The 72089-nt window shown below is 36.8% G+C and overlaps 3 protein-coding genes across 4 annotated transcripts; 2 read left to right on the top strand and 1 right to left on the bottom strand.

Annotated features, from left to right (window-relative positions):
- Window positions 1-2768: 2768 nt before the first annotated feature.
- LOC116163318 (soluble guanylate cyclase 89Da-like) lies at window positions 2769-50356 on the top strand (the record flags this gene model as incomplete). The annotated part of the gene is given in 7 exon segments (XM_031477201.1): window positions 2769-2876; window positions 36203-36371; window positions 36418-36561; window positions 36923-37076; window positions 45773-45882; window positions 45946-46035; window positions 48935-50356. Coding segments are annotated over 7 exon segments (823 nt in total), but the record flags the coding sequence as incomplete, so codon positions are not given.
- A 1860-nt stretch (window positions 50357-52216) lies between these two features.
- On the top strand, window positions 52217-57957 carry LOC116163319 (soluble guanylate cyclase 89Da-like). The gene is made up of 12 exons (XM_031477202.1): window positions 52217-52414; window positions 52462-52661; window positions 52704-52897; window positions 52953-53086; window positions 53675-53914; window positions 53960-54132; window positions 56238-56345; window positions 56398-56563; window positions 57008-57311; window positions 57371-57480; window positions 57534-57623; window positions 57675-57957. Exons 1-12 carry the CDS (start codon window positions 52373-52375, stop codon window positions 57717-57719), a joined length of 1806 nt encoding a protein of 601 aa, XP_031333062.1. The 5' UTR covers window positions 52217-52372; the 3' UTR covers window positions 57720-57957.
- Window positions 57958-65367: 7410 nt separating this feature from the next.
- Window positions 65368-67424, bottom strand: LOC116164443 (trypsin-1-like). Of its 2 annotated transcripts, XM_031478627.1 has the most exons (8): window positions 66963-67424; window positions 66786-66909; window positions 66462-66650; window positions 66250-66412; window positions 65965-66200; window positions 65743-65918; window positions 65636-65690; window positions 65368-65574 (listed from the first exon to the last, which is right to left on the bottom strand). In XM_031478627.1, the coding sequence occupies exons 1-8, from the start codon at window positions 67023-67025 to the stop codon at window positions 65456-65458; spliced, it is 1125 nt and encodes a 374-aa protein (XP_031334487.1). In that variant the 5' UTR covers window positions 67026-67424; the 3' UTR covers window positions 65368-65455. The 2 variants fall into 2 exon arrangements, with proteins under 2 accessions (XP_031334487.1, XP_031334486.1); XM_031478626.1 differs by having other exon boundaries at window positions 66462-66909.
- Window positions 67425-72089: the final 4665 nt, after the last annotated feature.

Here is a 72089-nt window from a genome sequence, read left to right on the forward strand (position 1 = left end):
TGTTGTTAAAAATTTTTTTGTTTTTCTGCTGAACTGTTGGGCCGTTGAGCATGATTTGACGTGTTCTGGAAGCAAGTTGTAAAAGTGAATACCGGCATATACAGGAGATCGTTTGTACAGCGTGCTGTTGGGTTTGGACGGGTAGAGCCTCTCCTTTCCTCTTGTGTTATGTCCATGGATAAATCCCTGTGTTGCGAAGGTTTGTTTATTTACATAAATGTAGTTGACTATTTTATGTAGGTAACATGACGTTGCTATTAGGATGCCATACTTCTTGAACGTATCTCTGCATGATTGGGTACCACCCAAGTTGAATATAAGTCTGAGAATACGTTTTTGTACAATAAAAACACGATTAAATTCCGAGGACTGGCCCCAAACTATAACATTATAAGACAGCAGTGAATGTACAGTAGCGTGATAAACACTCAACAATGATTTTTGAGTTAAAAAGTTCTTTAACGTCATAATACCAAAGAAACACTTGTTTAATTTTTTGGCGAGCTCATTTATATGTGAAGACCACTTTAGATCATTGTCCACGGATATACCGAGATATTTGACAGTACTGATTGTTGGTAATGTGTCATGGATAGCAGATGGAGGACGGAAGTTTATAATGGCAGTTTTGCTCTGGTTCACTATAAGCTTGTTTTGTGAGCACCATTGGCTAAATTGTTCTATGACTTGGTGTACTTGAACGTGTGCACATTTTGGCGACGAGTGGGACACTATAATTGCAGTATCGTCGGCATACATATACAATTCGCCCTCATGTATATGTTGCGGAAGATCGTTTACGTATAGGAGGTACACCAGAGGTCCCAGGACACCGCCTTGAGGTGTGCCTATGTTTATTGTGAATGGCTTGGACAGTTCCTCGCCGCATTTGACCATGTAGTTCCTGTTTTTCAAGTAGGATAGGATATATGCCATGGCGTGTCCGCGTATTCCCATTTTCTCAATCTTATCTCCCAAGAATGAGATGTCTATGGTATCAAATGCGCGCGACATGTCGAAAAATATTCCATATACCGTCTTGCCGTTGTTAAGGTGGTCCATAATGTTTTGTATCATAGCCGTGGCTGCCGTCTCCGTCGAACGATTTTTCCGGAAACCGTGTTGACATTCTGTAATGAGGTGATGTTTGTTAAGAAAATCCGACAGTTGCTGCGCCAAAAGCTTCTCAAATATTTTTGAGATTATGGTCAACAGAGCAATCGGTCTGAAGTTTTCAATGTTCGTGAGGTTCCCTTTTTTTGAAACCGGTATGATCACAGCTAACTTGAGCGCGTCAGGGAAAGCACCCCTTTGTAACGAGTCATTGAAGGATTCCGCAAGATGATGGGCGAGCGTGTTTTTATATTGTTTGATGAATTTTGCCGGTACTTCATCATAACCTGTTGCCTTTTTTGTTTGTAGGACATCTATGATGCAGCATATATCTGAGGATGTAACAGGTTTCAGGTACATGCTCTCTGGAACATTGGCGGACGTGGAGCATGCTTGAGATGCACGTTGTCCAAAATGTTCTTCCAGTTTACGTGGAATTACACGTTCGAAGAATTCTGCAAATACATGACATAATTCATCATTTCGTGTAATAGATCTGCCTTCGTAAGTTACTGATTTAGACCCTTTCGCACTTCGGTTGAGTACGGAGTTCACCAGTAACCATAATGTTTTGGGTTTATTGCTCGATCGTTCTATTTGGGTCGAATAGTGGATTACCTTTTCGTTTCGAATTTGTATGCGTGTATTTCTTCTTTCAGTTGTATAAAGCTGCTCCAGCCAGCTTTCTTGTGTAGTTTTTCTCAAGAAGTTTAACATCTTAACTCTGTTCAGTTTTTTGTTTAATTCGGTACTGAATTTTAATTTTCGGGGTCGTGGAGTCTTGATTTTGGTGGTGGTTTTAGGGAAAAGCGGTATTGAAACACCACAAGAAGTGTTCCCAAAATCGATCGAAAGCCCATGAGGTTGTGTCAGCAGCATGCGGTGGGTTTTTCGTTGTAAAAAGTTTAAGAAATTCGAAGATTCCGAGGCCGTTGAAATATCGTTTATGTATGGTGGTCTGGTGTGTTTGCTCTATGTGGCCATCAATTTGCACTTCCGTAGTAGAACCATATGATCGGAATAGCCAAGATCTTCGACATCAAACTTTACTTTGTGCAGTTCCAAGTTCGTGATCAAATAGTCTATGCTACTTGATGGGGTTTGGCCTAGCCTTGTTGAAATTCGTGTCGGGACGTCAACGTTATGGATTGATAAATTATGTGCGTCGATTACGTCTTCTAATAATATGAAAGCTCGATTTTTATTCATATTATTTATGTTTAAATCGCCGCACATGATAATATTTAAGTTCTATAATAATAATACCGAGGGGTTTTATGCGGTGTAAAAGACGCAACATAATTTATGTTCTGTTTTCAGTTTGCGGCTGTTGTCTCTCGATTTTCTTTTTAAGATAAATGCACTTGAAACATAAAATGATTTATGTCTGGCTATGATTATCCGTCATTTTGTGGGGACGATACGTTCGCGTTTCTAAATGTCTTCTAAAGATTGCCGAAATGTATAGCCAACACAAGAACCTAATTTAGTTAAGAAAAATTACGCTGTAACAGAAGAATGATAAATTGGAGTAGTCCACAATAAGTGATTGCCCATATTTAAATTACTAAAAATGAATTGTTCCACCCCCACAGTGGATTACAGCTATACAAAAGTTTTAAAGTTTGTTTCACGGGTACCCTAATTTGTTTCAGACTAAACGACCTAGATGAACTTCCAGAACGAGGTCTATTTCTAAACGATCTTAACTTGCACGGATTAAGTCGAGAAATGGTGCTAGCTGGATGGCAGCATAATTCGAAGTAAGTCAATTTTAATATATTCTTTTTTATAACGTTGATATGAAAAGTTTTATTGCTACATCCCAGTTCATTGCTAGTTTAGAGCTGTTATAAACTTAGCACAGCAAATAAAAGGCATGGAAGACTTTTTATTAAAGTATTGATTAGACTTGGTATAACCAGAAACCGTTACAGTTATCGTGACGATATGTAAGTAATGCAATCACTTTCAGTTCGCAATATAGATAATATAATTGATAACCAGTTAGGTAATCACAAAGTTACGTTATTCTAATGCTTCTTCGTAGCTTTTATTAATTTTATACTGCACTGTATGGAACTTTGATTTGATTGAAGAAGTTCTGCGATACCTATATATTTTTATACAGAAAACTTGTTTTCGCACCGATGACACCAGCACGTTAAAAAGTTATTCAATTATTATAATGCTTTTGGAGAGGATCATAATATATCGAAAAACTTAATTCGCGCATCTTCCCATACAAATACAATAGGTACTGTGAACTGCCTACTTCTGAATCGTTTTCTTTTTACTGCAGTGACTGTTTAAAATTCTTGCAAAAGATGCCTAACTAGTAATGGCTCCTATACAACAATCCGCCCGTCTCATTATTTTTCCGTCTTCATCTCATTCTTACTGACAAACGCTATTTATCTCAATTTTTATAATGAGTGTTGTACGACAAATTTATCCCGTAGTAGATTCATTATGTCCTGGAACATGATAAGAAAAGGAGCGTTGAAAGGGAAACGTGATTTGTAAACCTTTTGAGGTTATTCTGTATTTTCATACATACATAATTTACTACAATACTTTTACAACAAATCAGACACTTCAGTCGTACACAAAATGGTAACATATTGAGGCAAATCTTCCCCGTATTTCAATTTATACGACACTAATATACTCCCACCAACATCCAAACTTACATAGGTATGTCACATATACAGATAGGTATGGAACCAAATATAATAGGTATTTCTAACAGCGTTTTTGCACTTTGGTACAAGACAATACCTATAAAATGGTTTTTTAGCTTTTTCCATTGTCTGAATAGCTATGTTACAACTGATAATCTGTATAAAAACTCAGCACTAAAACTAAACAAATACTGATGGTGACTTGTGACGTCATTCAAGGCCCGCTGAAAATGTGGCGGCGTTCAAACCATTGAAATAAAAGACTAAGGAAGAAGGGGTACCTACATAAAGTACGCTTATTGGGATCCAATCCAATCCAATTGGCTTCTCAATATGGCCGACTTTGACAATTAATTGACATTTACCGTAAAGTGAAACATTAGCTGTAAATCGTGTAATATAAGAAAGTCAAAAGCTAAAACAACAATTTGAAATACATCTACTTTTCAGATTTCCTTTAAACAGGGAATGACGAGATAGCTGGATTTCGTTTATAAGAAGTGATGGATCTGTCTATACGGGGTGCCAGTTTTAAAAATTGCTGTCGGCCATATTTTCCAAACTGAAGAAGATATTGAAAATCGTTTCAGGGGTATTGAGGGGAACCGAATGACGTTATGAGTGGCACCCCCCTTAACCCCCCAGTTCCCCTCTTTAAAAATCTTAAATGGCAACCCCATACTTGTGACACATCGTTGGAAAGCTACTGAAAAATGCTTTCGTGTGGAACCAATAAAGTCCATATTCATTAAGACAATTTAACAAAAATTTAATAATTAACAAAAAAAAACTATATGTTGACATTGAGTGATTTATGGCAAATTGGTCAAGAACTTCAACCTGAACTGCTTCATTAAGTAATCTTGGTTGCTTTGTTTCTTTTATTGATAACAGATCTCGTTTCTTCGAATTTAGCGACCAAATTTTGAACATAGCCATGGCTTACATTCTCCTGAGATGTCTCTCATTAAACGTTCTGGCTGTTCTAAAAGATGATAGATTTTCGGAGCCATAAATAAATATTATTTCCACACGTTCAGCTGTACTGTAAGTCTGTAAGTCAATAAAAAAAGCAACCAAGATTGCTTAATGAAGCAGCCCAGGTTGAAGTTCTTGGCCAATTTGTCAAAATCCTTCAATGTCAACATATAGTTTTTTTAGCTTCCTAGCATGTGCTAGGTAGCTATTGCGATAGCCGTTTTTTGAACATTTCAAAATTTCATCACATGTCGACGTTTTAGACCATTTTAAGCAACTTTTAAAGAATAAAATTTTTTTCCGTCTGTATGTACGTACGTACGTACGTACGTACGTTTGTTGGCAATTTTCTGAGAAAACGGCTCGACGGATTTTGTTGAAATTTTGTATATATGTTTAGGCATACCGAACAGAAAAATAACGGGCCGGATTTTTGAAAAAAAATTTTGGAGCGCCGTAACGGCATCGAACTTTTTTTTTCAAATAGCAACCTAAAATTTTTATTCTATTATTTGGAAGACTTTATTTTCCTGTGTACAACCTACAAAAAATTGGGCCGGGTTATATTATCAAAAAACGGAGAAAAAAATTGTCAAAGTCAAAAAATTGTGTTGCATAATGTGCAAAACGCAACGATCTTGTTTCTGAAGCAATTTAAACGAAATTTCTATGGTAAGTCCCTTTAATAAAAGCAAACAAAATTCATGCGCAAAAATGCAATTTTCTTATTTATGGAACAATTAAAACGAAATTTGGATGGTAGGTCCTCCTAATAAAAGAAAACAAAATGCATGCGCAAAAATCGTGTTGCGCATGCGCAGAAATGCAACTTTCTTATTTATGGAACAATTTTAACGAAATTTAGATGGTAGGTCCTTTTAATAAAAGCAAACAAAATTCATGCGCAAAAATCGTGTTGCGCATGCGCAGAAATGCAATTTTCTTATTTATGGAACAATTAAAACGAAATTTAGATGGTAGGTCCTTTTAATAAAAGCTAACAAAATGCATGCGCAAAAAATAGTGTTGCGCATGTGCAACATCCAACTTTCTTATTTATGGAGCAATTTTAACGAAATTTGGATGGTAGGTCCCTCTAATAAAAGCAAACAAAATGCATGCGTAAAAAATGCACCTTTCTTATTCTTTCCGTCTGTATGTACGTACATATGTTGGCAATTTTTGGTTTCAGCTAGGAAGCTATTCTGTCAAGAATTTGACACCTGGTTTTGTTAATTATTAAATTTTTGTTAAATTGTTTTAATGAATATGGATTTTATTGGTTCCACTTGAAAGCATTTTTCAGTAGCTTTCTAACGATGTGTCACAAGTATGGGGTTGCCATTTAAGATTTTTAAAGAGGGGAACTGGGGGGTTAAGGGGGGTGGGGGGTTGCCACTCATAATGTCATTCTGGTTCCCCCTCGATACCCTTGACACGGTGTTGCGCGGTTTTCAATAGGTATCTTCTTAAGTTTGGAAAATATGGCCGACTGCAAGTTTTAAAATTGACACCCTGTATAGTAAAATCTATGTAATATCAGTACTATCCGCCACAAAATTAAATATATTAAATGTGTGTACGTCCCTGCACGTATGAACGTCCACCATATTGAGAAGCCTAATAGGATCCTAGCTAATAAGACATAAGCTCCATCCTTAGTCTTTTATTTCAATGGTTCAAACACATCGAATAATATAAAGTTTACGTTTTAAATATTATTTTACAAGTTAATTGAATTGTTCTAACAGTGTTTACACTTTTTACATTGTAAAAACGATTTAAAAAAGCGATTAAAAATTTTAAAAAGTACATGCATATTCCCTATTCAACTTTTTGGGATTCAACGTTGAGTTGGCCTCTTTGGGTCGGTGGAATACGTCTTCAAGGTTCTTAATGTGAATCCTGGAAAGCTTTGCCAACAATATCATCCAAATAAATCAGACAAGTCATCCAGGATAATCCATTAAGAACCGATCCCACTAGTCGCTCAAAAATGGCTGGCGCATTGCATAATCCGAACAGCATGGCGGAGATTTGCCATAATCCTGATCCAAGGGTAAAGGCTGTCCTTTTCCTTATCTTCTGGAGCTTATACTCCACTTGGCAATAGTCACTTTTTAAATCTAACGTTATGCATATTCTTGATCCAGCAAGAGTGTCGCTAATTTGCGGTACCGAATACCTGTCTTTCTTAGTCACGCTGTTGAGCTGACGATAATCCACACAAAATCCGGATCTTTAATCACATTTTCCCCCTTCGCATCTCGGACAATCTTCTCCACCTCTTCCCTCTTAACGAAAGGCAGTCTTCTGGGTGTTTGTCAGATAGGTTGACAATTGTCAGTATTTATTTTGTTTCTAACAATTTTGCATCGACATTTGGCCCTTTCATTTAAATCAACAGGTAACGGATGCTTTCTGTTCGGTGTCCATTCTTTCACATGTTTCCGCTATCAGGGCAGGCAACTTTTCAGGGATCTTCTCGAATCTGGTTGAAACACTCGTACGCGTTGTATTGACGACTCGCTTGCCAGTTTCCAAACAGTAGTGGTTCCTTTCTTCAGTTTCACGTCGTAAGAACTAACATTCATCAGTCTAACCGGTACTTCTTGCTTACTGCCTGTACTGAGGTGCCCTTTTACTGATGCCACACGAAATTTTCATCTTCCAGTTTCAATACTCCCTGTTTGAAATAAAGTTCAAACCGTAGGTGCCCATTATGTCCCTCCCTAAGATGATATTTTCCTCAATACCAGCGCACGATGCGTAATAGTCTTCCCGATAGTGATATGAACAATGAAAATTGGTCAATATGTCACCATATCTCCAGTCACAGTACATGAACGGCATTTAGTATTTATAAGTCGCGTCCGGTTGAATAGCTGGGATCTAATGATGGTGGCACCTATATCAACCAGCGTACTTATTGGTATGCTCATCAATAATTACACTCTGGGATCCGGCACAGAGTGACGTGGCAGTCTTAACTCGGGGCTTGCGGATACGGATCGACGATTGGCTCTCATCACTCTTGCTTAGTTTTCCGATGAATCAGTAGATCAGTAAGTCTGGATTCCTGGGACTTTTTGTATGTGCCCCAGTTCCCCACAGCCCCAACATCGAGGGCGGTTCTTTCTATGGTTTTCTAGATTTTCTATCTTTTTCAATATCAGTATCGTGGTCTGGAACTCGGTTTTTTTCCATCGCGTCCGCACTTTTGGGTGTGACTAATGCGTTGATGGTTTCGTGACTTCAATTTCTAGCGGTTAAAGTTTCTAGCATTGACTTCCGACGAGACTATATCACTACCTGCTGATAGTCAGTATCCAGCAACGAATTGTTTGGTGGAAATTTGTTCCAACACACTCTGAAGTGCATCGGGATAACCAGCTTTTGTCAGTCTCACTATATTGATTTCATTATCTTGCAAAAACTTCCCGGGTCCTTGTACACGAGCTGTTATTTGTGTGCAATTTTGACCCTATTTAACCTACACTGTATCTCTCACCGTTACGGAAATCCCAATGGTCAGCCGCATTTTTGAACCACCCTGTACAATGAAAGTATATTTAACGCGGAAACCTCAAAAAGGTATGTGAATATATTGAATTAACGAATATCGATGTGTAAAATTAATTTTGTAATTGAAAAACATAAATTGACATTACATTAATACTGATTGACTAGCACACGCACACTTTAACTAAACTAAAATAATCTCAACACTCCCACTTTTAGTTACAAGTTGCTAAACCTAAGCCAATAAAAATCATTCCTTTGGCATAAGGCCTATCAATGTACGAAAATATTGATGCTTATTCTTCGGTAAAGCCTTCGTCATTATGTCGGCTGCCTGTTCGTCCGTTGCCACATATTTCAAATCGAAAGTTCCATCATCGTACTCCTCTCGAATGGAATAATATCGTACATCGATATGTTTTGTTCTCTTATGGAATTCCGGATTCTTAATAAGTCGAATTGCGCTTTGATTATCCATAAGAAAAATCGGTTTGTCCAAAACGACCGGCAATAGTTCGGATAACAATCGATACAACCATATCAATTCCTTTATCGCATACGCCGCCGCCATGTACTCGGATTCAGTTGTTGACAGCGCCACTGATTTTTGACGCTCCGAACCCCAACTAATAATACTGTTACCAAGCATAAAAACATACCCAGATGTAGATCGCCTGGTTTCGATGTCTCCCGCATAATCTGCGTCGCTGTAACCACACAGATTCAAATTGGTGCCACTTTCAAATCGAATGCCCATATGTATTGTTCCTTTGATGTATTTTAAGATGCGTTTTACCGCATTCACGTGTGCCACTGCCGGTTTTTCAAGATGTCGGCTTGCATTACCAACAGCAAAACTGATGTCTGGTCGTGTGGCCACTCCTAAGTACATCAAACTACCAACTGCCTCACGATACGGAAAAATCGTTTCTTCGTCTGCATAAAAATCTCCAAGATTTTGTGCACTATCCGATGGTGTCGCCACAGCATTACAGTCTGCCATGCCGAAACGATTAAGTACCTTATGTGCATACGCCTGTTGATTTACGTGAATTGAATCGTCCGTTTGCTGTTCAATTTCAAAACCCAAAAATGATCTCACTTCGAACACTTTGACGTCGAATTTTCTTCGCAGGTGTTCAATTACCGGCAAAATTGCATTTTTGTTTTCTGCTGCAATCAAGCCATCGTCGACGTAAATAGCCAGCAATATCATACCTTTTTCTCCATTGTGCACGAACACGCACGGGTCCAATTTACTGGTCACAAAATTGAATTTTTTAATGAACTCCGTAAACTTTTTGTTCCAGCAGCGTGACGCCTATTTTAAGCCATACAAACTCTTGGATAGCTTGCATACTCGTCCGCTGCCATCGTCGTAACCGATTGGTTGATTCATGTAAACGGTTTCTTCCAAATCTCCATTCAAAAATGCTGTCTTTATATCAAACTGTTGTAATTTCATTCGTTTTGACGCTGCCAGTGCCAAAATCACCCGAATTGATGTAAATTTGACCACCGGGCTAAACGTCTCTTGATAATCGATACCATATTCTTGCGTTAATCCCCTCGCTACCAACCGCGCTTTATAGCGGTCAATGCTCCCATCTGAATTCCGCTTCAATTTGAAAACCCAACGATTATCAATCACCTTTTGTTCCTTCGGTGGATTAACCAAATTCCATGTGCGATTTTTGATGAGCGAATCGTACTCTTCGTTCATTGCCTGCTCCCACTATATGTGATCGCTCGAATGAATGGCTTGTTCGTACGTTCTTGGCTCTTCGTCAATTGCCAACATGGCAACACGATCTGTTGATGCGAAATACGTTAACCGCTCTGCTGGTACAAAGTTGCTTCGATCGCACAGACGTCGTTCGATAATATTTCCTCTATCGATATCGCATACTGCACCATGATTGGTTGGTTGTTCCGGTATCATTTCTGCATCATCAGCGTCCAATTCATCATCCATCACGTTAGCTTTTTTATCTGCCCCTTTCTCGTTATTGATGTCAAGTGTGGCCATTGATTTCTTCCAAAAGAAAAATCACGTCACGAGCTACCTTGATTTTGTTCGTCATCGGATTCCACACTCGATATAATTTCGAATAATTGTCGAATCCGACAAATATACACTTGACTGCTTTTGGATCCAGCTTCTGTCGCTTTTCCTTTGGAATGTGTACGAAAACCTCAGACCCGAAGATTCGTAAATGCTCGATTTTCGCCTTCTTATCGTACCACAATTCATACGGTGATTTTTCCGAAACAGTGCTCGTTCCAGTTCGATTCAGCACATATACTGCAAAATTTACAGCCTCCGCCCAGAATTTGTAATCCATTTGCTTTGAATGAATCATCGTCCGCGCTGACTTCACGATCGTCCGATTATCGCGTTCGACGCAGCCATTCTGCTCCGGCGTGTACGGTACAGTTCGTTGATGTACAATACCAGAATCGTTGAAAAATTTCTTCAACTCCGCATTAACAAACTCAGTCCCGTTGTCTGATCGAAAATAGCCCACCTTGTGTCCGTTCTCTTGTTGCATTCGTATCACCGCTTCCTTAACCTTTGCTGCTACCTCCAATTTTTGCTTCAGAAAATATACAAAACGATAATGTGAAAAATCATCTTTAAGAAGTAAAAAATATTTCGAACCACCAATCGAATTCGTTTGCATTGGTCCACAAACATCCGCATAAATGATTTCCCCGCATTTCTTTGATTTTTCCTCACGAAGTTTGTAGCTTCCTCGATGATGCTTTCCATAGACGCACGCAAAATCTTCGTCTACAAAATCAATATCGTTGCTTTGTAGAAATTTCTTCACATGTGCGACGTTTTGATGTCCCATACGTTCATGCCATGCACGAAGCGAAATTTTCTTAACAGCCACATTTGCAATGGCTCTATCGACTTCAGATGTTGTCTCACATTTGAATAGCATTTGAAACAACCTTTCGCGTCGAACTCCCACTGCAAAAATGTTTCCATTTTTCAGCAATTTGCAAAGTTATCCGACTGTAATTGATAACCACGATCCATGGCCTTTCCAGACGAAAATAAATTCACGTGAATTTCCGGTACATACAACACATCTACCATCCGTCTGGGAATCCATTGATTACCATCAAACGCAAGAAGATTGATGTCGCCTCTTCCTTGAGCCATGATCTTTTCGCCATTTCCAATTATTATATGTGACGATGTCTCCACAAAATTGTAAAACCACTCACGTCGATGACACATGTGGTCACTGGCCCCTGAATCCAACACCCAAGAGTCTTTGTCTTCAGTTAATGTTGTGCCATGACACACAAATGCATCTGCCAATGCACTGTCATGCTTTTTGCTTGCAATTTTAATCGAAGCTCCTCCGCCATTAATCGCGCACGCAAATTTGACATGGTTTGATTTTCCGCACTCGTCGATTCCCAAGCACTGTGGAAATGGTTATATTCTGCTGGCAAAGCCATCAAAATTTTTGTCATAACCATCATATCGGAAATATTCTCCTTTTGATCCTTCAATTGCTGCACAATCTCCATGAGTTTCGAAATACACGTTGCAATATCATCGCCCGGCTCCTTTGTGAAACTGTAATATTTTTGTTGCAAAAATAAAACATTTGACTTCGATGTCTGCTCGTATGTACTTTTCAGCGTCGTCCACATCGAATTTGCCGTATCACAATTCATAATTTGCAGCAATGGCTGTTTCTTGCACGCCGTTGAAATTGCACGTCTCGCTTTGGCATCGTTCTTCTTCCACGCCACGATAGCCGTCCTATAATTTTCATCCCTATTTGACGGTGGGGAATCAGTACCATCTACCACGTCGAATAGTTCACTAGCTTCTAGCACTTGACGCATTTGAAATTTCCACGTCAGCCAGTTGCTTCCGCCTTCCAGTTTTTCAATGTTAACTCGATCGCTCTCCATTTTGTTTCTCCCGAATTCACTGTGTCTCAAAGAACCGATTGTCCACTTTCATACGATGATGAAATCACGACGAAATTGTTCTTTTCTCGACTGACAGTACAAGTGCAATGACACTTTCTCGAAACAAAAACAACGAACTCTCCGTGTTTTTCAGCTTACTGTCCGTACGTACTGTGCACTACCTCGCGTTTTTTCGTTCTAGAATATTCTTTCTAAAAATCGCACAAAATGCCGTAAGATTTCCAAACGTTCACACGAAAATAAAACGAAATGCACTTACTTATTTGCCACCGAATGTCTTCCCGAAACCGTGCACAATCCTTTGTGTTTGTACCACACGATTCTAAACACTTCGACAAACAAGACTGCTTGCACGCACTAATTTACAATTATATTTTTGTACACACCATTCGCACGAAGTACCGAAATTATCCTCGTGAACTGGGCTACATAACCTATTGAATTAACGAATACCGATGTGTAAAATTAATTTTGTAATTGAAAAATTGTAAATTGACATGACATTAATACTAACTGACTAGCACACGCACACTTTAACTAAACTAAAATAATCTCAACAGAATAATCGGAAAGCCCAGCGCGCAGTACCACAAGTGCAAAGTGTGGCCATCGAATCATTTTATAAGCATTAGCAACAGCGCATTTGGTTGCCTTGTTATTTTTGCTAGAAACCAATTTTGTTCTTTTTTGGAGTATATACTACCATTCCAATTTCCTTAGTACATGGAAAAAAGGAGAAGCCATGGTGAATTTAATTTATCTAATGAATTTTCTGAATCTAAATTCACCTGGTGTCATATAGTACTTTGTACTGCTTTACTTGTTCAATAAGGTGTTCACTTGTATACAGATAGACATAGGAACAGACGGACAGACCAACAGATACACGGCAGACAGCAATACAAAATTATAAACGATCGAAGTAAAATTAATGACCATTTCAAAATTTGTTTGTATTTGTATACGCTCCACTATTTTTCATTAAACTGTAGAAACTTCGACGACAGCCGGCTCATTTGAAAGAGAATGGGGTAATGATCCCGTGCCTACCGGTATTTTTTCCAGGTCCTAGCATTAATAAAATTAGGAGGAAAATATGCTCTCGTCATATTATGTTTCATCATTATGTCATCATTCATCATTATGTTTGCATAATGACTTTTTAACTTGTTTGGTTTTTTTACAATAACCTTTTTAGCAATAAACGCAGAAAAATTCCTTCCTTGGCGCAAGCCTCGACATCATAACGAACCAAATAGCGAAAGTAGAACACTAGCTCTTAAGATAAAGAACTATTAGTGTCCCAGCGGATGGACGGACGGACAGACGGGCCGATAAAGGTGCTACAATAGCGCATTTTTTAAATTTTTGTAAAAATGCGCTAAAAATCAAGCAGAGGTATTCCTGAATCAAAAAGCTGCACAACACATTAAATCAGTCGGAGAGAAGGAGCTAATAACAACTTGTAAGGAAAAACTAACTCAAAGTTTAGATCAGAGATCAGAGGACGAAATTATCTTCGTAAAAGGTTTTTGCGAACACGTTGTTCGTAAAGCTGGAGACATTACCTCCAACATCAGCTGCTCTAAGTTCCACAGCCTCCGAATGTACCAGAATGGAAAGGAAATAAACAGGATCCTTTATAATGAGGTTGGGGATTGATAAACGGAAAAATTTTCTACCCGAAAACTAGGCGTGCGCAAAATGTCGAGGAGTTGTTCAAATTCTCCAGAGCCTGATCTTATACTCTCGATTTGGAAGAAGTGGAAGTTATAGACGAATAATTACGCATTTACTGCCATGTGTGGGTCGGGACCGGAGCATCATACTTAAATATAATGTATTTCTGTCGTATACATTAATCTTAATGTATTGAGCGTTTTCAGATTAAACATAAGAATAAGAATATCCTTTTCATACAGACATGAGTAGGTTAATTTAACATTCTATTGTAAATTGCCCTTGAGCAGCCCAAAATAATTAGATAGCGGACTTCAAGTTTTAATGCGACATAGGTAAGTGTGCGGGGTCTAAACAAATTGAGTTCTCCAACAACTTAAATAGTTATTGAAGTTTTGTTAATTAGATTTCAAGCTTCATTGTTAACTTTCGTTTAAATAAATAAGTGGAAATGAATTCGTTTCTGTTTAATACTTCCAAGATCAATGTTAAGTGCAAAAGTACTTGATTTTCAAGAGCTTTAATTCCAGTTAAAAGCGAAGCCCTTGAATAAATTGATTTGAGATTAATTTGATTTAATTAGGTCTGTCTTTTCCCTTTATTTTTATATTAGAACTAAGGATTCGTCGCAGTTTGAATTTAAAAATTTTAGATGCGAACATGCAATTTTTTTGCATACAGCCGTGAAGTCCTAAAAAAAGTACCACAGCAGCACAAAATTTAAGTTTTGCCCTAATCATTATTCGTACAGTGTAGTTTCCGTAAAATTCACACCTCAGATGTAGACATCATTTGGTCAATTTGATGGTACATATCCGAATTTGTGCTGCCGTGCTTTGCTAGTGGTTTGTTTGAGGCTTCATTACCAGACAAGCCAGTTTGTTTAAGGTGGCGTTTGCAAAAGCTGAAGGTTTAAGCTTGTGAATGAATTGATAAAAAATTATTATCAGTGTATGATCATAACGAAAGATATATATTGTATATGGGAGTTTTTTAACAACTTATTTCCTAAATAACGGCGAAAGTACCGGAATTACCTAAATAATTTTTGTTTCATGCAAATGTCTGAACATTATAATTATATTTGAATGAATGTTTTCAACCAAAAATTTGTACCCAGATGGCAATTGTTGTGGAAACAAATTTCTAATTTTTCATTGTATACGCCACCTTAACACTACAAGACACGATAAAATTGCTCTTATTAGGATCACACTCCAGAAACGAATCGGTGTAGGTATGAAGCTAAATTGTAAATCTGTAAGGCAATTCGAACAATAGCAACTGTGCCCATTTTGTACTCGTACTTTACAGTGTTTCGTTTTCGCGCTAAATGAGTAACGATCAAAAATACTACAGTGACAATTAAGAAAGTCAGGGCGGGCTTTTGGAAAAAGATCGATAGAAAAGAACTCGCATAATTGCTTGACGGATTAGCATTAGTTTAAGTGGAGATGAAATACCTATACCTACTTGAAACAATGTTTAGGTACTTTCAGTTAGCCATACATGGCCCATGGGAACTGAGTGAACACTTACTTCAGAATAAAGCGATATAAGGGTTTGACATTCATTTCAAATTATTAAATAGTTTTGTAACTTCGTTAGGGCCATTCATCTAGTTGCAGTTATCGCGTCTAAATTGAACTAACGCCAAGTAACAAAAAATGATGGACATACATATATTAGTCAGAGAGCGGTTTAATTGAAATGTGTACAGGTAGATGATTAATGTAATAATTAGCCAAAGTTGATCAATGCATGTGTGAATTAGTCATAATTTGCAGATGGACATAAAGTGGATATTACTCACACTCCACACCATTAGCATTGACTTCTTAGTCTTAGTGCAGCGGAGAGAGCCGCGAAATCGTTCAAAAAATTTTTTCGGAGTAGAAAGAATTGGGACCCACACCATTTTGTTCAGAAATGTTTGAACCTTCAGAATCTCGCTTTACGACATTTTCCCGTGGTCCTGACAAAAGTTATAGGCCGCTAAAGTTGAAATTTACTCATTTTCGCGCGCGCGACTAGACCACCGAAAGTATTTATTTTCTCAGCAACTAAGCGATATACATCAATAATTCCTTTTGTAAAATGAAAGTACATTTATAGCAGAATCTAAAGCATTCATATTTACCTACCTTGTTATGCACAGTTTTTAGAAAAATGACCGTCAACTTCCAAAATTCGTGTAGCAGATGAAAAGTGCGCACTTTGAACTCTCATAACTTTTTATTTCACGATATCGATTTCCAATATTTATAGCTCATTCGATGCTCCAAAGCATTGTGATTATTTTATTTTCTATAACATTACCGTGAATTTTTCATAATAAAAAAGTTACGGTCATTTAAGTAAAAACCTACCGACCTCGCCGAGTCGGTAATCGCGAGTGAGACGGAGAGGGAAGGATAGTCAGCAGCGTTCGCTAAACAAGGAGCGATGCGTAAGAGATTTTACTTTACTAAGAAATTTCTCTCCGAATACCAAAACTAGCTATTTAGGCCGTTTAGTTTACAAATGCATTCCGCCGAGCTGCATTGTAAAATCTCAAACAATTCATTAACTCCATGTATCTCAGTTCTTTGGTGAAATATATAGGTACAAATAGGTACCTTTCTCTGTAAATTTTGGGGGTTACTCCACATTAGGTATCTCTTGTGCTGTGCTGTATATTGCAAGATCAGCAGTAACAACGGTATGATTTTGTCCCAAAGATTCAGGCTTGTTTTTTTGATTTCACTAGACGATTCATTCATTCATTCATTCATTTTTATTTAATTCCTTCGACAAATAACATTTGTATGGAACAAGTCAATATAACATTAATTAAACAAACGAACAGTTAAACAAACAAACAATTAAATATTGGAAGATATAAAAAATTCTTGTATGTTGTAGATAATCGTACAATTTCTTTTTAAATTTTTTCCATGTAAGGCAAGTTCGATGGTTAGGATGGTATTGTAGCTCGCTGGTGGAGAATTCAAAAACGGCATAGGTATATTATATTGAATGGTAGATACCGGAACTTACTTAGGAGGATTATCAGCAGGTACTTAGGCTGTTAAAGTCAGTTATCTGGTCGTTATCTAGTGATAGGTAAACGAGGAACTTGGATTTCTTCTGTCGATGTATCTCGCTTTTGAAAAAAGACTGTGCGTTGAATTTTTTTCGTCTGTTTCCACAGAATATGCCCTACTTATTCTTATTCTGTGACTGTTTCCTCATTGATGTCGAAGTTGCTCGCTGTGATAAAATTATCATTATTTCATACTGTCCGGTAGATGTTTGATTACACTATCATTTTGAGTCCGGTAGGTGAGTTATTACAGCATCAGAGCCGGTAAGTGTCGCTAAGCAACACTTACCGGACTGTTATTTGTATACATCAAATTTGACATCTTCACACAATTAATTGAAAACCCCAACATAAATTTGACTGTAATTCTTTATTTCAAACATTAACATTGATTGTAATGAAACAATTTGTATTGCCCTCAACACTAACGCCTGGGTTATTACTGGATGTCGAGTTAGTAATGTTTGATTCCTTCTGCTGTAGAACTTCAATGAAATTTTCGCCGCCTTGTATCAGTTGTATCATACGGGCAATCTTTTCCTTCTACCGAGCCTTCGATGTATTTTTCTGCCGTCGATGAGCTTTTTCATGCCCCATGACGCTTTAACACCGAAACCCAGGCAAAAAATCTCAATTCAAAAACTTACTGCATCCAAACAGTATGCCAACATGACGTTTTCCTCTACTTATGTCGCCCCATGTTCGTACCTCAATTGGCAAAACACTTAGTACTCTTTTTCATACCTTGCGGGCGATTTCTTAGGACCCAACTTTTCGGTTGCTTCATGAGATTTCGACAGGATTGTATCGGAAACAATGGAACATCCCACAACGTTTATAGCGTCCATTTTTCAGTGACAATTCAACTCATGTATAAAAGATCGCATAAGCCGCAGTGAAATTGTCACTTTGACAGCGGCAAAAGTTACCTGCAACTTTTCCAGCGACAAATGCACTAGTGGTTTTTTCACTTATTCATTTTCGAACCAATTATCGCATTACCCTTTCCCATATGACTAGTTTGACGTCTGTCAATAATTGATTAATTTGGTGAATTTCTTGTTCGTTAAATTGTCCTGCCGAATTACACTCGAGGTTTGTATTTAAACCGAGTAAATTTGGGTTGTGGCAATTCAAATCTGTTTCCTTTTAGCAATTGGATCGAAAAACTGTCAACCTAAAAATGCTCCACCTGCGGTGTCGCATTTTTATTAGTTGACAGTTTTTCTCGTCTAATTACTAGGCAACAGATTTTTATTACCTAAACAACCCAAATTTACTCGGTAAAATACAAACCTCTTGTGCAATTATAAGTGAAAAAATTCAATGTCAACAAACTATAAACTATAGCAACGGCCGTTGCCACAGAAACAAGGTAATGCGATTTTTACAATATAATGAAATTTTGTAATCTTTGAAATGAAATAATTAACAGACTTACAGTATGAAATAATAGTACATTATATATCAAGGTAGAGAAGTCCACTATTATTGCCTGAGCACCAAGATTACATCTCGAGGCGCTTGCGCCGAGGGGTGTAAGGGGCGAAGGCAATAATAGACTTCTCTACCGTGGTATATATACTATTTTTTTCACTACTAGCACTTGAAATCCTCTAAATTAACATATTATATTGATAAGAGAGTTAACGGTTGGACAGAATTGTTTGTTTCTTAATTTAACATGTCAATCAAGTACGTGGAAGTACAAGTCAAACAGGCCGTATTTTGTTCTGTCATTGAGATTTTTCAAAGAGTAATTTCGTTCGAATTTTTTCAAAATGTGATAATTTTAGGTATGTAATTTCTCTGGAAATTGCGAATGGTGGCAATTATTCGTTTTAGAGAACTTGTCTAAACGTTCATTGAGCGAAATTTCGGGTTGTGTTTTCTAAAAGTGACAGCGTGACAGTTCTCATTATTGACTACTAGTTAATAATAAAAAATTATTAACCACTTTGAACAAATGCCGAGAAAGCCTACTTTACAAGTGGAAAAAAGGTTAATAATCATGTCATCAGACGCTAGTAGTGAAAAAAATACGTTACGATATACGTCCGGTAGTACTTGTAACAGTACTCGTTTAAGACATTCTTGACTCGGCTCCTGACGTCGCCTCGTCCATAATGTCTAACTCGTACTGTTACAAGTAACCTACCGGACTTATAACGTAAATAACTATTTTTTATTTGACAAATTTTTGTGAAATGTAGGTAGACACCCTTAGCAGAACATGTAATAATGACGTTTACTGTACTTGTTATGCCACTGTCGGAGAACATTTTCTGACCCGAAAGACCAATTTGCAAATGAGTGTAACTTTTGTTTGAAAAATGACCTTAAGAAAAACTGTTCAATAATTTTGTTCCGTAAGTATGTACCTAGACAACAAACTTCGTGGAATTTTGTCAATTTTCGTTGTCCGGCCAAGAATTGCAGTGGAATTATTTTTTTCGAATTTTCAAAAACTAATTTCAGATTCAAAAACCACCAGATACCAAATTTCGTCGAAATGAACATTTTTTCGCACCCCTATTGAGGGGTGTGTCCTTTTGCGGTAGGAATTTTGAAAAATTATTTGCAAAACCGGAAAAGGCATATAGCAAAACCTATTCAAAGACTTACCACCAGTCTCTGTAACTGTTGCTGAGAAAAAAAGAAACTTTACCACTTTTTTGAGGGTGGCTCCTAAACGAATACATGGATTTTTTTTTTGGTGTTTGGATCCATCGTTCCTCGAAATGGGGGTTGAAATATATTGTGTGATCAAAACTCTCTAAACCTTCCCCATATAGTTTTTATTCGTTGAAGTTTTTAAAAATAAAAGCGACTATAGCCTCGGCGTACTGCCCTCATCAGGCGATGTGAAATTTAACAGGAAAACGGTAAGTTACAAACGTTGAAGACGAATAAGACGAACATGTTGTTTTTTAATTATTAACTGGCCAAGTGAAAAAACCTGAAGGGTGGTTAAACCGGAAAGGTTGTCCTAAGTTTCAAAACGAATTATTATCAAGCCTTGTTAAGTTAAGACAACCAACCGGAGGGTTGAATTATTACATTAAAAGTTGAAAGTTGAATTTAACACATTTCAAAAGAACCGGGGGGAAAAAATAAACTCATAAAAGTTTTGAAACTATTGAGATGACTACATATTTAAATTATTTAAGTTAAGTTTAAATTCGAGATCATGCAGACGGCATGTCTAGAAATGATTGACCACCAGGTTTACCTATCACTAGATAACGACCAGATAACTGACTTTAACAGCCTAAGTACCTGCTGATAATCCTCCTAAGTAAGTTCCGGTATCTACCATTCAATATAATATACCTATGCCGTTTTTGAATTCTCCACCAGCGAGCTACAATACCATCCTAACGATCGTCTAGTGAAATCAAAAAACAAGCCTGAATCTTTGGGACAAAATCATACCGTTGTTACTGCTGATCTTGCAATATACTAACAGCACAGCACAAGAGATACCTAATGTGGAGTAACCCCCAAAAGGAAAGGTTCCTATTTGTACCTATATATTTCACCAAAGAACTGAGATACATGGAGTTAATGAATTGTTTGAGATTTTACAATGCAGCTCGGCGGAATGCATTTGTAAACTAAACGGCCTAAATAGCTAGTTTTGGTATTCGGAGAGAAATTTCTTAGTAAAGAAAATCTCTTACGCATCGCTCCTTGTTTAGCGAACGCTGCTGACTATCCTTCCCTCTCCGTCTCACTCGCGATTACCGACTCGGCGAGGTCGGTAGGTTTTTACTTAAATGACCGTAACTTTTTTATTATGAAAAATTCACGGTAATGTTATAGAAAATAAAATAATCACAATGCTTTGGAGCATCGAATGAGCTATAAATATTGGAAATCGATATCGTGAAATAAAAAGTTATGAGAGATCAAAGTGCGCACTTTTCATCTGCTACACGAATTTTGGAAGTTGACTGTCATTTTTCTAAAAACTGTGCATAACAAGGTAGGTAAATTGAATGCTTTAGATTCTGATATAAATGTACTTTCATTTTACAAAAGGAATCATTGATGTATATCGCTTAGTTGCTGAGAAAATAAATACTTTCGGTGGTCTAGTCGCGCGCGCGAAAATGAGTAAATTTCAACTTTAGCGGCCTATAACTTTTGTCAGGACCACGGGAAAATGTCGTAAAGCGAGATTCTGAAGGTTCAAACATTTCTGAACAAAATGGTGTGGGTCCCAATTCTTTCTACTCCGAAAAAAAAAACTACCTCAAATAAGCGAGTTAGCGCCGGCTCTCCGCTGCACTATCTAGTTAGTAGGTATTTTTGCCCTACAAAAGGTGATGCAGTACAGTAATTTCTTAATAATATGTTGTTGAGGTGTGAACCTTGAAAAAAAACCATTTTTCGATTTGGAGGGGTGGGGGGGAGGGGGTTGAAAGGTACAAAAGCCCACAACTTCGTGAAATGACGCATGAACTACGCGATTATATATCGGCGTTTCTTTGACGATCCTAGCCGGTTTATGCTGACGTCTTGATACACAATTCAGCACTTCAACTCAACTGAAACCACATATAAAATCAATTTCAATAAGTTGTCGGGTGTTGGTTGCTGTGTCATTGTGATTTACTGCTAAGTTTCCACTCGTCCGTTTTTTTTCAATTCCATACCATTTTGGACTTAACACATGATACCGCGCAGCGTCTTACATTGGTGGGAAAAAGGCAAGATTGAATTTACTTTTTGTCGAAGATCGGGCGAACTGTAATTCTCCACCTTGCTACCACACAACGCAACGAGAGAACGTCGTCCAGCGTCTGCGATGTGCTCGGGTGCACAATTTATACTTGTTTGATTTGTTTGGAAACTTTTGGTCTTTTTTTCGTTTTTGCAACTGTTATCGAGAAATAAATATAAATCAAGTTTGGGTATATTGTGTAGTTAGCTAACTGGAAGCGAAATTTTTAAAATACCCAGCAGGCTCCGGCTTTATTTGGATAATCTCTTGTTTTTATTAGTCTTGACAGGTCGTATTTGAAATTATACCTTGGGTTTGCATATGTTGATAAGCTAAATGTTTAATTTGTGTGTACGGGGAAATTATAAAACCCTTTGAATCGGTAACAAAGCGTTTGCTGACATATGTTTATATGAACTTTTAGTCATAAAATAAACCAGAGAATTAGTATTTACATCGTTTTGGGAACACCCTGTAGATATCTGAAAAAACGTATATAAGAACCGAATGTGAACTTACTCCAAAATTATTGAAGTAGACTATAAAAAAGAATTTAACTACAGCATTCCACTTAAAATAACGAAGTGTGAGCCAATTTCCGTCGTATACAATTGAAAATAGTTTACATGTAACATGGTCAATGAATAAACTATATGAAAAACAGTTTTAATTTTTAATTTTATCCCTAATTACAGAGTGGCCCGCATAATGCTATTTAGAGGTGCCTCTGCAGAAGGTCTTAAGTTGGTCTATACTACTCCGGTATTTACCTTACGAATTAGGAAAACTGCAGGAAAACCTAATTCGGAGTAGCCGGTAGAATGCTGGGAACTGGTCTAAGGAAATTTCCATCTCCGCCACAGATGAAAAATTCACCTCAACCCAGGGCGTCGATTCCCGAAGATGTGCTTTGTTCACATCGACTGACCTTGATGTGAACGTGAATGTCACTGCATTCTCTAACCTATCATATCGAGCGATAAGTTGATCGAACGCAACGACTGGTCTTGACCACTCGTTGCGTGAAAGTCATGCGCAGTTGCAGCTACAGGACGGATCTTGCAGCTGTTTTTGCTATAGAGGTTATTCAGTGCCCTAACCTATAAATTCACATATTTTCTGTGAAATAAAACATGGAATTGTTCGAGGATTTTCTGGTTATTAATAGCAGTATCCATAATGCAAAAACAAAACTAAATACAAAACTGACAAATGACAGTTCAATTCTTGTCTGTGATTGGTTAGCGCATAAAGTTTGTCCACGATTCGGGAATGCAGCTAAACTTGAACTTATCCCTATCGTATACGATCATGACGTCATGGCAGCCGGTCACATCACATGCACATCACGGAGCATATCGACTAACTTCGGGAATCGATGCCCAGGTTCGAACACCCGACATCCGGATTTATAACCCAATGCTCTACCACTGAGCCATTCTGAGTTTCAGAAATCTGGTCACATTCGGTTCTTATATAATACTTAACAACTGATTCAGCTCGTTGCTGCATGTTGCTCACGGTCTGCACCTGTTATTAACTTTAATCAGAAAGTTTGTATTATTGCTAAAATTATTCCAGCTTCAATCGTATCAGCCTGCCTACTACGGGAGCAATTGTGGCACCAGTGATATAATCATACAAAAATATACGGTATTCCATTCAATTCTTGTAAAACCCTCAATAATTTGCAAATGTGTATTTTTAACGTCTTACCTTCGACGAAATGCTGCAGACACACAGAGATGGAAATATGAATAACCAACAGATACTGATGTACTGATTAGGTACTCTAGAAGGCTAACCTAACGATTGCACATTCTTTCAGTTTTTGACATTTTTAGCGAAGGGGTCCCTTACAATAAATTACCATTATAAATACGAAGCAAATATAGACCCTTATTTTCTGTATGTACATAAATAAGATTTATGTCTTACCAAATATGTACAACTCCCTAGGGTTTCAGTTCTTCAGCAGACATATTTCATTTTACGAACATAAACACACCAATCCCATTTTCATACTAAGTAAGGTACGTGATAAATTTAAATCAAGGGATCTCTAGCTTTCTACCGTGGTTTATGCAATCACGCGGCATTAAGCAAGATGGGTTTATAGTGTAGGTGCTCTCGGTATCTATGATACACTGTGTAATTAATATTTATATCACATAGTCTGTAAAGTAGCTACAAGAACGTTACAAAAGCGGATTTGGCTAGGTACACGTTTGCGAATATATAGTCTGGTTAAGCTTAACAAAATATTGAAAAGATCTTAGAAGGATTCTCCAAAAATAAATCGAGGATATCTTTTGTAAATATACCTAATATAGTGTATAAACTTAATAAGACCAAAGAACTGCCTATCTAGTGTAGCCTAAGTGTGTTTCTCCTAGAAATGTATATAGGTTTCACTCTATTCACTTATAGATGGAAATAACGAGTACATCCTTCCCAATAACTATAAAAGTATCTGATGTACCTATACATAATAGTGTGCATCTTTGGAATATGTAAACTAAAAATAGGCCACAGCTGTAATCGTTTGATGAATGAAATCCTCAAAAGTCAACTGCTTGATCGAAATTTCCATGTCGTGCAAGCTATTGAATTTAATTTCCGGTTGTAATGGGACCATAATGAGCAATCCGAGGATGTTACTCGCTTTTGTAAACAAAAGTATTAGTACTTATCTACGAATATTATATCTTAACTTACGCCACTGCCGCCACCTAATTACGTTAACATCAAGAAAATAAAAGATAATTAACCTAGCTCATAATTGCGCAACCCCTGATTGGTTGTTCTCTTAGGAATTGAAAATTTATACTTACTTGTGGAGTGGTGTCCGTCCTATTTATCAATCAATCGAAGAGCATATTTTAAATCTCTACTTTTAGTATGACTTCAAAAAACATAATAATTCATCTGAGTGGACAAATTCTCGATTGTTACCTAAAATGCGTTTAGATCGAACTACTACTGATTTTTTGTATACCAAGTTCAATATGCACGTAATAGTATTTTACATTATTAGCCAGGTAAGTGAGTTTTTACTGGCGATAGGAGAAGTTGACTGGCGAGCCGTCAGGCGAGCCTGTCATCTCCTAGAGCCAGTAATAGTACTTTGTGTACCAAGGCGGGAAAGTGGTTGTTTTCCGGGGCGAAGGAAGATATGGCCAGGCGAGGCGCAGCCGAGGCTGGCCACTTCCTGAGGCCCGGAAAACAACTTTCGTGCCGTGGTGCACACAATATTTTTTATCCTATACACTTACATTTAAAATTAATCCCTCAACAACGTCCGACCGCAAGCGCTTGAATTTGGATTTGCTTTAACGCGCCAACGTGCACGTGTTTGTTTTGTTTATTTCCACGTTTCCTGCTGACTACGCGTAAAAAATTTTACGAAACGGTGCAATCTAAGTGGGTCCACGAGTATATTTTTTACTCGTAGATTTACCCCTTTCCCTTATAATACAGTTCAACGCAAATTCAAATTCTAGCGCGATTGCACAGCGCGGAGTCACCGAAGGGAGTCACGGTGCAACAGAGCAGAGGTGCAAGTGGAGAATACCGATCATGTGCGAACTGAGTTGACATTTCCGGCATTTCACTGGCGCGTGATTATTTCGTTAGAAAATAACGGGATTTAAGGGGTTGTAATTATTGTGGTTATAAGTAAAACACTCATTAATAATGTAATAGTGTAAATAGAGATTTAATTAAAGCACGAGGAATAACACATACAACAAAAATCAGTCTTACTTCATAAGCAACTCAAACAAGACTCTGCATATTTTATTCGTGCGCACACACACCCTTCCTTCTTTCCTCAAGCGCGCCAATTTCAAATCATAACACCCCCTCTAATTAAGTGCTTGAGGACACTACAAAAAAATAAAATACCATCAAAAGATGCATGAACAATATCAACTTTGAAATTAACAAAAGCAAAAATTCATTATCTTCTCAAACAAACAAAAAAATTCAAAATCTTATCGACTGACGAAAGAAAAATATTTTACACAGAAATGATCCCCAACAAATATCTCAATTTACTAAAAATATTTAAAGTTAATGGCTTTGTTAAAATGTCTGCAATTTGAATATCTGTAGGAACATAACAAAAATTAATTATTTCTTCAACATAAGCTTGCTTTACAAAATTGTACTTGACGTCGATGTGCTTCGTCCTTTTGTGATATTCTGGATTCTTGATCAACTTGATTGCAGATTGATTGTCGACGTATATAACGGTGGGACTGCCGACTTCTTCTCCAATATCCTTGAGTAGCTGCCTCAACCAAATTGCCTCTTTAGAAGCATGGCATGATGCTATGAATTCGGCTTCTGTTGTAGATAAGGAAACAGTTCTCTGACGTTGACTGGACCAAGAAATCGAACCATTATATAGTTTGAAGACATATCCCGATGTGGATCGCCTTGTTTCAACATCGCCGGCATAATCGGAATCAGAATAACCAACCAATTCCTTGGTGTCGCATATCTCATAAGAGATACCGTAATCTGAAGTTGAACTTAAGTATTTTACCGCTTTGCAATGAACAGTGGTGTGCTTGTCTAGATATCTGCTTGCTACGGCCACAGCATACATGATGTCGGGACGAGTCACCAAAGCGACGAACATGAGACATCCCACAGCTTCACGGTAGGGAAACGTCCCTTTTGATTCTCCCGTTTCAAACTTCACGAGTGCACCAGGTTCCGCAGGTGTATTGCACAAACGGGCATTTTCGAATCCGAATCGTTTTACCATCTGTGTAATGTAATTTTTCTGGTGTATAAAGATTGAGCCATTCGTTTTCCATTCCTACAAAGTTATGGACTTCGTCATAAGTTATTTCAAAGTTTTGTTTTAATTTGTCCACGATGTCTGCAAGGGTTGTCTTGTTTTTCGCAAATATCAGACCGTCGTCCACGTATAGGGCTAAAACAATTCTCTCGTTATGAATTATAGTTGTGTACACACATGTGTCTGCATTAGAAGAACGAAAACCAAAAGATTTGAGAAAACTATCGAAAGTTTTATTCCAGCATCGAGCTGATTGCTTCAGACTGTACAATGATTTCTCTAATTTAAGACAGTGACCGGGTGGAACGTTGATTCCGGGTGGAGCTGAAATATATATGTCTTCGTGTAATTCCCCATATAAAAATGCAGTCTTCACATCGAATTGGATTATTTCCCAGTTGTATTTCACCGTCAATGCTAATAGCATTCGAATTGATTCAAACCTTGTGGTTGGTGAAAACGTATCTTGAAAATCGATTCCGTCTCGTTGCGAATAACCTTTGGCACATAATCTTGCTCGGTATCTGGTGATTTTTCCGTTGTTGTCATACTTGATTCGAAATACCCATCTCGCGTTTATACATTGTTGATTTTCGGGCAATTTAGTAACTCTCCATACGTTGTTTTTTCGTAGGGCACTCAACTCGTCTTTGATCGCTTCCTCCCATTCAATCTTCTCACGACTACTCATTGCCTCTTCGTAAGTTTCTGGAATGTGGACTTCCGAAAAGTTAACCTCGTACTTATTTGGAGCTTTTATATTTCTACGAGATCGTAAGTTGTAAGGACCAGTTAGATCATCTTCTTCATCCTCTATTATTATGATACTGGAGTCGGGGTCACTCTCTTGAATGACTTCTCCACTTTCCTTTCGCCTCCCTCCGGGGCCTCCATTATCATGATCTGCGCTTTCATCTAAGATACGTACTTGTTGTCGTAGGTCGTCCCCATCTTCCTTCCCTGTCGTTTCTTCTTCGTTGAATATCACATTCATGTCCATGTCCATGCTTAGTATGGTGTGATGTTTTCAACTTGTGTATTTCCACTTCGATTGAGTAGATAAACCGCGCAGTTCACCGCTTCTGCCCATAACGTTTTGTTTACATTTCTTGCATACAACATTGACCTTGCACTTTCCATAATAGTGCGCATTTCACGCTCGCTTCGGCCATTTTGTTGAGGAGTATAAACGGCTGTTTTTTCTAACTCTATACCTTGACCTGTAAGATAATGTTTAAATTCCATGTTACAAAATTCGGTACCGTTGTCCACATGTAACACTTTGATTGATTGACCGAATTTATTCGAAACTACCGCGTGAAAGTTTTTAAAACAGTCCAATGCGTCACTTTTATGCTTAATGAAATTTACGACTCGAAAACTTGTACATCCGTCTTTGAATAGAATAAAGTACCTAGCTCCTGAAATTGACTGTTCCGGCATAGGTCCGCACACATCACTGTAAATTAATTCGCCTGGTTTTGATACTCGTTTAACAGCTGATTTGAAGGGCAACTTATGTTGCTTTCCTAACACGCACGCTTCACAATAGTATATTGAAAGACAAGTGTTACAATGCGATCTATTGTAATACGACTATCTTGTGGCACGAGTGGCGACGCGAAGCGTAGCCACGAGTGTCCGCAAGATAGGAGTATTACAATAAAGCATGGTCACAAGAAAGAAAACGCTGAAGGGACACCCGAATTGTACAAAAGATGAATTGATGTTTATTATAAGTTGCTTTAAATACAAATATATAATAGTCCAAAATGAACAGTTTGCTACTATGTAACAAAAGCAACTCGTATTTCATCCCTTAATACGTTTCTGATGTACTCTTCGCAACCAACCGTTTCCGTGTAGGAACTTTGGTTATGCGAGAATCTAATTTTTCCTGTTTCAATGTCGTTAACGTTTTATTAATTTAAAGTTTCACATTTTCTATTCTAGTCAGTCTCTCACTTCACAAGATGTTTCACAATCTGCTGTGCTCAAAGGCGCCACGATAAAATGGCGCATTGATGATCATTCCTATTCAGAGAAACTTAAAAAAAACTCACACTTGGTAATACACACCCCGATGAAGTGCATCTTGATAATCATATATAATACCATGAGTAGTCGAAGTATTGTCGAATATTTTTAGGTGGTATTTAAAAGCGTAACTAGCATGAGTGGAACAGCACCTCAAAAATAATTGAATAATATTTCGACTACGACTTGTTTTCGAAGGATTATTCAATGAATCAAAAGAAACTTACCCACGCGAATTTATATTTATACGCGATAATCCCGAAGCCATGTCATTATTTCCATTACAACAATAAACGTCAAAATAAATTACAAAAGTTGCTTTTCATTCTGCTGTGTGCTCAAATTAAAAGATGTGGTGATAAGTCGGTTGTCGAAATTGATTAACAAACTAGAAGAATGTTCCGGATAATACGGCAAAATTTCGCGATATTTCACTGGTGGAAGTTTGACAAATGTCATTGAATAATCGCATTGAATAATCGCACTTATTCAACGGAAAAAATTTCGATATTCGGAATATTCGCCTTTGTCCATCGGCGCCAAGATCGGCGCGCTAGAGGAGAGCTTTTTTAAGGACTACCCTTCACATTATACTCCGGGAACAAACGCTTTATTAGAAAGGGTCCCGTAAACGGATAATGTTAAAGAATGTTCCGTATGCAAATGCAAATCGCTATGTCTCCCCTATGAAAAAAAAAATACGCGTCAATAAAAAAAGTTTCGCTACTTGTAAAAAGCTGAAGCGTTTATTCCCACGAGAACGCATCTGCCTTGACGTCCACGGTCTACACTACGCCCTCGCAATTAAAAAAAAATTAAATGCCTACCTAAACGACTCTGTTCCCTTAAAGTTTCACTTATACATGCTCATTTGATATAAGATGCATCCTTCAAAATATAATAAAAATAATTATTCATGTATTTCCTTAGATACAACAATTATGTAATGTATAGGAACAAGTCAAACTTACACACAGGTTAGACTAACTACATATAACATGATCTTTACTAATTCACGCGTTATAGTATATATATATTTATATATTCGTGATGCTTATGACGTTTTTTACGCGATTGAATTTAGTTTTTTTTATAACAGCATTTAAATACATAATACAGATGTATAAAGAGATAAACATAGATATCTGTGTAAGTTTCCATATCGTTATTACGTTGCTATAGCAATTGATAAATAACTGCCGCCATCACAGATTTATGTAAAATTTTACAATTGTGACATTGAATCCAAGTGAAAGTGAATGTATTTAATGAAGAAGTCGAAGACGCTTGGAATTTGGGAAACTCGACTCTCATTCCACCCAAATCGAGAGACCGCTACGAAAACACACACCAAAATTTCAAAGACTAGTGCACCAAGAAAATAAATCTTTGAAGGCGTACTTTGTTGAAACGGATGAGGTACTGATGAAAGCTCCAGGAAGTCTGAGGGATGAATACTCGATGTTAAAGTCGACAATTTTTCTTCACGACTCTATTAATATATCGAATTTCTTGACGTTAATTGTATTTTAAAGAAGAAAAATGTGGGATATCTCCCAAAAAAGCCATTGTTTTTACCAAAGAACAGTTTACAAAGTTTTTACTTGAAGCGCCAAAGAAAAATTTCTTGTCTTTAAGGTGAATTTACTTTTAACTTAACAGATAAATTGTTTTTTATCCTATACAAGGAGAAACTTACATTTTCTCGCCTGTGTGAGGACGCGAAAGAAGACAATTGCACGCATGGAGCGAGAAAATTCAATTTTGTCGGCTAGGCGAGAAAAAAAATACGCCTTATGTAAGCTAGATGGCGCGGTTGTAATAAAATGTCTAAAGTCATTAGATATAGAAAGTACCGCAATCATCCGCCATTTTTGGGCAAATTTGCTGCCAACTTAAAAAAATTGACAAATAAAATCTGAATAGCTGTCATTTTTTATAACCTAACTTCATAGTACTGTCATGTTTTATAAAAATATATACAGATATCTCCAAACAGGTGGAACAATCCCTAACATTAAAGTTACTAGAATCTGGTAACTTCCGCCATTTTTGGGCAAAAATCATGCGTTCTCTCTCTAACACACGAGCCCAATGGATTGCGGTACTTTCTATATTTAGTGACTTTAAAAATGTCAAAGAAGTTATTTCTTTTTAATTAAATAAGAAACATAAAATCGTCAACACTGAATTTAATAATTAAATTTACCCTATGTTCACTTTATTTTACTGAATTCAAGAATTTATTTAATTACCGCGAACCTATACCTATCAATGTTTCGTGAATTTGAATACTTTCCCAATATCACGTGACCAATTCAAACGTTTCAAACTTAAGTCATAATCTCTTATCTCCCATTTACTTTCAATAACGATCATCTGTATCAATACATTTAACACCAAGATGTACTTTGCACTGTAAGTAGAACACCGCTTATCCGCAATAAGTAGCATTTTAACATACGAGACTACCCCGAAGTTAAAATGTGTCCAGTGTGACTGTAAGGAATGAATAAATCTATTTATAAAACACATTTTTTTAAAATACAAGATCATCAAGGATTTAAAGTGTGCCCATTGCGCGTTCGTCACCAAGCATAAATCCAGTCTTAAAAGCATCTAACATTTGACAAGACATGGATCCTGCCAAGGATTTAAAATGTAACCGGTGTGATTTTGTCCCTGAAAACACACATTCAATTTTAAAACACATTTGTTAATAACAAAGACCAGTAATAATTTCAAATGCGCCTGGTATTAATTACAACCCCTTAAATCCCGTTATTTTCTAAGGAAATAATCACGCGCCAGTGAAATGCCGGAAATGTCAACTCAGTTCGCACATGATCGGTATTCTCCACTTGCACCTCTGCTCTGTTGCACCGTGACTCCCTTCGGTGACTCGGCACTGTGTAATCGCAAGCGCGCTAGAATTTGAATTTGCGTTGAACTGTATTATAGGGAAAGAGGTAAATCTACGAGTAAAAATATACTCGTGGGCCCACTTAGATTGCACCGTTTCGTAAAATTTTTTTCGCGTAGTCAGCAGGAAACGTGGAAATAAACAAAACAAACGCGTGCACGTTGACGCGTTAAAGCAAATTCAAGCGCTTGCGGTCGGACGTTGTTGAGGGATTAATTTTAAATGTAAGTGTATAGGATAAAAAATATTGTGTGCACCACGGCACGAAAGTTGTTTTCCGGGCCTCAGGAAGTGGCCAGCCTCGGCTGCGCCTCGCCTGGCCATATCTTCCTTCGCCCCGGAAAACAACCACTTTCCCGCCTTGGTACACAAAGTACTATTGTTTTCCTCTAGGTGGGAATGATATTATGTATAGCTGGTCCATTAGACGGGAGGAGCTGTACAATATGAGAGTTGAAGATACTGAGGAACGTGACGCCTTAATCATTGTGAAAGTTCCTCAAACGAAGACATACCTATTCAGCGATCCTTCCTTGTTATTGCCCAACCAAACTTGAATATATAAATCTACATAACAAAAAAACCTTCGTCCGAAAATTTCAAAATCGTCTCATTTCTTCTTAAATTATCGCAATGGGAAATGTACAAATACGTTGTATCTACCTATTTCTTACTTAGTTATTGTAATAATGGATTAATCTTGATTAAAATTACTTACCGTTCTAGAACACCAAAACACTTACCGTCGAGTTTATCGTTAGCAACCAGTAAACGTCACGTACTGTCTTAGAAACAGACATGCTAATAGTACATTATATATCAAGGTAGAGAAGTCCACTATTATTGCCTGAGCACCAAGATTACATCTCGAGGCGCTTGCGCCGAGGGGTGTAAGGTGCGAAGGCAATAATAGACTTCTCTACCGTGGTATATATACTATTTTTTCACTACTAGCACTTGAAATCCTCTAAATTAACATATTATATTGATAAGAGAGTTAACGGTTGGACAGAATTGTTTGTTTCTTAATTTAACATGTCAATCAAGTACGTGGAAGTACAAGTCAAACAGGCCGTATTTTGTTCTGTCATTGAGATTTTTCAAAGAGTAATTTCGTTCGAATTTTTTCAAAATGTGATAATTTTAGGTATGTAATTTCTCCGGAAATTGCGAATGGTGGCAATTATTCGTTTTAGAGAACTTATCTAAACGTTCATTGAGCGAAATTTCGGGTTGTGTTTTCTAAAAGTGACAGCGTGACAGTTCTCATTATTGACTACTAGTTAATAATAAAAAATTATTAACCACTTTGAACAAATGCCGAGAAAGCCTACTTTACAAGTGGAAAAAAGGTTAATAATCATGTCATCAGACGCTAGTAGTGAAAAAACAATATAATGGAGCTCAATCGCGCAAAAAAATATTTATGGTTTTTGACAAATTTAGTTGGATTTTGGTGATTAAAATTATATATTTCAAAGATAAAAATGCTGGTTATTTTGGATAAATAAGATAGTGAACTTGGAATCGATAGCTCCGGTAACTGGTACGCGAGCTGAACCTTTTGTTGTATATATTCATTTACACAGAACTTTACAGGTACTATTTATTTCACAAACATATACATTATTTACAACACCTTTTAATACAAATTGAGCACTACTAACTTTTTGGAAAGATCTTTGAGTCGACCTACTTCGATTGTAGGCGAAATGTGACTAACTTGAGAACTTAAAAATGGACTAATTAACACCCTAACACTAAGAACATTTATTGCACCCATATGGACTGCAATACTAGCGCAAAGGACCGCATGCAAGCGGCTCCTTTGCCTAGTCACGTATTATACAGTGTGTAAAGCGATGGGGTATACAAGAGGGAATTTTTTAAAATATTGATTTATGAAAAAAATTCATTCTTCATGATATTTTTTGCTTGCTTTGAAAGTACCAATAATACTTTTCGATTGTTTGCGGTTTGATAGCAATACGCTATCTTCATTATAATGTAGAATGATAACTTTCAATAAAAAAAATTAATTTTATTATTTTTCCAAATTTCTATAAATAAATTTTAGATTATCGAAACGTTATTGGTACTTTCAAAGCAAGCAAAAAATATCATGAAGAATACATTTTTTTCATAAATCAATATTAAAAAAAATTCCCTCTTGTATACCCCATCGCTTTACACGCACTGTATAATTTAAAAATTAGGGTGACAAGCGAAAACAGAAAGAAAACGGAAGTGATAAATTGAAGTAAGCATTCTAACAGTTCTGAAACAAAAAAATAAATGGAACTTATTTTAACTTAACAGAAATACTTATAAATTAATAATATAAAAACCGGCGGCGTCTAAATTGACAACACTGTTTAAGGTTAATATCTTGTGCCCTTGAAGAACTTCCGGCAGGATTGCATACTGAACATGCCAGCTATGATTCGAATGATCTTTTTTTACGCTATAAATATTTCCGAGGCCATAGTTGACGCTCCCCAAAAGCCAAGCGAAAAGCATAATACACCATTACTTATACGAGAAGGAACCAGAGCATGGTAGATATTAATAAGTTAAGTTGTATTTAATATAGATCGAAAATGTCTAAATGCATAATTTAATGAATTCAATTTGGCTAGGACATCTATACAATGATCTTTCCAAGTTAAAGAATCATAGGTAGTTACTCTCAAAAATTTGTTAGTATCAGATTTGATCAACTGGTTATTATTTGTTTGCGGAGCGTGAATCCAGCAATCGGTTTTGGATCTTTTTTAACAATATACGCAAGAACGAAAATAATGTTTTGAATATTTCGGACGCCAACTTCGACGCTACTTCCAATGCGTAAACCGGAAATTACGTTGGCAACACGTAAATTTTTTATTACGGGATGGCTCCCTCTCGTCTTCGGCATTGTTTCAACCTAAGGATAAATGTCACCCTTTATAGTTTACACAACAATATCAAAACAATTTTGGAAAGTAGTCAATGCGTTGAGCTACTTATAGGCTATAGCGCGTTTTTGTGCGACGGATTGAGGTCTTACCTATTACAAACAATAGGTACACACGCGCTAAAAACATACAGGGTGGTGCCTAGCGCAACGCAGCATAGGGATTTCAATGGTAATTTCTTTATAGTAAATTACTAGCTCCCCTAATTATTTTAGAGCAAAAGTCTAAATATGTTTCTTTTAGAGAAAAAAATACTGCATCTGTTCATACTTTTAGTTATAATTTTCTATTTTTCAAAACCGTAGAAATCGAGAAAATAAAAAATTACGTTTTTATAAATCAGTGATGCTTTGGAATCTTTTAACAAACTGCAAGCGCATCGCATCTAAGTTATCGTTGTTTGACGTCGAACGATTTCCATATTTAATTCTGTTTCAACTAACCGACGCAATAAAAGGCATCTTAGGGTAATGTTTTTTTAGAGAATGTATGCTGCATCTGCATCACATACTATTTGTTTATCATTTTTCGGAATCAGAGTACCTACATAATCGAAGAAAAAAAACTGATTTGAAGAAGGTTTGTTCCTAAACTTATATTCCGATTTTCCGCTAGGTACTGCAGCCAAAACGTTGAATGTATATTGTCGTTTTGCTGATGGTTTTGACGGACATTTTGAACGTTATTGCACTTGCAGTTCTTTAACTAATTTATTAACAAGTATAAATTTAATATACGTCAAAGGCAAATAATGAAACGTGATCGCTGTTTTTTTAGGTAATTCTAAGGCATATTTGATTTATTGTAAAATGAACCTTTTTATTTTGTCGATTTCTACGGTTTTGAAAAACGGAAAATTATGAGTAATAGCATGAACAGATTCAGTATTTTTTTCTCAAAAAAAAACTTATTTAGACTTTTGCTCTAAAATAATTAGGGGAGCTAGTAATTGACTATAAAGAAATTACCATTGAAATCCCTATGCTGCGTCGCGCTAGGCACCACCCGGTATAACATCACGCATTATCAAAGTCCCCATTTAGCTTGTTCAATAACACTTACCTACATTAGAATTCCCACTTACCTACTTGCTTTATAGAATATTCCCTTTTTTTTCATCTGCGCAAGTTATACCAATATTTTGTCCTTTTATTGGATGTATCATCTGTTAGACAATAAGTAGATATATTATTATTATCAGACATACTTACTTGGGACACTTATAATTGTTGGAGCTATTTACCCGCTAAAAGTTATTGCGTTTCGTCATCCTTTTCATGGCTAGGTAGGTAGAAGTACTATTATTTAGGTCTTCATCCTGAACGAATAATCAGCTTTCTTTACCAAAATATTTGGGTTTATGTGTAACATTCATTTAATGGGTTTTATGTTTTACTTGTATTATGCTACGGTTTTACTAACAAATTTGACGAACTGACCAGGAAAAAATGAACACCTTGATTTTTTTAGATCACCTTTCTCTTCTAAAAGCATTTTTAGCTAAATCTGTCCAGTATAGTAATTAGTACTAATTATTGAGTTTAGTCCATTAATCAATTAGTATCTTTTCATTTGCAATAATAATACATGATCCAGAAAACTATAAAAAAAAATTTAAAAATTAAATATTAGTCAGTAAGAAAGGTAGCAATAATAACTACAATCCATATTATAGCTGTTACTGCTTAATAAAAATTAAAGTATGCATATTTTAGATTGGAGTTGACGTTTGACAAAGCCGAGCAACGATCAATTAAGCTAGAACAAAGTTACAAACTTTTGGACACATGGAAACGCCGCAGTGACGACTTATTGTACTCAATGATACCAAAGACCGTTGCTGATAGGTTAAGGGGAGGTAACTCATCTCTCACCACATGCGAAGTAAGTTGTAAAGACTTTATTCTATAAACTAAGTTCTATATTGTAGTCGTTTGATTCCGTAACAATTATGTTCTGCGATTTGGTTGGTATTAATTCAACGACAGTAGAAGATGCTATGGACCTTGTATCCTCAATGAATGAGGTTTTTTCGTGTATCGACGAACTTATGGATAAATATCACGTTTACAAGGTAACTCCCTTTTAATACACTAGTTCCATAGACAATAACATAATTTTCGAATTTTGCCAATTCTGTTTTCATTATTAAGTTTATAATCACGCAAGGAAGAACTGATTACTTTTCAGTGACCCAGGAGCTCCTGTCCTTGTGTCCGTCTGTAACAAACATAGCAAAAGAGCTCCTGGGTCACCGAAAGTTTTATCAGTTCTTCCTTAATGATGGAGGTGATCGCTGAAACAACTGAAAACAAAATTGGAAAGTTCGAAACCGTTTACGAGTTAGCATGTGCACAAAAAGGAAGAGCTGATAAATTTTGTTGTGACACAGGAGCTCGTTTATTATATTTGTTACAACTATATTTAATTTTTAGGTCGAAACAGTGGGACAGATTTATATGGCAGCAAGTGGAGCCCCCGAGAGAACAAAAACTCATGCTGAAGATATGGCAGATTTGTCTTTGGATATGATACACAACATTAAATCCTTGCGAATGCCTTCTGGTGGACATGTTGAAGTAAGAATTGGTATGTGACTTGGTAGTTCGCTTTATTGTATGCTGGAAATTGCATTATTAATACCTGGTTTAATCAATAATGATTAAGTTCTAAGGTATTTATCATACCGTAGTATCTGCAGTGATGTTAAACTTACTCTAGACTAGAGTAGAGGCTATAACTTTTGTTTATACTCGTACGTTAAAGCCACTTTGGTCAACTGGTTTTTAAACCTAGAAAAGCTTTAGATACCATTACGTAATTCGCACTTTTAGATCTCTTTATTTGTGTAAAGGAATATGTGCCTCATTGCAAGAAATAAATGACAGGAACGTGTAATGGAATTAAAATCATTAATTAAATCGTGCCTTGAAAAAATTAGCAGTATGCAGTGCGTTCCAACAGAATTTGCTCCTATTTCTAAGTTTATTATTGCAGCTTCGAAATGGGTTCAATTAGCAAAATGAGACATTTTCATAATACTATAATAACGTCAAACCAGAAAAGTATCGGACTATCGAGAATAGGAAGTTTCCACTTTTTTGGTATATATCAATTTTGAAAATTTAAGTAAAGTGAATCAGTAATGCAAAAGAATATTAAAATACCTCCACAAATGAAAACAGGAGACTTTAAAGTTGTGCTTCGAAAAATAAATTCCGATTCATTACTGGGGTTGTAAGGTAGTAGCATGCTATATTTAATATTTATCGATGTTTACTTTCTTGGTAGATGATTAATGGTGAGGGGCCTCTTTACACATAAACGTCTCAAGGCCGCCTGGAATACATTTAAAATCTATATAGCTATATAATGCAAGAACATTTTCGAGATAATCACATTTAAGCTTTTACACCGCCAGTAGATGTCTATCGTCTAGACAATATTTCCGTCGCTTGAGAGTACCCTCCTCCGACACTCCGTTCGGCAGATATTTGCACTGAAAGTTTTGACTTCACCAATAGATGTTTCTGGTCCTTGCGTGCCACTTGCCCTTTATGAGTACCCTCTTTCGACCCTTCGTTTACAAGATGAAACTTCACCAATAAATACTTTTTTGTTGCCTCTTCTTTAAAAAACCTTTTTCAAAATAGTCGCTATTAAAAAATCGAACCCGGGCCGCCCGCGTGGCAGCTGCAACAATTAGATATGGTACCATTCGGGTCTTGGCAGTGACGTCGCCTAGCAGCTGCGACCTACTGCCACAACCTACTTTGGTTGCTCTGTTACGCCACGGAGTGTGCCTCCCGGCGCGACACACTCGCCTGGATGGGACAGCGCCACAGACCAATCCCTAAGAGCAGTGCCTCGCGACCACGGTGGCGTGGAAGGGTCGCGACTGCCGGGCCGCGGCTTCCAAGGTCGGAATGGTACCTACCTTAGACAAACGACGACGACGACGGCTAGCATCTTAATAGATATGGATGATTAGTAGAAAATGGGTGACCCGGATTCGATTCCCTGTTGATGCAGAACGTTTTATGTTTTTAATTTCCTATATTATTTAGCATCTCTACTAGTCCAGTCAAATAAGAAAAAATAAAAACATTAATCGGTAAAGATCTGAATTTTGGTACACATGTTCATTAGTGTTCCCTATTGGACATACTAAAAGTCCCCGTCAAAATCTGTTGCGCTCGCCATCCTGGAAAAAAGGAGCACTTTTTCAGTTTCTTGCCTATATATCGGCAACAATTATTGATACGGAAAAATAGTTCAGATAAAAAATATAGTTTATTAAATTGCCCATAAAAAAGCATATAGTATATTAAGATACAAGTGTATAATCAAGTCTTTAAAGCACGCGCAACGAGTTTAAGGGCACGACGCAAAGCGGAGTGCCTTTAACGTTGCAAGTGCTTTAAAGACAAATTATACACGTGTATCTTATAGTATTTTTTATTATACCTGCAGTATAATTTAAAAATAGGAAATACAATGAAGTCATATTGACGTTATACTCGAATACATGTCTAATTAAGTGGGCTGGGTGTTCGTAATTTCACGATTGCCATGGAAATGTCACTTGACGTTTGCTTATAAAAATCATCGTCTTTGTGAATTAAACGATTTCCGTTGAAAAAGATAATACACCGTCCATTAAATCGATTGTCGTAAAATCTAAACGAACGTTGGTAGGTGTAAAATTCAAATCCAGTAAAGCCTATTATAAAGAATATGAAAAGTTCTTTCCATGGATGGAATAGGAAGTTACGAATAAAGTCTTAAATGCATCCATAATGCTGGCATATATGAAGGAAATGTCAAAGGTATTTAAATCTTCTATATTTTGGTGCATTCATTCAAAACTTTAAAACAGTGCTGCGATTAAAAAGTAGAACAGATTTGGAAGCATACCCTAAATTACGCGCGTTTGTGAAAGCTTCAACCAAAGGATAGGTACATAAGCCAAAGAAATGTTCTGCATTTACAGAAAGCGACCTAAGAGGATTTTTTATTTCATCCAGCAGATGACAGTTTCAAAAGTCATACTTGAAGTATCGTTACTTAGCAACTTTAAAGCACGTGTGTTTTAAAGGCCCTTTTTCGCACGCATTTGAGTGTTTAAAACGGAGATTGTGATTCAGGTATAATAAAAAACATTTTTTTGTATGTCCAATACTTTAGCTATAATCCGACATCGAATAGGGAATCAAGTATCCTGAGCTCTCGAAACAGTCGCGCAGATATTTTTTTACAACTTTTTACTAATCATAAATTCATTGAAAATTCTACCGGTATTTCTTATATATGCGAAGTCGTCGCACTCAAGCTTGGTATGAGACACGTTTAAAGGTTTCTCATAAAACTCTCTCTCAATAGAGCTTTCATCTTCAATGTGAGCACTGAGTGTGGACTGGGAGCCTTCAGTGCAGTCCGAACAGGGTCAAGGTAATTCTGAAGGTCTGATAACGATGTCGGTTTTAATATCTCTCACTAGCAGGCACGTTATACTTATGCAGATAAGGGCGTTCTTCAGCTTCAGAAATCATTTCGTTGCTCCAACACTTTTACACATTTTCGCTTACCTTTTTGAAAAAAACATGATGTATCATCAAACATTATGTCATTGCTAGAATGCTTTATCGCACGACGATTCTGTTCATTTGTTGGCTCTGTTACAGCTATCGGTGTAGTCATAAAAAAGACGGCCTCCTTCTATAACTACGATACGGGGCCTAAACGCGTTCTGACGTATTCAACGTGAGATTACAGGTAATCTGGAGATACAAAAAAATCTAAATACTCTTTTTTATAGGGAATTTAGTAAACTATATTTTTCATGTAAACTATTTCTTCGTGTCAGTAATAATTGCTGAGATATGGGCAAAAAACTGGAAAAGTGTACCGTTTTTCCAAGATGGCGTCTCGAGCGCAACAGATTTTGACAGGGACTTTTAGTGTGTTCATTAGAAAGTCCCAATCAATGTGTATACAAAAATTCAGATCTTTACCAATTAATGTTTTTATTTGTCCAAAATTGCGCTAATTTGACTGGACTATACATTTCGCCAGACTAATGACGATCGTTGATGTAGGATGCCACACCGACCCACAGGGTTTGTCTGTCCTTAGACCTTCCTAAACCGTTCATCCGATTGCAATGAAACTTTTGGGAATGGTTGGACGTATGCTCGCGATGTTTCTGATTTAGTAAAACACTTCCCTAAATTCCCACAGGAGCGGGAACGGAAAAAAACTGGATTTTACTTTCTACAGCAAAGAGTCTTGGCATTTAGAACGTAGGTTCTTTTAAAGACGAAAGCTCCTCCCGAAATTACCACAGGAGCGAGAAAAATAGATACACGACATTGACTAATAGGCGGTACGAAATCGCCGGGAACGACTATAAAAAATAACAATAGTTCTAATACTGAAGAGTTTTGAATGCACGCAAGAAGTAATCCATCGAATTCACTCGTTCAGCTGTCGGAAAACGCACATTTCGCTTTTCATTCTTCAGCCCTATACCCATCTCACCAAATTCCATGCACTGTAAAGTCAATTAAAAATTAATTGTTATATTGAAATTTCTCCCAGTGCCGCAGACATTCCATTTTATTTTATGCAAAGGGAGTCTACAACCTCTGTAATTCGGTTCGGACGCAAAATACTTCACTTTCAGTTGAAATGAATTTATTTTTTATTTTATATGAATTTCTTGTGAAATTCTAGCCATATTCAGTGCTGAAATTAAATAACTAAACAAGTAATGAAAGGCGTCCATCTAACCTATATTTTTTAAGGTTGGCATTAGCAAAATATCATGTGAAAGAGAAGAAATGCAGCATATGAAGCACATCTCTCACTTCAAAGATTTCCGGAAAGTTATTTCACTTTCGCTTTTCATGAAATACAGCGTGTTTCAAAATGATAGAGGGGTTTCAACATGTTATAATATTTGATAGATGAAACTTACAGCCACAAGTGATATATCAAATGAAAGAGAAACTCAAACAGTTTTTGTTTGTTGGCATCAGTGCGTATGTTTCCGCCGCAATCCGCTAGAAAGCGCTAATGACAGGGCTTGTTTCGCATGGCCTCCACGGTCACCCGACCTAACCCCGTGTGATTTTTATCTTTGGGGGTTTATTAAGGACCGTGTGTATGTGCCTCCACTGCCAGCCGACCTTCCCGATTTAAGAAACAGGATTGAAACAGCTGTTGCAGCAATTACTAATGAGACACTCATCAAAGTTTGGGAAGAACTAGCATACCGTCTTGACGTATGCCAAGTGACGAATGGTGCTCACATTGAACACTTGTAGGCTATAATGTAAAACTGTTTGAGTTTCTCTTTCATTTGATATAACAATTGTGGCTGTAAGTTTGATGTATTAAATATTATAACATGTTAAAACCCCTCTATTCATTTTGAAACACGCTGTATATTTCAGCGTGTAAAACGCGCTTAAAAATTTAAAGAGGAAAATCGCTACGATGGGAAGGACAGGGCCACTAACACTGTTATTTAAGGTGATCAATGGACACCGTCCCCTTGGGCAATCGAACTTGAAACTGGGACACAAAAAAAGGAAGCGATACGCAGAGGAACCTAAAGGCCATCTGGCACGATAATAAATTTATTGTAAAGTTTTTGCAAAGAATTTTTTTCTCTGAAGGGACAAGGATAATATATTTCACAAAAAAAAAAACAAAATTTGTCATATACTTCACACCACTTTTTGTATTCTGTGAGAAAATCGTTCTTCAGTCCGTTAAATTTAAAGCTAACAAACGGCTTCAGGTGTTACAAGCCTTATTTGTTGTACTTAAGCGATTCTGTCTATGGTTGTATATTTTTGTACTGTGTACATAATGCATATAAACCCCGCGACCATGACATTGTGCAAGTTTACGAATAAAATGGTAAATAACCGCCTTCGTTTTTTCCACATAATGCATATCACCTACACCGCACTTTACCCTTGACGCACACGTACCTATGCGCACACCTTGTAACAAAATATGTTATGCATTTTCTCAGGATCTAAGCAATTGCACAAAATTTTATTAGAAAATGCCTATAAGACAATAATGATAAACTTCACAAAAAATTAGTACAAGATTGAAATTCTTTGACTTTCTTTACGGATTCCCATTACAGGCGGAAAAAATCATTCTCATTCAAATATGATGAAGTAGGTATCTTATACCACAGACAACATTCACAGACAACATAATGTTGTCTGTGACTATACGAATTGAGAGACGCTTCATTGCACCGTTTTGACTAAATAAACACTCGTATACCTACACGATTCGGCTGCCTTATTATACACGCTATTAACTTGGATGTGGATATATTATAATGCTTTTTAAATTGCACAGGGGTAGCATTATTCTTTCAAATAAGTAATGAATGTTTTGTGGAATATTTATGCACCATATGGGACACATTTATTACGAATATGTTGTTAATTCAACGTTTTTTGCAACGATTTGTTTTTCGATTTGCCACATGTGCTTTTACCTCAAAAATGGAAATTTCCATTTAATTACGACCTTAACGTTATTTACTTTATGTGCGAGATTCGAATTTTGATTTCAAATACTATGCTTTTTTTGCTTCATTACATAATATATCTCATATTTGAAACTAGCCGAATTTTTTTCACCGTAGGAAAATACATCATCTTTGAACAAAGACGGAAATTTTGGCAATTCGACAAAGATTTTGTTATCCTTACATTAAAGACGCACAACTAAAACCGCAACAGAACTCCCAAATACACTATATAGGGTGTTACATTTGAATTTACTAAAGCGGGTGGGACCAAACAACATTTTTTTTTCAAGTAAACCGGGTATTCACTCATAGTTAATTTTAAAGGCAACGATCATTGAATTTGTCAATGAATAATCAAACAAAATGCTTCAATTGTAAATAACTGAAGCATATTGCTACCAACTGCAACAAAATGTCAGAACTACCGCCATGTTTACTTAGAAAATCTGAATCATCTAATGAACTTTCTTGCCCGGAATCAAATTTTTCAACGTAGGCATGATATTTCTCATCACACGCAACGACCAACCAGGTAATAACTGTCTCAGTATAAGACATAGTGAAGTAAGTAAAAAGAGCGCAGCACTATCCACCAGGGACTCGGACCGGACCGAAAAAGAACCGAAAACCGGACCGAAACCGGTATTTTTTTCTGAACCGAAAACCGAACCGATACCGTTATTCCTTCAGAAATGGAAACGTATTGAGAACCGGAGCCCACATTACATTTTTGGGTTCTTTTCGGTTTTTTTTACGGTTCTTAACAGGTTGTTGGAAGTTGAAGGACGCGCCGGCAACCACGTCTTGAAAATTGCTAAAATATTATTCTATGATTGCCATCGGTGGTTTATAAATTTTTAATAATGTGTCGAAATTGAAGGCATTAAGGGTGGTTTAGCCACTACTTAAAAAAAATAGAAAAGGAGGAGCGAGGTTTTAGAAAATAAAATTTTCTGTTTTTTGGTAATAAATTAAGTGTAAATACATATTTCTATCTTCCTCTTTTATTCCCCTTGTCGTTATAAATTAGCTACACTGACGATACGTCACGTTTTGGTATTCATGACATTTTCTTCAGACCTATTAATTAACAAATCACGTTGTTATAATGAATTTTTTGAATGCCATACTTTCTGAGAAACTAGAACCGAAAATAATCGTTATGGACCGAAAAAAATGCGCAGAACCGAACCGTTATTTCTTTTTAGAACCGAAACCGGACCGGAACCGTTATAAATATTTTCGCTTAAATATAAACAGAACCGGAACAAATATTTCATTTGGGTCCGGGTCCCTGCTATCCACCAGTTCAAAACTTACAGAGCAATCAACGCAACACACGGAGACACTAGCCAAAACTAGGCCAACTATAACAGAAGAAAAAAGACACCTAAAAAACAAGAAGTAGTACAACTCCAGAAGATAGTGCACTTTTTGACAATTTACAAAAACTGTGGCCAAACCAATCCTTTTACTAAACGATGAAGATTTTAAACATTTCACGATAAATGTCAAAAACAGTGACACACCAATTAGAATTGCCTAAGAATACACAACAGATATTTCAGGCCTCATCATAATTGCCGAAATATTACTGTATATACATTCAACGAGAGCCTTAAAGAAAGATGCAAACGACTTTATTAACGGGGATCGAGAAGAACAAATGGCCAAATTTATCTCAACTTTCTAACACCTCATAAGTCATAACTGGAATCAATTGATGTGGACATTGTGGACAACACTGATCGTAAATCTCATTAACACCTAAATACCTAGATAAAAAGTAATAATAATAAATAAACAAAAATCATGGTAATTTTTAAAATAATAACCTTGAGCATGCAAAGCTCTTCAAAATATCAAACGCTATGGCCTTTTGTTAAAAAACTTAACCCCGAACTACTTCTGTTTCGAGAAACCAATGTCACTGCAATGGAAAGCGATACGTCGATACAAGTTACCATTTCCTAGTTAATCCCAAATCTGTTAATTATACCGGAAAATTATGAGTAATAGTATGAACAGATGCAGTATTTTTTTCTCTGAACAAATTTAGACTTTTGCTCTAAAATAATTAGGGGAGCTGGTAATTGACTATAAAGAAATTACCATTGAAATCCCTATGCTGCGTCGCGCTAGGCACCACCCTGTAGGTATACAATATACCGCACAACTATAACATAGCAATTTAAATATTACGAAAGTTAAATGAAGAGATGCAGCAAGTTACACAAAAAAATGAGGGCATAATGATTGGCACGCTTTCACTGTTTTGTCCAAAAATTGCAATCGGATGTTTTCTTCTTTTGAATTTTTATAATCTATAATGGTAGATTTAGCATTGCCAATTTTGTTCGAAATATTTTCCAATTATTAAAACTTGAATAACTTTTATAGATTATTGAAACGGTCAATTACCCAAGTTTCGATGTCTGTCCTATGTAGTGATTACAAATGCGTAAATTTGTCAAGACTTTCAGAAATGAAAGTAATTGTTAATAGAGCTTCGTAATACATTTCGAACGCTTTGACGAACGAAGGGTAAATAATGTAATTAGAAAGAGGACTTTGATTAAGGCGCAATTTCGACAATGTAATTTGCAAATAGAATAATTTTTAGTTCCGAACAAACCTAAGCTCGAGTGGCAATTACAATAAACTATTTGACTCGCTATGTAGAGGAATTATTTCACTTAAGATCATTATTTCACAGGTATCCATTCAGGGTCGACTGTGGCTGGAGTAGTTGGTATAAAAGTTCCAAGATATTGCTTTTTTGGAGATACAGTAAATACGGCATCAAGAATGCAGTCTACGAGTTTGGTGGGTAACTTTAAACCTTTGGGCGCACGAATTCAGTTCTTATTTAACATTTTCGCTTTTCAGGCGGGTCACGTTCACATATCATCAGTTACTAGAGATTTATTACCTCAAGATCGATATGTTGTTACCAGCAGAGGATTTGTGCAAGTGAAGGTAAGGAGTGATACTTAATTTTATGAATAACAGCTCCTCAAAATTATGAGTGGATGAAACGAAAGCGTGATTTTCAAACTGCCTAATTGTTTCGTCCACTGAATTGAAATATGCTGGTTGAGTAATTAATACACTCAAGTATAAGTATAAGTATATAATAGGTATAATACACAATAGAAGTTTATTAGGTTTACTTCGAGTTATACACAAAATAAGTGCAGCATTAGGGCTGTAATTCCTAATGCTTACCCAAGCAAAATCGAAGTAAATTCGGTCGGGGATTATCTTTATCTCGAACACGCGGTAGCTACTGACCGACAGTTCGAAATGATAGTTGATAATATCTATTTGCATCGTTTACAGGCTATTTAGATCACAGATGTTTAAGTTACCAGGAAATACTTATGACAACCTTGGTAATAATAATAAGTGCTTTTAGTTATTTGAAGACTTTTGCATTTTACTTCCTAGTGTAGTAAAAATTTCTTGTATTTCCTTAATTTTAATTCTTAAGAATATTATACTGAAATTTTGTAGTTCCTTGTTACTCCTAAGGGTATACTTCCTTACAATTGGCGGGCGGTTAAGTCTGTTCTAAATGAACAACAGGCGATACTTCCAAGTAGATACAACTTAATCAAACCCTTTTTGGAGGCGCATATACAATCTAAGTTAAACCTTATCGACCACCTTGTACTTCAGGAGAATGGACATTTGTCGCATTTTCCATGTGCCGCCTTTTTTATTACGATCGCCTTGCCTTGCATCGACCGACTTGCACACCTGATAGCTGTACCTGCCGCATCTTTCATCAACCGCCTTTTTCGTATCGACCGCCTGTTCCTTATCAGCCGCCGGTGACCAGCGAACGCCTTGCACATCCGAGAGGAGAAGGGGCACCTGTCGCATCTTCCATGGACCGCCTTTTTCGTATAGTCCGCTCATTCGTATCAATCGCCGATTAGCTTTAACCGCCTTGTACACCTGCATGTAGAATAGCTCTTAATCAAACGAGTTAAAATGTTTTCGATTGGTAAATATCAATTCAATCATTCAGATCAGTTTTATTAATTTCATGATCGTAGTTCGGATCCCGAATATCGTCACGTAACCAAGGTCTCTTTAAACCCATCCTTTAAGTTAGGGCTTCAAATCGTAAAGACCTCGGAAATGTAATTACAGCATCCACCAATATCGAATCGTGATCCATTTAATTCTTATATTTGGGATGTAGTATAAATAAGAATCTGATTATTTCGATTACAAAAGGAGTTTAGAACTTCCCTTACATATAAGAGTTTATATGTGGTTGAAGTGTCATGTTGTAGCAAAGTACTTCAAGTTTCATCCCATACATCCTCTGTAACTTTCACTTTGGTTGGATGTGACTACCAGGGCTCAACCACAGCCTCAGAAATAGGAGGACGATTTGGATGCTTGTTATGAGCAATGCCAATACCACTTCGAACGAAATTCTTATGCCAGGGATAATTTGTAGGCCTACCAGCAGATTCTTGTTGCCGACTTTGTTTTTTCCATCCGAAACACGAAACGAGCACGTTCAGTCCTTGTAAAATCTGTCATTTTAGGTTTATTTGTTACTGTCACTCCGAGTGATGGAATTCAGTACTGCAATAACACGTGAATGAAACTTCCTCTCTTTTCAGAAAAATTTATATGTAAGGGAAGTTGTAAAAGCTATTTTCGACAACCTTGTTAAGTAATTAGTATTAATTGAATGTAAGGGATAAAACTTTCAGACCCGTAGCCAACTAACATATCAGTCCTTAACTTTTGTGGTCCTTCTTTCAAAGTGATCAAATACTAACGTTAATTTAGAAATTCATTACTTAATCGTTTCTAAAATTCATGCTAGGCTACATACAGCTCAATATTGTTTCGTGCAAAAATGTTTGTAGCATTGTATTGTAATGATACGAGATAGCGCCTGAAAATAAAATACTCAACGGAAGAGTGCACGAGCAGCGTCTATTGATCTACCCGGCAAGTATGTTCAGCCGCATACCCACCCTCTCATTAACTTGAATTAAGAGCCAACCTAATTCGATCCTATGTAAATTTACTTGCTATTTCGCTCAGAAACGCTGAAAAAAAATAAAAGCAGCAGGTCGATGTGATAATGTTCAAAATTACTGGTGTTGGCGGTCAGAACTCAATTAACAAAATGCGAAAATTATACATGAAACTGCCCAGCATTTTGCAACATTGACAAAAAAACAAATACTGAATAGGTTTCCACGCAGAGGTTAAAAAATTACATCGAATCAGCTTAAAATATACAAGGTGTTCTATTAAGAAAATCCTCTGTATATTGACTCCGTATAAATGGGACACCAAACATAATTTCTGTAGATGCGCAACCATCTATAGTTGACAATTGCACAAAAGATTTTTTGATATTTTTTACCAAGTAGGAAAGACCGACGCACTGTTGCTGGGCCCTGTACACCACAGCTGACTCGTCCGCCTGTGTTGCTCGCAAATTTGGAGCCCACTGACAATTGACACTGGCAAACCGTTGCATGTCCTGCATGTATTATCTTATCATTTAAAAAACACCATTAATTTTTTACGTTTATTAATGCATAAAGCTTGTGCACAGATTTCAACTCTTAGTGGGCTCCACAATGGCAGGCGAGTCTGCTATCTTAATCAAGTACTATAATACTGGCAACAGTGGACTTAATACACAGCGTAGGTACCCAACCCAACCTAAACCTTTGAGTTTTTTTCCAGTGGTACCAACTGAAATGTCTTAAAAACATATTCATCCAGAGTAACATTTCAGTCGAAATCAGGAACATCATTTGTAACAACCCTGTATATTTTACAATTCCAATTAAAAAGCGACAGTTAAATTTAGTTGTTCATGTTTTAGGGCAAGGGTGACATGGAGACGTTCTGGCTCTTTCCATCTACTCACTAAGACTGTAATCAACGCAGGGTTACTGTGTACTGTCTGTTTTCAAACAACAATGAGTGACGTAAAGTGTAACAGCAAGATATAAGTATAAGTGTCTTTGCAATGGAAGACTAACCACAGCTAAGGTGAATGAGAGGCTCAAAACTATTCCAGTCAATCAGCAGGAGAAATAACAATAACAATAATAAATTCATTAATGTATAAAAAATTGCCCAACAAATGTATAATTTACTGACCCATATTTTTATGTGTAGTATGTTGATAAATGATGAGTGTATATTTTTATATTAACGATTAATTGTTGTAAGTCACAAGAAAAGCGTATCATATGGATATTGAAGTAATGGACTTCATAACTGAGGTTTGTTGTTAATTTAGGTGTATAAGTACTGTGACCACTATCCACTATATATGAAAACCTAATATCAAACCCTTTATGAACGTTATCACTGTTTCCAGATATTTCAATACCTCTAATGAGAAATGCAAGGACTATAATAGACTTGCGGAGTACTAAAAGAAATGTAGGTACTATGGACTCACAAATAAAGCATCTACTTCGTTTTCACAATTTTTTATATCATTCTAGCCTCTTGTGCTAAGTAATTGTTCTTTTTTAGTAGTTTCTGACCTTAGCAAAGAATTTGTATGCAGGTAGGTAATTACCCTTGTTTTCATTTTTGTATATTGCGGCAAATGGAATAGAGGTTTAGCTTGCAAGAGAACTGTGATTCTTCAGTTGTAATAGGAGAAGTATCAACATTTATGGCTTAGACGGCTGTTCACCTATTTTGTGATAAGCATAAGGAATTTGTCATTGTCCCGCTACATGTGACCTTCTTATTCATGGTACTCCCTATTTATATCTCTTTTAGAAGGAAAACCTAGTGTTTGAAGAGAAATTGTTCATTTAACCGGCGACAGATATGTGTAGAGCATTTCCCTTGTGGCAGTGACATGATCTTGCTTTTTTTGGAAAATTGATGAGTTTCGGATGACGCTGCAACAGACAAGCACAATTACTCAGTTTCTAGGGCTCATTTCGCACCTTATTTTATTTTTCTCATCGAACGTTTTTCAAGCGCACGTTAAGCTGAAACCCAATGAGTTATTCACCGAACTAAACTTGTCTCTGGTCAAAAGGAACTAACTCAACATCAAAACAACCAACAAATTCTATTTACTTAGGACCTTTTTTACATCGGTGGTCTCGAGCCGCGTTTTCCGCGGCGATATACACGCTTCGCGCGAATATCTTCGAAAAAGTTCCTATAATTTCGGAACAATTTGTTTTTATATCGCGAGTAAACCAACGCCCGTAATTAACACTCCTAACGATTTACCGGAAATAAACAAACTCATAATTTTTCGCCTCGCTGTTTTATTACATATTTTTCTTAGAATCAATTCTTTTAACCAGTGACCTTTTTTTAAAAGGTTTGTTAATTTTAATGAAAAACTTCCCAGAAATGTGAATCATCGATACGTACTTCTACCCGAATATAATTTGAAATCTACAAAAACTTGACAAATTTAACAAGCTTCTGTTACATACTGTCTTTTACGTAATTAATTTCACATAAAATACATTACAATGATGTTTAATGCACTATTGTGCCAAGGAAAATAATTCTTCAAGTTCTGATGAATTGTTCACGGTACCCAGAACTCTTGCAGAATTTCCCCTCCGTATGTCTAACGTTATGCGTACGAAAAATGCACTTTCAATTAACAATGACATTTTACGTAATCTCAGAAATGGCTTCCATTACTCACATGATTCGCCTTGAAAGCTTGGCTTCGCGATCTAGACATTTCCGCGCTTATGTTACGTAGGTTTGCCTCGAAGGTCTGGCTAAGAATTCAAAACGCGTTCGAAAAATGCAGCGCGCGACCTTCGAAAGTTTGAGTAACAGTCTCTTTCTCCCACCCGACTTTTACGTAAGTACCTACTCGCAAAATCCAAAATATGAAACGACCCCAACGAAACCGAAGCATTCACACAATAGCAGAAATACTATCCCTCATCATCCGTCACAGCGGTTTTTAGAACTGGCAACACTGTAGTGTTTCGACTCTGCTCTGCTTGAACACACGTTTCTTATTTTAACGCGCTTTATTTTCACGAATATTAGTTCTGTTCTCTTTCATTCCGTAACGGTACACGTAATAGTAGTATGAAACAAGTTTTGAATCAGCATATGCATGATCAAAGCGCATTTTTGGTAATACAGGTCAGTATTTCATTAACACGATCTCACGAGTACTTAATCGAGCTCAAAATAGACTAGAGCCTGCAAATTTAGCATATAACAGGAAGATTTTAATGAAAACTTGAAGTTTCTAGGTATTGTAAATGCTGAGATTTCAGCCAGCCAGCCAGCCATAACGAATATAAATAGCGCATTTTCTTTTCAAAAATCCGCTTAAAAGTATCGGGAATCTTTGTACATCGAGAGACAAGTTTGTTCCGTGAAGGTGCAGACAAGCTACCGATGCTGACCGCAATTCCTTTTTTGATCTGAAAACAGAGAAGTGATCTACGTCTGCCGAATTCATCCCAATAGTCCTTGAACTAAATAAGCCTTTGGTACTGCCCATTCTATTGCGTTTAATTGGGAACGTTTTCTGTCAATGTTTCCGAAAATTGACGCTCTATAAATAACAAAATTGGATTTACGTGCATTAGACTTAAAAATAACAGTAGGTATGCGCATTAGTGGAAGAATACCTTTTCCAAAAATGTGTTGCTTGCGTTTACGATTTCATTTATAAGGTTTCGGTTTTGTTTTAGCGGACTGACGTTATAACGAGGAAGTTTTGTCGCGAAAAGTGTTCTCTCCTATCCTATGTGAACAAGCTTTAATGTCTTCCAAAATTGACTTTCAACTACTGTACTGGTTCACAACTACAACTTATCAACTGGCAAGTTATTTCCAAAATTGAATAGCTACCTTAGTATATAATTGTTGTAATAAATGCAGCTCTTTGCACTTCTGTACGAACACTTATACCCATGTAATAAAAATCGATCATGTATAGGTACATAAACGTCTATTTTGGAAGTTATTAGAGCTATTATTGATTGTGCATTTTGGTTTATTATTTGTCTATCTGATATGAAACGCAGACCAAACGGTTACTTAGATAAATAATATTATGTGATTGTATTTCGTGTCGCCTTAATTTGTTACTATATTAATTAGCAGATCTATTTTAGGTTACGATTAACCTTAGTTGATTTAATCGCAAGTATACGTGGCTATAAAAGTTGCAAATAATAGCATTAGCATCTCGATTAAACCAAATACCTGCAATGATAGTGTTGAGAAACGTACTCGACTTTGTTCTTTTCGACTGTTATCCAAACAGGCGCGACTGCCATCAGAAAAAATGTATGGAATGCTTTTACAAAGTATTCAATGCTATGTGCAGGTAATGTTTGTAATTTTTTTAATTTCTGTTACTTATCCTACAAGTAGGAGGAATATGGAGAGGATATATGGAAAGAGGTACTAAAAAGCGCGAAATGTAAGAGTACCACATTTAACACGCATCAAGTCTACCCCGAGGATACTATGAGTAAGTTGGCAAATGCTCTTGCAAGAATTACTTCTACTGATGTTGACAAAGTTATGGAATTTTTTGGAACATGTTTTGTACGATATTTTAGCAATTTTGGGTAGGTAATCGTCACACTGTAGTTTTTTAAAGCTAGTTGTAGATATGACGTTCCAATTCGTTCTACCGGAAGATATTTCACGGATTTCTTACAAAATGTAGATAACATCCATACCCAATTCCGTTTCACTTATCCCAAAATGAAAAGCCCATCCATCTATTTAACTGGTATCGATGAGAATGGTTGCGATATGATTTACAGAAGTGATCGAACTGGATTTATTCCCTATATAAAAGGTGCTGAAAAATTGGTGGTACTTTTAAAAGTTTGTTAGTTTTATGTGTCGAGTAGGGCTTTTGAAACGCATTGGACAAGATTTTTATGGCATTACAAGTCTTGAGGTGAAAGTGATGGAAAATCAGTTCGGAAGTAGACATCGAAACACTGGTGTAAAGTTCAGATTAAATTTTAACAACGAAGACTACGCAAGTATCAATGATCTGTCTAATAATAATTCATATAAATATACAAGGTGTTTCGAAATTCGCGCACACGGACTGGGATGGTGTTATACAACGAAAATTGAATAAAAAGTTCCTCTACCAGTTTTTGATCAGACCGGCACTTTTTTTTTCGACGTGCTGAAGTTTGTTTACTAGCAGACGAATTATAGTTTATTTTGAATCTTCTTTTGTTTTTAAAAATTATTTTATTATTAAGTTTAACCAGTGGCGCAGCGTAGAGGGGGCGGAGTGTCTTAAAACCGCGGTAGCTCGAAAAATAGCGGTCTGATGGAAAACTGGTAGAGGAACTTTTTGTTCAGTTTTTGTCGTATAACACCATCCCATAGTCCATGTGCGCGAATTTCGAAACACCCTGTATAAGTCGGCTTATGTGTAACACAAATTACGTATTAAATCTAGTTGTTCTGTCTATTCCGTTAATATACCTACTCATGGCCGTTTGTATCGACAAATTTAAGCTTTAAGTTACGCTAAAGCTAAGCTCTACTTAAATTTGTCGGTGCAAACGGCCATCAGTTGTTTAAAAGAGACATATTTTTTCGTGTACAGATACAAGCTGAGCACATAAGGAGTCATCCACATAAAGTTGGAAGGTTACGGTCCGTTCCATGCTTTCAATTACTAGAACTCTTTCCGTTTGGGATAATGATCAATAATACAATGGACATAATGGGTGTCGGTGAAAAGATCGTACAGATTTCGGCTGTAGAATACAGCTTACTGGGACAACCAATTCATGATCACTTCGCTCTCCGGAGACCCAAAGGGGTAGTATTTGCTTGGAATAATGTACGTGTACAATGCTTGATATTGAAGTACACAATTCCATTTTAGATATTGAATCTACGGAATGTTATGTTTGAACTCGAGCTAAACATAGAGAAAATAAAAGAAGAATATGACGATAACGAGACTTCTCCCAAAGGTGAAGGGAAAACTATATTACTTAAGGGACAGATGAAGCATATCGAAGATATTCAAGCAGTTATTTTTCTCTGTAGTCCTGTGTAAGTTGGAAAACTATTTTGTTCAATCCTGTCTTTGAAAACAAGTGTTTCTTACTTAAATACCAAATGTGAAAGAGTTTATTTTACCCAAACTGGCAGGCCGTATTCTTCTGCGGATGCGCAAAAGTAACTTTGTTGGGCCGATCTTACTGAAATTTTAACATTAGCATCCTTTACTAAAGGCAAATCGATCGATTATCTCAAACATATCAAAAGCTTCTTTCACGCATGTGCAAAAGTAAATTTCTTATTTTTTGTCAAATTTTTGTGAAATTTTAAGTTTTAACGGTAAATCATCGATTAGATACTTCGCTCAATAAAAGACAAAGCGAAGTAAATACAATAAAAGGAAAGTGCTGGGTCTCGACAGATGCTACCGTGCGGAAAAGTTAAGTTTTGAAAAAACACATTTTTTGATATTGATATTGAAATTGATTAAAGAACAACTTCAAATACTCATTTAAAAGCTTGAAACTGGAATCCAAACCGTTTTTACGGCGGATTACAGCATGAACACCAAAATAGCCGTACTTAAGACGACTATACACCGAAGGTAATGGGATTTTGCAAATAACGTCTAAATGCTTTGAAAGAATTTACCGTCATTTCTAATTCATAGTCTATCATGGAAAGTGTTTATTCTGACCATTCCATGCTATAGTAATTTATTTTAGAGATTTTAGTCCATAAAACAACAACTTCAAGGCAGTATTTTATTATTATTAATGGAAAAAAGAAATTTTCCTTTCAAGCGACTGTGAGGTGACGCCGCCTAACGAAGGTAAACAAAAGTAAGTGCTAAGTGGTCGTCATTGGGGATAGAAAGAGAAACAGTGGCGCATGGTTTTCTTGCGTGGGAGCGTGATGATGTGGTTAGAGCTGCATATCAATTAGTCACGTGCTATAGGTATGGCGCTCTTAACGTAAAATTAACATAAGTAATCACATACCAGACAAATAAAGCCTATAATGCTGGCTTAAAGGGATTGAATATAACAATATAAATATAACTGATTGATTTAACTAATAGAATTTGAAAATTGACATGTCGATCATCATACAAGAATATGGCGACGACAAAAATAAACTCTTAAAATTAATTGAACATACACTAATTGATTAATAAATTAATTAAATGATTAATTAATTATTTGGATAAATTATAGATACGCCACTGGTTATGAAAAATTTCTGCTTTCTGCGGAAGGGCTAACTTTAGTGAAAATATACCAACTCCATTTTTTGTAGGAAATTTTCGTCGCTTTACTTTTGTTCACCACTTATTTTCTCGTAAAATGCACAGTTTTGGAGATATCGGCGGAAAACCGCTTTTGACGGCCGTCTTGGCAAGTTTCGAATTGTGCAATTTGTGAATTTTAGTTCTACGCACTCAAGCATACAAAATTTCAGTACTTCCCAAGTTATTTCCAGGTAAAAATCCTCAATGACTGACCTATTGGCAGAACTTTCCAAAAATCGAAATAATTTCCAAACGGTATGTTTTGCTTGCAAACTTTTTACGGCACAAAGATGTACTGTTGAAAATGCCCTTCTTCCACCGCTTCAGTAGAACGCAGTTTTTCGAAGTTGAAATTAATAAAGACATACAATATAACAATAAACAAGTGAGAATCGACTGAACGGACTTGCCCTATTATTTATTCATAGTGATTTGACGCTGCAGATTAGTAATGATGATGTTATAGACCATTTTGCCGGATGCGGAGACGCTAAGGCGGTTTCAACTAGTTTTATAGCAGAAGCAGTTAATATTCAACAAAATATGTACCTACAGACATAAAAAATAAATGGTTTACTGACAAATGAAAATTTACATACTTCGGTCTTAATTCTCGAGTTTCAGCCCCTCCCGAAAAAAAATCCTGCGTACGCTACTGGCACAAACCGGCACAAGCAAAGCACAAACCAATCCACCTAGTCGCGACATTTGTGCCGTCAATGTTCTGCTAACTTCACTGACCCCAAAAACTAGCAGAAGCTTAAAAAATAATTATCTACACTATTTTTTTTAAATGTTTATATTATTAGTAACAGGATTGAACAACACGCTATACTATTAATAGGTACATTTTTTTCACGTTTAGTATTAACGACATTGATGAGTTGACCGATCGCGGATTATATTTGAGCGATTTAAATCAACACGGTTTAGGTAAAGAAATGGCAATGGCTGGTTGGCAACATAATTCCAAGTTAGCGTAATTGGATAATCACCTCCTATGGTTTTCAAAAAATTAATTATAGGTTAGAGATGCTATTTGACGAGGCAGAAGGGAAATCGCAGGATTTAGAAAATAACTATGATCTTTTGGATTCGTGGAAGAAAAGAAGTGACGAGCTGTTATATTCAATGATTCCAAAGTCAGTTGCTGATAGAATGCGTGGTGAAGATTGCATTGAGATGTGTGAGGTACGTGACTGACCAAATAAGAGGGCAGATAGATGTGTCTCGGAAAGTAATAGAGAAAGTAATTTCGGATTTAAATAAGAGAAAATATAATGCAATCACTACTAGTGGAAGTAATTTGGTTTCCAAAGTTTTATTTTCTCTAAAGTGTTCAAGAAGTTGAAAGAATTTAACGCATTTTTAATGATTATATGTCTAACCGTTCTCTCTCCATTTACATTACACGATAGACAAAAATACATAGCAATATGTTATCAAATTTTTTTTACAATGCTCGAAAGTACCGCTGTCAGGCGTACCATTCGATTCAGAATCTCATTCTTGTACCTTCTCTTACCGGTGATAGTATGCAAATAAAAAATTTACTCCTAAATCTCTCTTTATTACATTTGGATGTTACTTGCTATTTCCGTTTAATCACCCCGCACTAATGCAGTCAAATTCTAGACCTTTGAAAGTATAACAGTGTTGTTTTGTGAGATACTCGGCTTGCATTCGTCAACGGTGGAGGAGGCATTATCTATCGTCGATTGTTTAAATGCGGTTTTTACTTGTTTCGACGCACTCATGGACAAATTTCAAGTGTACAAAGTGGAAACCGTTGGTTACATTTACATGGTTGCTGGAGGTGCCCCAGAAAGAACCGACGCGGCCGTTCACGCACAAAGGGTGGCTAGTGTGGCCGACGCAATGATAAGTGAAGTCAAAAAATTGAAAATTAAGGGCTTAACTGAAGTTGGAGTCAGAATTGGTACCAATATAATAGTTTTGTTAATAGTGCGTTTAATAATGCATGAAAATACTCCTTAGGAATCCATTCGGGAACTGCAGTAGCGGGTGTGGTAGGATTAAAAACTCCAAGATATTGTTTTTTTGGGGATACTATCAATATTGCGTCAAGAATGCAATCAACAAGTACAGTAAGTACGAGGGCGAAGTGTGAGTGTTTTCAGGGTAATGTTTACAATTTTAGAATGGAAATATTAATATTTCGATGGTTACCAAAACCTTGCTGCCATCATATCAATATAAGTTTCAAACTCGTGGCCTAGTTAAAGTAAAGGTAGGTATGCAACATATATTTAATTCATCATGGATAAATTCTTCCTTTAAGGGGAAGGGAGAAATGGAAACCTTTTTCTTAACTAAGAGGTACTAATACAACTAAATCATTGCGTTCAGGTGTCAGTCGATGTCGATGTCAGGCGATGCACCATAATTTAGTTCAGTTGACACTTATGGCCAACATTAATGTTAGCGATACGAACCTTCGGAGAAGGGCGTGCCCTGCTTTGCAGACACTTACGAATCCCTTGCTAACAGCAACCTCATGAGTTTATTTTGACTAACAGAACTTTGTGCTCAGTGTAGTGTAATAAATACATCATGTATCTTATTTCTTTATGATATGAGTGATAACAGTCCAACAAGCATTGGTCCTTCGAATAGCCTAATACTGGCAGCGACATTATCTTAACTTAATTAATCTACTTTATATAATCAAGAAGTCCAGTGCGAAGTAAACAACATCGATACTCGTATTCCAGCAGTAAGTGGGTTCAAACAATTCCTGTTTATCTTATTGACTCCTTTGCATCTCAACTTCACGTTGTAATGTCAATATTGATATTTTCAAAATTTTCTTTGGCTATAATTTTGTGCTGCTAATTTAAAATTTTGTGCTTATCACATTAATGGTAATTCAATTTTTTCTGATGACAGTCCAACTTCACACTGTAGTGTCAACATTGAAATTCTGAAAAATTTCTTTTACTATAATGTTGTGCTCATTTTGTGCTCATTTGTCCTGATAATTAAGAATCTTGTGCTCTTCACGTCAATCAGCGATTCAATTTTTTCGTACGACACTCGAACCTCCACGATAGGGTTTATCACGTTACATTGATATTTTTTAGCTTCGACTAGCTTAAGGTAGGTGCGGCTACTGCGATTTGACCATGTCAAAATTTCATCAAATGTCGACATTTTACATCACTTTAAGCAACTTTTAAAGAATAACTTTTGTCCTCTGTATGTACGTCTGTACGATTGTACGTTGGCAATTTTCCGAACTAGCGGATCGACGGATTTTGTTCAAATTTTGAGTATACGGTCACCACAACACCCACAAAACACCCGCCCAGCTAGGTCACAACAAATCTAAATTGAAACTTAGAATTTTGTAATCTCTCTTCGTACACATCCGGTATCTGCTAGAAGAAAAATCCTCATATTGACTTAAAATTTGTCAATTTGACAGATCTGATGGCCTCGATCAACTTCCGAAAATTCCAAAAAATCAAACACACAACGAAACAAAAAGAAAATCTTATAAAGCTCGTTTGGACATATTACCCCGCACGCAAGCGGGCGAGGAATAAAATAAGAAATTACTACAGTTTTTTTCTTAACAATCCAAATAATCTGGCCGTACAAGATTATTCACATAAGGCGCACTTAACTCACACACAAACGCTGACAGGTTCCTTACTTTTCGGTGGCCGTTCGAGCGGTAGAAACATTTAACCTTTAATAAGAAGAAAACCTTAGCAAAAGGCCACGCTGTACTATACTGCCCGCTTTTAGCTCAACGAAATTTTTTCCGTAATCGGAAAACCCGCGTTAAACATCTCGCACAACTTTGGTGAACTTACTTCTGCACAGGTTTATTATAAAAAATGACGAACTACGTCTTCAACAAAACAAATAGGGCTGCATTTGTGTTTATGAACTTACAACATTGGTCTCAACTACAATGGAATTCTGTGATAAAATGGTTAAGTACCTAATTATGTGTTGGCTGAACGTAATGACGCCTGTGAATGCGATATGTACTTGCACAGTTTGCAACCTGTTTTATTTCAATAAATTTGCTATTCTTAAAATGTTTTCTATTTTTTTGTCAAATGGTAGAACCTAGTTTTTAGCATTTCTTTCAACTGATGTTGAAAGGTGCTAATGGCCACTTTATTCGTCCGTCCGATACCTTAACTACTCTTATATTTTTCATGATATTTAGTTCGTTCTTTTTGCATTCGGTAGCTCCATGGTACCTCAACCAAGAAAATTCTTCTTGATTAATGTGCGCATGCGCAGACTGCGCAATTTCAGTTTGCTTATTTATTAATAGGTACATTTTACTGAAAATTTTACCGCAAATTCTTATAGTAAAAATCAATTGTGCCCATGTCACAATTTTTATCTATAGATATTTTATGAAATTTTAATCACAGATGTTTCTATTAAAGGCAAACATCACATATTATAAAAATTAAATATGCGCATTCGCGAACTGTGCAATACCAATAAAATCGCATAATGTAAAAATCGCAATGCCAACAACCTTATTTATGACGACATTTCTTTGACATTTTAGCTTCTAGTAGACAAAAACATAGCTCACATAGCTATCTATGGACTATGGAAGTACTGATCATTGCATTCAAATGCGCTAAAGATCTTCGCCTTAAGCGCAAACCCCTTTGTTTTGTGTCTTCGCACTCGTTTTTGCATTACTCTCCATCCAGAAGTGTATTTTCCATAAAGTTAGTTGCGCGCCCAGAGCTGCAAATTTTAGGTGCGGCAAATTTTGGAGGAAAAATTTCGCTGTCTAGAAGCTGCAGATACCGAACTGGCTGAAATCTATTTATCCTAAATCAATGTATTTCAACTGCACAAGTCACTTGCAAATGAGTTTTATCCCAAAACAGGAGTTTTTACTTTAAACGCGCAGTGAAGGTAGAGGGTACTTGTATATATTCGTCTTGATGCCTATAATTAAGGCATTAAAACAATTGATATTCCAAATTTATATTCTAATTAAGTAATTTAGATTTTTACTCTAATCGTTCAGTGAGAAGTAGTAAAGAGGCGCAACTATAACGTAAAATTGCGATACATATTCCCTTCTCATTCTCCGAAGCTTCCCTCATTCCACTGAAACATCTCGGAATAAGCATTACTAGTTATTCGAGGTGCGCATCTTTATAATTCTCACTCAACGCTCGCTCTAATTTAAATTTGTATTAATATATCTATGTTAAATTTAGTACGCTCACGCCATCTAGATATTTCCTTTGTAAACCCGTTTACCTTAGATGTTATTTATGTACTAGATTTGTTATTACATTAGTTCTTTAGTCCGCTGCTAGAGGTCGTGATCTTATTTTCTTTTCTGCATTCACCTTCCCTGTACTTCTTCTCTTGGGAAACGATCTGGTCTGCATATTGGTTGCGTGCAAGTTTTTCTTGATACGGACGATCCGTGGTCGAAGCAAATCTTGCTTTGGCTAGTGTAAAGTCTTTGTGACTGATTATGATTCTTTTATTGAGTATTACGGTTTTGATTTATCTGATTAGTGTCAGACGTTAAACATTGCTACCGCCGCAATATTTATTTGCTGCGCTATTCATTATCCCTCTTGTTTTTTTGTGTGTTGTTATCTGTTACAGATAAAACCGAAAATCGCCTTTCTGATCTCGGAAAGGTCGTTACAAGCTGTGGTTCAAAAGGTAATATTTTTATTTTTCGGCGACTCCTTAATATGACGTTACATACTGGTTTTCGATACAATCGAATTGTAATTACTACAATAGTCATTTAACCATTATCGTTTCGTTGTTTTCTGCGGAAACCTGTTTTTCCAGACTATACGAGTAGATCCCCGTTTTGCTAAAAATTGATTTAAATTCAAACCTTGACATTTCAGATCTAAATATTACAATATCCTATTTGTAATACTTTGAGATCATACCCTCAATTATCAACACCAAAACCAGGATCTCTTAATCTGCCTTGTTTCCCCTTTAGGTGAATATTCTCTTTTTTCCTTTGAAATTTACTAGAGACTAAGTGGCGCCTATCCGGGTTACTGTTACGACATTTCCCTTCTGCTTTATTTTTGCTAGTGTACAAGAACACCATTATTCACCCCGACCCGCCTCTACTTTGCTTGAGCTCATCTCGTGATAATTTTGTCACGTTTGCTCGCTTGGCTCAAAGTAAACGTAACAAGTAACATAACAAAAATCGCATACGATTTTCAGTATGGAATTTTTAACACCAAGCTCGTATTCGGAAACATGATTTTTAATTCCGCTTATATTCAATAGCACTGATCCTTGAACTCGTAGAAATCGATTGGCAAAGGTTTGAAATCGCAGAATTTTTGAAAACATTGATATTGACACACCAGCGTTGAAGTTGTAGTGTCATCAGAAAAAGTTGAATTAGGTCCTCAACTCCTCATTAACCTGATGAGCACAAATTTTAAATTAGCAGCACAAAATGAGCCCAAATTTATTAGATACCTGGAACTTAATTCCTTTCAAGTCGACATTACAACTTACAACAAACCCAGAGGAAGCACTAACTGTAATTGAATCAAGTGGTGTTACAGCTGATAATTAATTGCATGGCAACTTTATAGGAAAGATAAGAAAACAAACATCTTAATCAAAATCACATCATAGCCCTTATAAATATGCAATCGGTTCAAAAGGATTCCGTTGCTTGATTACTTCTCTGAGGCAATTACTAAATCACGTCAATACAAATCTTAAAGCATTAAAAGCCTTAGCAGTATTAAAGATTGTCTTCGGTATTGTGTTTTGTACATTAATTTTTTTAGCTAAATAGCAGTTCTCAAGATATAATAATTAAACATCATATTTGAGTGTTGAATACAAGAAAAGTGCAAAACAAAAGCAAAAAATGATTTCATGTAGAATATAACGAGCACTTTGGCGTCGGCTAATTCTCAGTGGACAGGGACAATATGGGCGCCACGCCGTTTGGGAGTGAAACGATGGAGCAACGGCGAATCTCCGAGGTGACCAATAAATATACAATTAGCCAGAAGACACTTCAGTAGGTAAGTACACACATAATTATATTTTTAATATAAACACTTAATTTACGATATCAATTAATACAATAAATAATCACACAACTAACAAACTATCACGCAGCGCAATCATTCTCCATACACTCGCACCGCTCACCCTTACACGCTAGGTACTGATGGAAGACAAGATGGTACTGTTCCCGGTAAGTAAGGCGGCACTCCCAGGTGGTTTTGGAGCCCTTAGGTGCCGTGCCGCAGTAGGTATGGACGAGACGGCCAGGTGATCAGAGTGAATCTCGACGTCGGTGTCAGTAGCGATGGTAAGCCACTTTCCAACCAGGTTTTAATAATCTGCCGTAAACCGGAGTCTAAATGAGACTCCGTACACCAACAGATATTAACTTAATCTGAACCAATCCTCCTCAGTAGGGAACCAAAACTGCCCTTTTTAATAAAAAGATTTACGGCTATCCGTCTGTTCGTATATGTACAATTGCTAAATTACACCCAAAATTTACCGTGCTTGTATAACTCAGGTTCGCGTAAAAGTGACCGCACTGCGTGCGTGCATTTTGTGATAAGCAAGTATGCGATTAGCTCCGATGTTTTCTTGCTCACATACAGGCTGTTCCTCAAGACTCCTTGTTCAATAAAAATTAATAACGTCACAAGAATATACTTTAGTGGCTATTAGTCTAGGCGATAGAGACAGTAAAATTGGCAAACTGGACATTTTGAGGTGGAAAAGAAAAAATTGGTGGAATACGTTCAGTTAGGTGTCAGAAACAACATATTAAAAATCCCACCCCAAGACCCTGTGCTAAAGGCTCCAGCCACCCCACCACCCCCCCCAAAAACCGTGTTTTCGTCCTTTTTGGCTGATATCTCGCGATCGATGAGGTCTAGATGAAATATTTTTAGATGAAAATATTTCTCCTGAAATTTCATACAAGGTAGATACTCAGAAGTTAGCTAAGGTCTACCTCTTAGCCTATAAAATTCATAAAAGAGGTTAAAATCATCAATTTTCGTGACTTTTTGCGGTTTTTTGCAAATATATCGCGCCCTTTAGGGCTAGATGAAATATTTTTAGCTGAAAATGCTCCTCGTGAAATTTCTTACAAGGTAGATGCTCAGAAGTTAGCCTAGGTGTACCTCTTAGCCTAGGAAATCCCATAAAAGGAGGCGAAAATCATCAATTTTCGTGTTTTTTTTGCGGTTTTTTTGCAAATATATCGCGCCCTTCAGGGCTACATGAAATATGTTTAGCTGAAAATGCTTTTCGTGCAATTTCACCTTCAACGTTCATGTATGAGGAAATATTCATTGTAAAACAAAGTATTTCCATGTACCATGTACCTATTCACGTAAAACAGTATTTTCATATCAAAATGTTCACACATTCATTTATATCTCAACGTAATCATTCTCCTCTGCGGATTCCACTTCTTCAGGCTCTTCGACATCCTCTAGTGGTAGTGGGTCGTCTGAAATTACCGACTCGTAGTTCTCCTCGTCTTCCGCTTTACCTGCATGGGTATGGGTACCCTGAAGAGACAACATGGCATTTAGGCACGATGTTCCATGACACTGGACGCAGAGTTCGTTACACTTCAGGACTACAAGAAGATTTATGTCAATAAAAATTTTATAATTAAGTATACGAATATAATATTCTCTCGTGTGTCCTAATCTCGGTCCTAATTGTCTGGTGGAGAAGGTTTACCTGATTTTCTGAAACTGCAAGCAGTCATGCAACCACGTTCATAGCCACATGAAATAAGTATGAGGAGACTTTCCGGGGCTGGATCCGAAGTCGTTGTGATAGGCGTCAGGACAGTCTCCTCAAACTTATTTCATGTGGCTATGAACGTGGTTGCATGACTGCTTGCAGTTTCAGAAAATCAGGTAAACCTTCTCCACCAGACAATTAGGACACACGAGAGAATATTATATTTGTATACTTAATTATAAGATTTTTATTGACATAAGGCTTCTTGTTGTAGGTCTGAAGTGTAACGAACTCTGCGTCCAGTGTCATGGAACATCGTGTCTAAATGCCACGTCGTCTCTTCAGGGTACCCATGCAGGTAAAGCGGAAGACGAAAATTGATGATTTTCTCCTCCTTTTATGGGATTTCCTAGGCTAAGAGGTACACGTAGGCTAACTTCTGAGCATCTACCTTGTAAGAAATTTCACGAGGAGCATTTTCAGCTAAAAATATTTCATCTAGCCCTAAAGGTTGCGATATATTTGCAAAAAACCGCAAAAAGCTACGAAAATTGATGATTTTGATCTCTTTTACGAATTTTCTAGGCTAAGAGGTAGACCTTGGCTAACTTCTGAGTATCTACCTTGTGTGAAATTTCAGGAGAAATATTTTCAGCTAAAAATATTTCATCAACACCTCATAGATCGCGAGATATCAGCCAAAAAGTACGAAAACATGGTTTTTGGGGGATGCTGGGGTGGCTGGAGCCTTTAGCACAGGGTCTGGGGGGTGGGATTTTTAATATGTTGTTTCTGACACCTAACTGAACATATTCCACCAATTTCTTCTTAACCACCCCAAAATGTCCAGTTAGATGTCTTTATCGCCTAGACTATATGATCTAGGACTATAGTTTTTGGTATTAATTACTTAACGGTAAGCTGATGTGCATATTGATTTAATCTTACGGCAAACTGTGATGATAGGTGAACTTAACCCTGTCTCAATTTAAGGAATTAGGTAAGTACTTGCAGTAGGTATACTGCAAATACTGTAATTTGCAATGTATTTATGTTACGATTAGCCCCATTGGGTATTTTAAATGATAGCTGCACGGTACAAGTGATTCAAAATAATTATTACGTATCTACGTGATATTTTATTAAATAATAATTACATTCAGCCATTGCAAAATAGATTCAAGTTGTATGTACTTAAATAGACAATAAATAAATAAATAGCACCAAAATCAATAAAACGCAAATTAAATTAAAAAAAGGGTAATAAGACTAGTAAAAGACAAAATGAAAAAATCTGGCAAAAATGACATTAACTGCTTAGGAACAGTAACAGGCACCTTTTGTGTTTCCTTGTATCCAACTCAAAAATCGATTAACCCTAGTGTAAACTCCTGGATAGTTGGGTTTTGCACAACTCTCTCCCCATGAAACGATTCCTGAAATGGATTTACGTGATCATTACAAAACGGAGTAAATAAAACTTATAAAATTACTCACCAACTACAAAATGATGAGTTCCGTTTGCCACATGCATTGGACCACCGCTATCTCCCTATAATGAAGTTTTTAGTAATTTACTCGCCATAACAGTATTTCGAAGCAACCTGACAAGAATCCTTTGCACCTTGGGGGTATCCGGCGCATACCATATTTTCTGTTACCCTCTTTCCGTAACCGGTTCTTTGACAGTCATCATGAGATAGAATAGGAACTCGCACTTCTCGCAGTTTGTTGGAGACGCTTCCTTGCGCCGCTGTTGCTCCCCACCCTGTCACAATACCTGGACAAACATTTAAGTTCTACTGTCTTTTACTAGAAAGCCAAACCTGTGTGCCCCGAATAACTCTTTCCTGCCAACGGTAGGCAAACTGGTTTAAGAATTCCATCAAAGCTAATGGGATGCTCCAGTTCTAGTAGCGCGATGTCATTATTGTATGATGCGCCTATTCCGTACGCTCCGTGATTGATGATCTTAGTGATGCGCCTAAAGAACGTTTTAGTTTCCTGAGAAGTTGATCGATCATGATCGAGAAATACGGCCAGAAGTCTTTCTTTGGAGATCCTTTAAAATGGCTAATTAAGATATATTTAGAGCAAACTATCAGTCGTACCCATTAACACAATGCCCCGCCGTTAATACGAATTTGTTGTTAATCACAGATCCTCCGCAGTAAAACCGATTATTGTTTAATAATACCACCATCCAAGGATACTCGTTTACTTGAGTCTCTACGCCGCCCACAATTCTGTTGTGCTTGTATGTTAAACCGCAAGCTATAGAGAATTGGTGAAAACAGCACTGAATGACTGAAGCTATACTTACCGCATTTGGGACACCTAACATTTTCGTTTGCTATTCCTACATTATTGGCGCTTCCATAATTCGGCTTATCATTAGGTTTAATGCCAAGTGCATTTAAAACCCAATCGACAACACCTCCTGTACCGCCGTCGACGATAGTGGGCTGTGGTGGTGAAACACCCGGAGGATATGTAGTGGAGCTTGGTTGACCTACGGGTTTCGTGTCAGTTATAGTCTGCTCTTCATTATAAATTGGGAGTTTTGATGGCCCAAGAGGAAATGGGGTCGTTTTGTAAGTACGACGCGGACGTTTGGTAGTGGCTTTACTAGGCAATTTGGACCAACCTGGAGGTACTCCTGGTTCGAACTCGACCTGCTCTGTTGTTGGTTTTGCGTAGCTGTTCGAATTGCCATTTAAGTTATTCGTAATAGGATCCACGCCTACTTTGGGTTCCGATATCGGATCATCCTAAAACAATAAAACTGACACGAACGCACACATTAAAATGGTTCGTACTGTACCTCGGCTCTTGACAGTACACTATTGACTAGCACGAATAAAAATATACACATGCGCCCTTTCATTATTGAAATCTTGGGTGATGGTACCGCGACACGTTTAAGAAATGTTCTGATCACTGCGAAGATGAGCAGCGAAGTTAATACGATATTTATAAGTAGGTAAATAGGTGGTTAAGAACGGGAATGAAGACTTATTAACTTGCTTGGATCGTATCAAACAAATCACGTGAGAGTTCGTCGAAATGAATGTCACCTTAATTTACTCAATTAATTAGATTTGCTAAAATTAGCAAAGTCTGCATTTATGTATCTCCTCGGAACGACTTTCTCTTTGAGACCGCGTCAAAAACGAATTAAATGTAACGGGATATCGAACGGGGAGATTAAAAATGGACACGAATAATTACAAACCTAATTAACAGCGAACAGTTTACACCATTTTTTAAGACTGTCGTTTTATACTTGGAGTAGGTGTTTGTCAGTGGCAATCTTTGCTTCCGTATTTTGAAAATCGGGTCAAGTAGGTATAGTTAATTAAATATTCTGCAAAATGGAATAATTTATGTTTATTGATATCGCGGGATTTTCTTCCTGATTAACTGGGTTGTTAATGCAAGACCTGCAAAACTTTTATGTTTTGGATCCGGTTTAATAGCGGGATATTTTTTATTTAATTCTCTGGAAATTTATAACGTTGGTTATCTTATATTCATACTGTGTCTTCACCCAAATTTGGCAAATGCGATGCATGTTTATGGTTTATAATGTACCTACGCGACATTCTCACGTTTTGTCGTCTACTACTCCAACACATAGGTCATGTAAAAGTATTTAACAATATGCTTGAATATAGTCCTAGTCCCTTATGGAAACGAGTTTGCTAATCAAACTTTGGGGGTATGTAATGCCAATTGAAATGACTACTGCGCGTTAAAATTTAAGAGAAGATGAAGATTATCTACTGTATCGATATACCTGCAACTATAAGACTCGTGACCATACATGGCACAAATGGTATCGAATCGTAGAGGATGCCATGATATAATGTATTTTTTTGTATCATGGAGGATGCGTTGAAACTGCATTTCAAAATGAAAGCAAGTCGCTTGACATGTACCATCAGGAACCAGTATGTATCCGCAGTGCCAGACGATTAATCCCTTAGGATTCAAAATGCGCCGGTTTTCCATTATTGTGATTTCTGCACATGCACATTCCCCTTGCGGTTAATTTCTTTCTAGATAATTTAGAAAACATGCTATTTAGAGAAATAGAACTGAATAACACGATATAGTGCCATTTTCGACTATTTCAAAGTAAATTTTCGAAAATTGCTCGCACACCTCAATACAGTGACTTTATAAAGACAGTGTGGTCATACAATGGTAATTGTAGTTGGGAGATCCGCCACCACAGAAATTAACCATTAGGAAACCAAGGTGATAAAGTAATAGATAATTAAGTTTTAGCTACTGAACCAAATTCAGGGGATTGCTTTGTGGATAATGGGGTTACTAAGCATGCAACTAGTCGCCATGATTGGTACTGTACGTTTGATGAGTTTAAAGATCCGCGCACAATTAAAGCAGCTGGAGAAGAACGTTTGATTGCTATTGCTATTGCATATTTTATAGGAAGATGTTTGGTACGTTCCGAACATTTCGAGAAATTTATTTTCACCATTGGCTGCGCATGATAATAGTTATTTACATAACAAGTCATGAAAGTGGTCGTTTACGTGACGCGGAGGCTTATTGAAAAGTACGAGAACGCGCAGCGTCCGAGTAACTCTTTAATGCCTCCAGGTGGACTCACTTTCATGACACATTATGTATAAAATTTTACCTGAAACCGCAACATGTAGATAACTTTTCCAAATTAAATTATTCATATGTGTGAAATTTTGATACCTAATCACGCATGCTAAAATCACTTTATTTAATTGTTTCCATAGAGATTTCAAAATAATTAAAACAATCAGTCATTTTTAATGCAGTTTATGCTTTGTACTTTTCAACTATACAGTCTTTATTACTAGGTACATAAGCAGGTATCAGTGAAGAAGAGTACCTAGGCGAGACGTTGTTATAATGTAGCCCGGCCGCCGTAGTGCAATATTCGCTCCCCACAAAATCAAGAAAGAGGTACGAAAAGGCGTACAAACTTTTTAATGACTGGCGCAAAACTAAAGGAATAATTACTTCCACACATATTCCATTAATTGTTGGTATTTAAAAACCATTATCCTTTGTGTAGGTATATTAATTGATTATAATGCAGACTATGTGGATATTTTTAAATATTAATCATCCAATCCTTGATTGAATAACTTATTCAATGAACGATCTCATTGTTATTTTGCATGTACTAGGACTGTAATGGGAGTCAGGCAAAAATATTACAGTACTAGTCAGGTAAAGATCAACTTTCTAATGTCAAAATAGCCCTGAAATTTAGATTTTCTTGACGGTTTCAGGAAAAAATGTAAACAGTGAATTCAGATCCACCGTAACCACTTGCTCGTTTTTGGTAAACCGCATCACAGTGTTGAGTGGTATTCGTGAGAAGTTTGGATCATTGTATAAGGCACATATTAATCCAATTTTGTCTCAGGACAGGGCATCAGTAAAAATAGTAGAGGCAAACGATCAAATACAGTTATACCACGAAAGGTGGGGTCATGGTGATAAGTGTTACGTCAAGAAAAAGCTTGAACAACAGTTTAATCCTAAAGTTTAAGTTTGATGATACAATTTGTGAACCGTGCGTATGCTTATGGTAAGCCTCACAGCACCGCATACACCACAATAAAATGGCGGTATAGTGAAGAGAAAACAGAACAATTGTCGAGATGGCACGTACGAGTACATTCGGTATTTTAATTCTGATGTCCAGTTTCATGACGCGTTTTGGGCTGAGTTAATTACAACAGCGATCTACATTCTGAATAGGACTGGAAAGTCGTCAGAAGATGACTTTAGTCCACATGAAATTTGGTAGGTATAAGAAGAAACCCGGGATAAAACACCTTCGAATAACCAGTTCGACCTGCTATATCCATGTTCCAGATCAGAGAAGACGAAAAATGGATAGAAAAGCTGAAAAAGGTTACTTAGTTGGCTATGATGGAGATGAACGATATCGCGTGTACGTTCCAGAGCAGAAACGCGTTGTTTTATCTCGAGATGTAACATTTAATGAAGTATCTCAAGAATGCGAAGAAAAAAGAGAAAGTATTCTTCAGGAGTAGATTGTCACAAGAAATGAAAAAACGTTGCGTAATCGAGAAATTATCCCCGCTCCAAAGCATGGTACAATAAGACTAGATAACTATGCCTATAACTGAACGCAGATGACGTTTTTATCCCAAAGACGTCACAAGAATCACCGCCAAGTTTACAAATGGCATACGCTTCATACTCGAATTAGAAGTGTCATTGCAATTAGATACTCAATTAGTGTGTAATGATGATGGATAAACGATTTTGGTGGCAATCCTCGGAAGTGTCATGTGTAATAGATATGCTCTAGTGTTTCTTAATATTGGTTACAAAATTACATTGGCCACTCGCATTTTCTAGTCATGTGTGCACAGGTGCACTTTAAAATTAGATATAGGTAATATTGATTGCGTAATCACAAAGACCACAGCTAAGTGAATTGTAAGCAACTGTATTTTAAAGGGAGAAGTATTTTGGTTGCGGAATCACACAACCTTTAAAGTTTTTTTTATTGCCGGTAGAGGTCGCTCATCGCTTATTTGAAAACGCGCATATAATCTTTACTTTTTTTACTTACATATTTTATGTATCTTTAAATATTTGTATTGATAACATGCAGTAATTGATACTTTGTAAGTTTAATGTAAGAAACTTAACGCAGTTGACATAGATTCAACAAATCTTATCACATCTGTAAAAGGCATACACTTTTATTAAATGGTAGGACTACACAAACCCCATTACTTTATTGAGTGGTAGAGCCCAGTTACACAGATACAATCAAAAGAAAGGTATTGATTACAATAATACTTTCAGTCCAGTTGCAAAGTTGCAAACTATTCGTTTGATACTTGGTATTGCTGCAACAGAGAAAATGCATTTGGCCCAATTTGATGTTTCAACTGCATTTTTATATGGAGAGCTGGAAGAAAAGATCTTTATGAAGCAACCAGATGGATACGATGATGGGTCTGGTAGAGTCTGCTTACTCAAGAGGAGTTTATATGGACTAAAGCAGTCGCCTAGATGTTGGAATCATCGTATTGGAAAATATTTACAAAAATTACGGTTTAGAGCCAGTAAAGAAAGTAAAGAAGAACCATGTATGTTTGTTAAAGAGAAAAATGGTGCCAAGATAGTTTTAGCATTATATGCAGATGATGGTCTTATTATTGCTACTCGTAAAGAAGATCTTGAAGAATTTATCGACCAACTTAGAACCGAGTTCGAGATTACCTCAAATGAAGCAACCTATTTCTTGGATCTTGAAATTGAAAAATCGCAGAATGGAAATATCAAGATTAGCCAGAAGTCGTATGCTCAGAAACTACTTGAGCGTTTCAATTTTGTTGAATGCAAGTCGGTTTCTACACCAATACTTTCAAGTTCAGGAAGTTCGAATTCAGGGAAAGCTTCCGAAAAAGAAGCCACATTTCCATACCGACAAGTCGTTTGTGCCACCATGCACCTTATGTTAGGCTCGAGACCAGATTTAGCCTTGCAATGGTGGGTTTTTATCCTGTTCATTAGAAAACTCTACTGTTAACGATGTCACGAGAGCTAAAAGAGTCCTTCGGTATATAGATGGAACTATATTGATCTTGGTATAGTATATCATAGTAACGCTAAGAAAGGAGTGTTCGAATACAGCGATTTTGATTTCGGGGGCTGTACTAAAACAGGTCGTACAACATCAGGAGTACTGGTCAAGTATGCCAATGGAGCGGTTTATGGATTAGTCAGCGACAAAGTTCCGTAGCAGAGTCTACAGCTGAAGCAGAAATCGTAGCTGCAAGTGAAGCCGCAAAGGAAGTGATTTGGTTTACACGACTTTTACAAGAAATTACATTTTTAAAGGAAATTCCAGTTATCCAGATTGACAACGCAGCAGTCGTTAGACTTTCTG

This window comes from Photinus pyralis, unplaced genomic scaffold, assembly GCF_008802855.1.
Source record: "Photinus pyralis isolate 1611_PpyrPB1 unplaced genomic scaffold, Ppyr1.3 Ppyr1.4_LG2, whole genome shotgun sequence".
NCBI classification, from domain to species: Eukaryota; Metazoa; Arthropoda; class Insecta; order Coleoptera; family Lampyridae; genus Photinus; species Photinus pyralis.

Bases quoted from the DNA above. Each gene is read 5' to 3' on its own strand.
- LOC116163319 (XM_031477202.1), top strand. From the start codon at position 52,373: ATGTATGGAATGCTTTTACAAAGTATTCAATGCTATGTGCAG. The intron at 52,662-52,703 runs GTAGGTAATCGT...AGCTAGTTGTAG, and splicing joins CGATATTTTAGCAATTTTGG to ATATGACGTTCCAATTCGTT. The intron at 56,346-56,397 runs GTTAGCGTAATT...AATTAATTATAG, and splicing joins GGTTGGCAACATAATTCCAA to GTTAGAGATGCTATTTGACG.
- LOC116164443 (XM_031478626.1), bottom strand. From the start codon at position 67,025: ATGAAAGGGCGCATGTGTATATTTTTATTCGTGCTAGTCAATAGTGTA. The intron at 66,910-66,962 runs GTACAGTACGAA...TTATTGTTTTAG, and splicing joins GTGTACTGTCAAGAGCCGAG to GATGATCCGATATCGGAACC. The intron at 66,201-66,249 runs GTACGACTGATA...GCCATTTTAAAG, and splicing joins GCGGGGCATTGTGTTAATGG to GATCTCCAAAGAAAGACTTC.